At 30.3% G+C, this 64279-nt stretch overlaps 6 protein-coding genes across 6 annotated transcripts; 2 read left to right on the top strand and 4 right to left on the bottom strand.

The window, feature by feature from the left end:
- The first annotated feature begins 5762 nt into the window (after window positions 1-5762).
- Window positions 5763-6823, top strand: ENODL10 (early nodulin-like protein 10). Its single transcript, XM_047313130.2, has 2 exons — window positions 5763-6076; window positions 6165-6823. The coding sequence occupies exons 1-2, from the start codon at window positions 5899-5901 to the stop codon at window positions 6557-6559; spliced, it is 573 nt and encodes a 190-aa protein (XP_047169086.1). The 5' UTR covers window positions 5763-5898; the 3' UTR covers window positions 6560-6823.
- A 3956-nt stretch (window positions 6824-10779) lies between these two features.
- CNGC5 (cyclic nucleotide gated channel 5) lies at window positions 10780-18896 on the top strand. The gene is made up of 8 exons (XM_047313133.2): window positions 10780-10934; window positions 12163-12249; window positions 12840-13422; window positions 13901-14113; window positions 14237-14544; window positions 16144-16255; window positions 17376-17612; window positions 17963-18896. The coding sequence occupies exons 2-8, from the start codon at window positions 12188-12190 to the stop codon at window positions 18656-18658; spliced, it is 2211 nt and encodes a 736-aa protein (XP_047169089.1). The 5' UTR covers window positions 10780-10934; window positions 12163-12187; the 3' UTR covers window positions 18659-18896.
- Window positions 18897-19737: 841 nt separating this feature from the next.
- Window positions 19738-22993, bottom strand: LOC124837661 (transmembrane 9 superfamily member 9-like). The gene is made up of 7 exons (XM_047313087.2): window positions 22640-22993; window positions 22048-22212; window positions 21847-21956; window positions 21634-21742; window positions 21438-21550; window positions 21200-21353; window positions 19738-21101 (listed from the first exon to the last, which is right to left on the bottom strand). Exons 1-7 carry the CDS (start codon window positions 22757-22759, stop codon window positions 19941-19943), a joined length of 1932 nt encoding a protein of 643 aa, XP_047169043.1. The 5' UTR covers window positions 22760-22993; the 3' UTR covers window positions 19738-19940.
- Window positions 22994-29687: 6694 nt separating this feature from the next.
- Window positions 29688-33260, bottom strand: LOC124837687 (DNAse I-like superfamily protein). Its single transcript, XM_047313129.2, has 7 exons — window positions 32819-33260; window positions 32409-32450; window positions 31203-31285; window positions 31009-31110; window positions 30682-30896; window positions 30473-30567; window positions 29688-30386 (listed from the first exon to the last, which is right to left on the bottom strand). Exons 1-7 carry the CDS (start codon window positions 32958-32960, stop codon window positions 30133-30135), a joined length of 933 nt encoding a protein of 310 aa, XP_047169085.1. The 5' UTR covers window positions 32961-33260; the 3' UTR covers window positions 29688-30132.
- Window positions 33261-35904: 2644 nt separating this feature from the next.
- On the bottom strand, window positions 35905-41903 carry LOC124837669 (leucine aminopeptidase 1-like). Its single transcript, XM_047313094.2, has 10 exons — window positions 41627-41903; window positions 40938-41352; window positions 40650-40844; window positions 40271-40496; window positions 38560-38686; window positions 38093-38188; window positions 37506-37583; window positions 37037-37097; window positions 36610-36797; window positions 35905-36239 (listed from the first exon to the last, which is right to left on the bottom strand). Exons 1-10 carry the CDS (start codon window positions 41813-41815, stop codon window positions 36102-36104), a joined length of 1713 nt encoding a protein of 570 aa, XP_047169050.1. The 5' UTR covers window positions 41816-41903; the 3' UTR covers window positions 35905-36101.
- A 9021-nt stretch (window positions 41904-50924) lies between these two features.
- LOC124837679 (DNA glycosylase superfamily protein) lies at window positions 50925-55308 on the bottom strand. Its single transcript, XM_047313114.2, has 5 exons — window positions 54100-55308; window positions 53428-53485; window positions 53243-53326; window positions 52951-53092; window positions 50925-51859 (listed from the first exon to the last, which is right to left on the bottom strand). The coding sequence occupies exons 1-5, from the start codon at window positions 54563-54565 to the stop codon at window positions 51491-51493; spliced, it is 1119 nt and encodes a 372-aa protein (XP_047169070.1). The 5' UTR covers window positions 54566-55308; the 3' UTR covers window positions 50925-51490.
- Between the last annotated feature and the right edge of the window lie 8971 nt (window positions 55309-64279).

Raw genomic sequence — 64279 nt, 5'->3', positions numbered from 1 at the left:
TTTAGTATGGTTAGTTATATTAGAAAAATAAATTAATTTGCACTCATCAATACCACTAAAGTATTTTTATAAATCAAATAAATTGTGATTTTATTATATACTGTTTATAGAAAAATATTTGAAAAATAGCCATGGATTCACAAGAAAACATACTACTTATTTATTTATTAACATGCATTAATGTTTCTACAAAATAATTTATGTATAACAATAAACTATTTTACTTTACCAATACACTTATTTAATTTTTTGCAAGTGTTTTGTAGATAATTAAATTTATTCAAATATATCATTAATTGTTCTTTTAGCAAGTTATTAATGATAAAATGAGAAATTATAAAATTAATAAAACACAACATATTTGTCTTAAACTTTTATATATATATATATATATATATATATATATATATATATATATATATATATATAATTATAACAAAAATAACCATAACAATAAATATATCTAAAGTAATTAATGATAATTATTAGACGATTAAGAAGAAAACTTTGTTGTATCATGCTTTAACACCTACATTTCATTTATTCACACCAACAAGATAATCATCGCAAAAGAAACAATATAGACACAAGAAAACACCAAAGAAGCAATAGAGTAAGCCAATGTGCTAAAGAATTTTCATAAAACGAACATATAATTATTATCATACATCACTCATTCATAAAAACATTCATATTACAAATGAAGACTCATACTATATTCAATTATTCAGATAAAGCATTGATGTGAAATCTTTGGGGTCTTGCACTTGTAGCGGCTTCTATTGCTTTATAGAACCATTGTTAATGAGTTTCACCATATTACATACAAGGTTAGTCTGCTAACATCTTTGACTAAGGTAAAATCTTTAGACTGGGACCTCGACCTCTTATCATAGACCTCCATTCTACTCTACCTGAGCTTGAATGGTTATTAGAGTGACATAATAACCTCCAATGTCTAAACTCTCACATCAATGCTTACACTAATGAAATGCTATCATAAAATCTCCCCTCGTGATCCATGAAATTATGTCAAACACATATACAATACTCATCATCATTTAAATATCATACATCATTATTCCCGTGCATATTTATCCATAAATTTGTCAACTATTCTCAAATAAATTTCATAAGCTTGCTATCATTTTGACATCACTTAATCCTACATTAAACATACTAGAAAAGTACATATAAATAGAGTTAGACTTTGTTAATTTCACTTAGCGAGAATATCTACTTGCTCAGCAAGTAATGTCTGAAAGCACACTCTCATAGTGACTAGACAACTTTTCCAACGAGATTATCACTAAAACTCATACTTAAATTCTCACAAAAGTCACCTAGTGAGACTTGTCTCACCCAGCTACTACCAAGTCAATGAGCTCTCTGACTTTGCCTTCGTCCAATGACTATATTCTTGCCCAACAACTATTTTCTCACCTAACAACCGCCAAGTTAGTAGCTCTCTCTAGCTTTTACTTTGCCCAACTAGTATATTCTCGCTCAACAATTTTCAAATCAGTAGTTCTTTGACTTTAGCTTTGCCCAATGAGTATATTCTCACCCAACGAGTCTGCATAATTCTACAAAACATAATTATGCACATTTATGTCATTCCAACCTTGCAAATTCAATCAAACAACCAACACAAATGCCAAAACATACCAAATATCATATTATACACTACTAAATGACTCAATTCATCTAGATTGTAATATTAACAAAATAATTCATATAAGCCAAATTAAATCCTAACTCAACTCTACATATTATATTTCATCAGACAACTCAATCACGCAAACAACATAACGTACAAGCATACAATTACCAATTTAAAGGTATCTATTAGTTAAAAATAGTGTAATTAGTTTCCCTTGCTCGACTAATAGATAACAAGATCCTAACTAGCAAAACTCTTCCCAACTTGCAAGATGTTTTGTCTACACATAAAAATATCACAAGAATAATAAAGACATACCGTTATGATCGCTCTTTAACAGAGATTCATATAGATGACTAAAATGACACATGCAAGTGAAAAAGGCTCACATGCAACGAATAATAGAAAATAATCAAGAAAAAATTTTAAACTCAACTAACACAAACAAATAAAATGATGAATCCAAATTGAAAGACTCACCACAAATATCCGTCAGCGGTCTCGATTCTTCAATTTAAAGAAAAAAAACTATTATAAATAAATTAAATAACTATAAAAAAATAATTTTTAGAACAATTATATATTTTAAAATAATAAAACTCATAATAACAAAACTATTTATATTAAAAAATTTAATATTAATATAATTAAATCTCATTATTTTTAAATCACTGACTTTTAAAATATTAATTTCTAAATTTTTACATTATCAATCAAGTTTTAAGTTACATAACTTTTTTTATTGACAGGTTAAATAAAATCAAAATTAATCATGGTATATACATGAAGTATACATTTTTATTTAATACATTAAATTGTATATTATATTTTAAAAGGCACTGCTTGCAAAATATGTACAAATTCTTATTAATATATAGACTGAAATTAATTAACTAGTTTACAAAACTAATTTAAATAGATTCAGGAATATACAACTTACTTTAAACTTTACTGGAATATTACTTTTTTTAATTGATATTAAATAAATTTAATTCATAAAATTAACTAATAATAATGTACATTTATGTTTTTGACAACAAAAGTGTACCTACAAAAATAAATGATAAAAGCTTTTTTTATTCTAAGGGCAGGTGAACGACCTGTCCAATCAGTCACACTTTAGTTAATATATATTTTTATTTAAGTTTTAAGTTTGTGATATATTTAGATATTTTTAATCGAGTTTATACTAAAAAAAGTTATTTTGTTGAATATTTAAAATCGGGATATTTTTTTAAACACACGATTTAATTAAGTTTTAAATTCATAATAAATTTAAACATTTGTAATTAGTTCTCAATTAAAAATTATATTCAATAATTAAAATCTTTATATTTTTCATTTATGTTTATTGTCGTAAATTGAAGTGTCGTGATTGTTTGATTATGTTACAAGCAAAAAAGCCATGAACTTGAAAAACAAGAAAAATAAAATTTTCACTTAGTTGATTTGATTTTCTTTTTTAATAAAATTAAAAGTCAAAGACTTAATTAAAAAGTATAATTTTTTTAAATATTCAATACTTTTTTAAAAATAGACATTCAATCGAAAACCTTAAATATCAAAATTTAATACTTAATTTTTTAAAACTTTAATATTTATATTATTCATTTTTAAATTATTATTAGGGATCTTAAGCACTACTCAGCATGGTTTATTGCATGTCTAAAATACCTATAGTCAAAATCTTGCTCTCATTTAATTAAAACAAAAAGGACATATATTACTTATATTAAATAATATTGGTATATATGTAACATGTTAGAGCTCCTTATGTGACCACCACATTAGCATGTCTATACCTGCATAAGTATAAATCTATCTTATACAATATTTGTTTTTATAACATTTTTAAAATAGTTTTTAGTTCTCCGATAAAAACATGCTTAAAATACAAACAGGTAAATTAAATTAATTGTAAAATTATATTTGAAAAGAAATTTTAAATAAATATTATAAATTCATGTTAATTTTTATTAATGTTAAAAATGATCTTTAATGAAGTATGATTTTTTTCAATAAATTATAATTTTGTTTTGAAAAAAGACATTGATTAGTCGTCTTTATCTTTTTTAATAATTAGTTGATTTCTATCACTTAAAATCAATCATGTTTTAAGAACAATTAAATGGAGTGGTCTTATTATCCATTCAAAAATAAATAAATAAAATTTAATTACAATAATTTAATACTACAAAAAAGTTTTAAAAAAAATAAATTAAAATTATGATACATTTTAACCTAAATTATTTTATTAATAAATAAAATACTTAATTCTTAAATTAAAATTATGATACATTTTAACCTAAATTATTTTATAGTATTATTAGGGTAAAAAGGTTATACTAAGCAATTAATGATAAATCATTAGAAAAATACTTTTGTTTTTAAACGTGTTTCTATGTATACTTTTGATCAAACGAATATTCCTATATCTGTATACAGATAGTTTGATGCTCAATTGTTTAAAAATATGTATTCTTTTTTTCTATCTCTATTTAAACATTCTTCATCTTTTCTACAGCTAGAATTGGAAGATGCTAATTTATATTTTTATCTTTTGTTAAAACCAATTTTATTAATATGATTGAACTTAATTAAAATTGAGATTATATAATATATGAGATCATTTTAAACTGACTTGTTAACACAATATATATGTTAAAATAAATTACACGAATAAAAATATATAGTATAATGTCATTATTTATTTAGTCGTGAGAAGTTATATTGTAATCCATAGTTTTTAAACTAGGTATGAAATTATATTGTAATGTATAGTATGAAAGTATATATGTTATAATTATTAGCATGTGGCATTTGCGATTGTGATAAGTCACTAAAAGGGAACATGATATTGCCTCTACTTTCAAACGAAATAGCAGTAACTCCTCACGAAAATCAACAGTTATATATATATATTATGAATATTAAAAGAGACCATCCATGTTTTTTCTATATTTTAGAAAAATTATAATGGTGTTAATATAATAGTATATATTAAATAATATCTGATATATTATGTGGTTAGAAAGTATACGTGGTTATAAAAGAAAAATAATAGCAATAATTGTAGAATTATAATAAACTCTTTACATATATTGGAGTGAATAACTTAATTAATTAATTGGTTGTTATTAAGTGGGAGTTTATTCTATGAAACTTATTCAATCAAGTAAAAGAAAAAACGAAAAAAGTTTTAACTATAAAAATATTTAAATTTATTTCTTGAAGAGATTGGTTAATTAAGAGAATAAAACTAGAAAGCTTTTATTGAAAAGTGTAGCAATTATTCTTTTTGGTTAGTAATTAAATTTATCATGGCTTTACATTCTATAATTCTTTTAACAAACATATTAAACATTAATTAAGGAATTAAAAACTGTAAAAATATCACAAATTAAATAAGTTTAAATATTCATTTTTTTTTTATCATGAAAAGACTTGAATAATAATATTTCTAACCCAAAATATGATATCGATATATTTTTAAAAAATTAACTTTATTATATTGCTTTTATTTAACATATAATCCATTACTGTTTACTTTGAAGTTTAAATTTTACGTACTCTAATATCTATACTAATATATAAAAAGAATTTTGTATTTTACTAAACCTTTTTTTTTTAAATTCAATCATTTTTTAAAATTTAAATATTTTTAAAACTAAAATAACTATTTAGGATAAAATGTTACCTACAAATTAACAAAAAATATCTATAATAAAATTATAATATCATTAAAAAAATGAAAAATTTTCCAACAATATTTATAATATTTTTTAGATAACATATTATTGGGAAGAAATATTCACCGATAACTTTGTCAGGGATTATTCTTTTATTGTAAACTTGATTCACCGACCACCATCAATGCTCTTTCCTTTTCTTTAGTATCTTTAGTAAAATAGAAAAAAAAAACATTTTTTTCTAGTAACCCTTTGCCGTCTCTTGTTAATTATTATTATTATAAAAGGATGATATAAAGTAATATATATATATATATATATATATATATATATAGGATTGACTAGGGAATTCGTTTACTTTAATAATTAATTAGTGATTTTATATAGGTTTTAATGAAATTTACGTGGTTACATCCTAAAAGTTATGAAAAGGTGTTGCCAGCTTTGGTATGCCGCGATTCACTGAAAGACGCTTTATTTATTACTAACGAGGAACACAAAAGCCACTGCTATTACTAGCAGAGAGCATCGCACATCTCTCAGACTATGGCTTCATCATCTCCATTTTTGGTGATGCTCTCAATGTGCTTGATAATTTGCTGCTGTGAAGCCAAACAGTATGTGGTTGGAGGCACTGCAAATTCCTGGAAGACTCCTCTCTCCTCACCAGATTCACTCATCCACTGGGCCAACTCTCACCATTTCAAAATCGGCGATACTCTCGGTATACTTCATAACTCATTCTTTTTCAAAGTTTTCTAAGAAGCATGATTTTACGATTGTTGAAGTTTTTTGTGTATGTATGTATGTAGTATTTAAATACGATGAGAGAACTGAGTCAGTGCATGAAGTGAACAAGACAGACCACGAAAGGTGCAATACGGTGGGGAAAGAACATGTCGTGTTCAAAGATGGTAACACCAAGGTCTTGCTTACGAAATCTGGATTCAGACATTTCATAAGTGGAAATCAGAGTCACTGCCGCATGGGCTTAAAACTCACAGTGGTTGTCGTCACTGCCAAAACCAAAAACAATCCTACTTCTCCAACACCATCACCATCACCTTCACCTTCACCTTCACCTTCACCTTCACCTTCACCATTGCCATCGCCTTCACCACTTCCAAATAATCACGGTGTTAATGGTAGTTCGAGTGGTGGATTCATTATGATGTGGTTGTTGGGGTTCATCATGTTACTGCTTTAATTTCAGACTAGCTATATTCTGTCTTTGCATCATAATGTTTTCGTGGCTATATATGTGACATATATTTACGAGTAGGTCAAGCATTTTTATTCTTGTTTTTTCAAGTGTGAAAGATTTTCCTTTGGTGGGAAAAAGGTTGTTTGGTGATTTTGAGATTGAATAAGTCATTTGTATTTTTAAATGCACGTGCATGCAGTGGCTCTTCCAAGTCATTTTTGTTGTGTATCTTACTATTTTGCATTAATCAAAATAATTTTCACTTTTTACTCTGCTCACTTTGCATTTAGAAAAAACGATTTTGAAATCCTTCAAAGTATCGTAAAGGAAAATTCCGACTTCAAAAGACTCAGTGTAAAGAGAGGTGGATACTTAGTCATTGAATTAAAGATATTGATTTTTATTATGATATCATCTGTGCAAAGTTACTTTACTAACCAAACAAGTTTCTCTCTATGCAAAATGAGAATTTAACAATGATAAACTAATAGTTAAATAAGAACTGATATACAAAAAGTAAATGCAGTGAATTATGGAAGAATCCATCAATAAATTAAATTGTGAATTCTATAAATTCAAGTTTACCAATAAACTAATCGCCGTTAATAATAATTTGTAAATAATTAAGAAAATTCTTGTAATGATATTTTTACATTGGTTAGGATTGACCATTATAACTTTTGATCGGTTAAAAAGTGTTATACTTTTGTGACATCAGTATTGGTAACTTAATCATAGTAAAATGTATAAAGTAGTTATGTAATAAATGTTTTGTATACTAGTGTCTTATAAATAATATTTTTGATTTATATAAAAAATCAGGAGTCTGATTTCCTAATAAGGTTCAAGAAATTAGAGACACTTGTAAAACCAATTTAATGTTAGTAAATTAGACATATATAACTGAGAACAAGTGCGTATAAATGATTCCGAAGATGTAGTAGATAGTGTGAGATCCACTCTTACATATTAAGAAATAAATCCCTGGCTATATTAATCACATGTGAATGACCAGAGATTTTTGGATTTATTACATCCATAGCACTTTTCTCAACTAACTCAAATGGGATATAAAGTGTAAAGTGTAAACTAAACAACTCTTCATTTTAGTGTCTTATTTTAGGGAGGTTCTGAATCTTCATTTTTGGATAATATTCTTATTTCTCAAAATTTTAAAACTATAACAAATACTATTAATTTATAAATAATAATCACCTCTTAAAATTAGATATCCTAACACCCTTTCACGTATTTCAATCAAATTGAAAAGTTTACAAAATGAAAAATTTCTTTTAACAATTTTTTTTATTTTGTTTTATAGATTGTGATAGGTTTATTTCAAATATATATAGACCAATAAAATAATGATACCTAATTTATTAAAAAAATTATTAAAAAAAATTATTAAAAAAAAATTATTAAACATACCATGATCCTCGGCATAACACTCGATGATCCATGAAATCTGGATACAACATTATGGATTTTTTTCTTCTGCATATTATTTGTCTTCCAAATTAATTTCTTAAACATATATATATATATATATATATATATATATATATATATATATATATATATATATATATATATATATATATATATATAATTGTCTGGAAAGGGAGACACGGTTCCCCTTTGCTTCGTTTGGCAGAAATAATTTACTATTTACGAGGATTTGAGGGAATTTGTGTATTAAGTTTAAGTGATTTATGATGATTTTAAGGAAAAGTTTTGAAAGAAAAAAAAAACGAAACATGAGATGAAGGGAGAGAAGTGGATTTTTAATTTACAATCATCACTAAAAATTAATAAATAATATTTTTGAAAGATAATTTTTTTTTTGTCTAATTCATTGAACCATGGCCCAATTATATACTTGAAAGCTGGGTAGAAAATTAAGGTCAGACAGAGGTTGTTGTTTGACCTTGTCAATTAACACACTTTGAAAGTAATCTTGAAGGTGAAGCACAGTACGTGTTTGATAAAAAGCCGCCACCTGCAGACAACACATTGTTTTCCGCCTTCAATTCCTTCTTACCACTCCCACATTCTTCTCTCTCTTCAACCATAATCCATAAATTACACACAAATCAGGTAAATAGATTAGCAAAGAGTAAGAGTCAAGGAGAAAGATATATAATAAAAGTCACAGACTAGAAACAAGGAGAAAGAGAAAACAAAAATGGCAAAAGCTGAAACAGTGAAAGGGGGGTCTTCTTCTTCTTCTTCTTCTGCTTCTGCACCTCAGCAACATTCGACAGAGGTACTTCACCAACGTAAGAAAATGCCTCGGTGTCCCATGAAAATGGCGATTGGAGGGTTTGCAGCAATCTCTGTGTTAGGTTACTTGGTTTTGTACTCCAACAAGAAGCCTGAAGCATCAGCTGTTGATGTTGCTAAGGTTGCTTCTGGAATGGCCAATCCCGACAACACTCGTCCTCGTAATTAGATATCACCAATTATCACTCATCATTTTCATTGTTTTTTTAACACATGTAGTTATTATTATGTTTTAAGTACAATTAATACTTTGTCTTTATATGCTTTTTAATTAAAACTTGGACTCACTCGAATATTTACGTTACAAGTTTCTTAAACAATATCTGTAATTAAGAATGAATGTGAAAATTATCTAAAGTACTATAAATGTTCTTGTATAAATTTAAGGTAGCAATATTATTTTCTATTCTTATAATAACACCAACGTGTTTGCCACTGAACAAGAAGAAAAGTATTACAAATTTGCCATTTGACTTTTTCCGATTGTTGGACAAATTAGGTCTCCAAAAAGTAATGTTAGCACGTGACGTTTTAATACAAAGAACAAAATGTTAATTATGAATGTTAATTAAAGAACTTTAAAGAGAAACAATTAAATTTGTTCATTTAAATTTAATATATATATTTTTTTATGAAATTTTATATAGCGATAATATTATATCAATGATTGCCATTATACAAAAAATACATTTATATATAATACCAGTTTTGAATGTAACAATGATGATGAAAACATCTCAACTTTTAATACCAAATCATTCTCATTTTGTATTTACTATATCAAATCTATAAAAGAGGATACATCTTTAACACACAAACGGACATTGAATTAGAATGTTAATTTTTTTTAACATAAGTTTGTATATTGTTATTTTTCAAAAGTTTAAAATTTAACTGTAATACTCAATTAGTTTATTTCATATTATCATTTTTATTTATGTGAAATCATTTTGTTATGTAATTAAAAGTAATACAGTAATTAAATACTTTTTTAAGTTCTAAAAAGTTGAGATATAAATGAAAAGTATTAAATAAAAATCTCATAAAATTCTTACAAGAGGATTGCATTAAATAAATTCCACTTTAGTGGTGTAAGATTGTTACATGGTTTCTAACATGTTTTGAGAAATGTTTTCAATTATTAAATGAAAATTTGTTAAAAATAATATTTTTATTCACTGATTTTTTTTTTCATAATTCTTAATAAAACTTCATTTATAATAAAACGTCGAGTTAAGGAAATATTACTAACTGTTAAGTTATAAATATGTAATAAATATAAAAAAAAAAAGCTATACAGAAATTTTCACTTTTGGTTTGTTTTACTTTTAGCAGTGCAAAAATTTCAATTATCCAAAGAAATATTTAATTTTGAAAAACAAATTACCCAGGAATGCAATTTAGAAATTTGAAAAATTAAAAAGGTTTAAAAAATAGGAAGAAATGTTTTAGGTGAATGTAACACAATTATTGTTATTAATTAATCAATGAGATCAGAGATTAATACTGTTGTTGACAATAAAATCTTAGCAATATCAATCACTCAGTTTTGTATTGTTAGGCACTGAGATATAAATGATAATAGTTCATGTGCGAGTTATTTAGCAAAAATTAGTGATCCACTAAATAAGAGTTATGATATTAATAAAATAATATTTCTGGCCACTTAATAAGTATTTGTAATTACTCAAAGATGAAAAAGAATTATTACCAAGTGTTGTTAATTAATCTAGTTATAGTAAATCTTAGATTGTACGATGAATACAGTTGACTATAAGAAATTTTAATATTTCTTTAAATGAGAAAAATACAATTTGACAAACGAATAATGCAACATTAATTTGCATAATTTTAATATATTTTTTGTTAAATTTTGTTTTCACACGTTATCGGCTGAATTACCGGTTATTACAGTGTTTTTATTTTCAATATAATTTGACAATTTTTCTTTTTGTTTCTGGCTGCGTTCCTTCCTCTTTCCTTTTTTCTGTGATGACAGCGACTCGGTCTCAGAGAAGAGATTCTGCCATAAGTGCAATCTTCCTCTGACTCCATCTTCTTCTTTCTTTCAACATCGCCATTTGTCTCACATCAGGTCAGTTACCTTTTTATTTTTCTACTATTTCTGCTCTGTATTAATGGAACCATCTTTCCAATTTCTAATCTGTAAATTAGCTTCGAGTTGCGGCTTGTCGATGGAATTTTGATTTGAATATTGGTCGGAGAGAGTTGTGGAGGTTGATGCTGTACTTGCTCTTGGTAGAACTTGAACTTCGTCCACAGTTAACCCTACCGCGAATTTTGGTTAGGCGGAGAAAATTTAGGAATCTTATTTTTTGTTGATAAGATAAGGACTCGAGAAAGAGATTTTTTTTTTGCTAGTTTTTTCTGTTATTCTTTTTGATGATTTTTACTTCAACTTCGAGTTATGAGCGTTGACGCGAATTCATCACCGGCGGCAAAATTTTGGTCGTCGGTTGCCGTCCATTCTCGGTTCATAACCGACTTTTTCTCTTGATTTATTGTATTATGCGGGGTTTTTGAAGATGACTTTACAGTGAGGTGGGGAAAGATATGTCGAAGCATAGATAGAGGCGTGGAAGGCTAACCATTGCCTCCATTGTTTAACAGCAAAAGATAATAACTCTGCATCCGTGTGTGTGTCTGTGTGTATATATATATTGCCTGAAATTCTCCTATGAATTCATATCTCATTAATTTTAATTATGCACCGCTACAATTTGTGTTATTGGCTTTGCTTAGTGGCTGATTGCCAACCAATAACTGTATTATAATGTTGATGGATGAACTATCTTTATTTAAATCTCTTGAAATAGTTGCGACATTGATCTGCTTGTGAATCTTGAAATTAGAGGTGGGGGAATAGAGGTGGAGAGATAGAAATGATTATTTCTGAATGGTGGAACATCCAAAGAATGTACTTCAGGGAACTTTAATGCCAGCTTTTGAGTATGAGCCTTTGATTTTACCATGTTGAGATGCTATATAAAAACTAGAGAGTAAACAGCAATTTGGTTTAGAGGATGAAAATTTTCGCAAGTATAACCTTAGGTACATTTGGTTGGTGCAATCGATCTTTGCTAGAAAGTAGATCTACATTTATGGTTTATTTCCCAAAGAAAGTAAACATGCGCAGAAGTTTTGAATCTTTGCAATTGCATTTCTTGAAACTAAACATTTTCTAGATTTTAATCAGAAACCTCTAGCCTGAGCCTTGTAATGAACATTTGGAGTCTAAACATGAAGATCCTAATATTAATTTTATTATTCATTGTTTTGAATCTTGTTTGGTTTGTCTTCAGGTTATGCATATGTGATAACTATTGAATGATGTTTGACTGTGGTCGCAAGTCAGAATACATGGGTGGCCAGCGGGAAAACTTTTTGAGGTATCACCATCCAATATATTTTAATTGTAGAGTTATTGTAGATATACGAAGGAGAAGATAGTGATTCTAATAGTATTTATTTGCATGTTCTTAGCTCATGTAAGTTATAGCAATTTCTAAATTCCGACTATAGAGTAAATTATGTTAATATGATCCAAACTTTTGGCATCAATAGAGTGTGGAAGGACATATAAACACTGAACCATATGCTATGCTACTCATTCAGTCAGTTGTAAACTGTAACAGTTTTAGAAGTAGAAAATCTGCTGTTGTGTAATTTTCCTAGATGGCTGTCCGGTTGAACCACAGATAAACTAGTTTCTCACTTACAATGCTTTGCACTTTAAATTTAAAAATGCTTTACATGGATCTTAGCTTTCTTAAATAGAATTAATGTTTATCATGGTATCAACTCATTGTGACTTTCACCTTTCATGATATATGACAAAACATTCTCTTATTTCTTAATTTCTCCCCTTTGTTTCTCTGGTCTGGAATTGGTCTTGACATTCCTGGTTATGGACATGCAATTACTTAGTTATGGTTTCAGACAAAAGTGATCTGTTTCTGTGCATTATGTTAATCTCTAGGTTGGAGGCCCTGGATTCTACACTATCTTCATCTTCTGATACTGGAGTTATAAAATCTGGATTTAGTATTGATAAATTAGGCCATGGTGGTCATGGAAGCAGCACGACTTCAAGGTCTTTTAAAAGGGGTATGAGAAGGGGATCTGAAGGGCTGAAATCAATTGGGCGATCGCTTGGGTTGGGAGTATCTAGGGCAGTGTTCCCAGAAGATCTTAAAGTGTCTGAAAAGAAGATATTTGACCCTCAAGACAAATTCCTGCTTTTATGGAATAAACTCTTTGTTACCTCGTGCATTTTGGCTGTGTCTATAGATCCACTGTTTTTTTATCTCCCAGTCATTAATAATTCGTTTCACTGTCTTGGCATAGACCGAAAGTTGGCAACAATAGTTACAACATTAAGGACAGTGATTGATGCTTTCTATCTTATGCACATGGCTCTCCAATTTCGTACTGCTTATATTGCTCCATCTTCTCGTGTCTTTGGGCGGGGTGAGCTTGTGATAGATTCTGCACAGATAGCCAAAAGATACTTGCAGCGGTATTTCATCATTGATTTCCTATCAGTGTTGCCTATACCACAGGTCAGAAAAAAACTGCTTCTATCTTGAGTCAACTTTTTTGTTTAGCTGCTTGAATATTCTGACGTAAGTCCCTCTTGTATTCAAAGTGTTTGTAGCTTGTTAGCATTCACTTTGGATTGCTAAAAAGTATAAAATAATATCTTGGTTGGCATCCGTTCCTTTTTTATTTGTGTTTGGATCTAGAGTTGGTATTATTAATATGTTAAAGCTCCCCAATCTTGTATTTTTTTGTTTTCCTGTTTTGAAACTACTAAAAATAGGGATTTTCCTTTAAATTTATTTGATCTGTTTTGGCTTATGATTATAGATAATTATTTCTACTTTTGGTGTCCACTGAAATTTGCAACTTCCTAGACAGTGGTTTATATATTCAAAACACTTCGTAGATAACTCTAATGCTGGTCTTTATTGTCTCCAATTTTAAGTAGTATAACAAAACTCAACACCTACTTTTGTTTTGGTCTGTTCTTGATTTCAGATTGTAGTTTGGAGATTTCTTCTGAGGTCAAAAGGTTCAGATGTGCTAGCAACAAAGCAGGCCTTGCTATTCATTATCTTGTTTCAGTATGTTCCTAGATTTCTCCGAATGGTACCATTGACTTCAGAGCTTAAGAGAACAGCTGGTGTCTTTGCTGAAACTGCATGGGCAGGTGCTGCATGTTATTTGCTGCTGTACATGCTTGCCAGTCATGTAAGCTTTGCTTTATTTTTTTCATGATGCTTAATTCACTAAAATTCCTGCCTTGTTCGATTTGAGCTATAATCTCACTTTTCATGCTATCGTGGGTCTTTTTCCACCAATGATCATTTGCAGATAGTTGGTGCATTTTGGTACTTGTTAGCTATTGAACGCAATGACTCATGCTGGCAGAAAGCTTGCAGTGACAATGGCAATTTGTGCGATAAAAATTTTCTTTATTGTGGGAACCAGCTCATGAAAGGTTATAGTGCTTGGAATAATAGAAGTCAAGATATTCTAAATTCAGCGTGCTCTGCAGAAGGTGATCCTGCACCTTTCGATTATGGAATTTTTGCGCAAGTCTTGACTTCTGGCATAATTTCATCTAAGAAATTCATCTCTAAATACTGTTACTGTTTATGGTGGGGGCTCCAGAATTTGAGGTAATTAATTTTGTTCCTTATACACTGATATACACTGATAAATTATGTCTACTTTGTCTTTGAAAAAGTTCTTAGTTTAAACAAATTAGAAGGAAAAATTGTTGGTTATAGCTGTATCAGTAATAGAAAGGGTATTGGATAAATTAAACTCTATTTGGGTTGTACCTCTTGAATATTCCTTTTTCTTCTGCTGTTTGAATAAAGAAGGAATCAGGCAAGAAAGAAATAAAAGGGAAAGAAGTATAGAAATTTCTTTCTGCTTGTTTGGATAACTAGAAAAGAAAAAAATTGTGAAAAATTATACAAATAAGAAAAATTAGCCAAAAAAATTGTACTTTCGTACCTACTATTTTTGACGAAAAATAATTTTTTGTTGTCAAAATATATTTATCTTTTAATATTTGAAACAGAAAAGAACAACCCCTTGGCCCCATGAGGTGGTAAATTCTTGTGGTGGGATGTATCAATCCCTTCATCCTTATTTCTTATCATCGAAATGCAGTTTGAGTGTTTGAAAAGTCTAATGCAAAGAAAATTTAAATATGTGCTAAGCCACTGGATGAATTGTATGTTCTAGTAATTAGTTGTTCATTATGAAATATTATCTTTGTTCATTGCTACTGTTGACCTTTTTTTTCTTATAATCAGGGTTCAACCATCTCTCAGACTACGTTGATTTTGTTCTGTAAGGAAAACTCTAAAATTAATTTCTCAAAGTAGGTTACTAGCCTTGTCATTGAGTACAGTTAAAGGCATTACCATACCATTTGAAGAATATCTATTATTTTTTATCATTTTAGGTAGTTTGACAGCTAGGTCACTGTTTTCTTACTTTGAATCTAGAAAGTGATATGTCCTACAGTTTTGTCCTCTTTTACGATTTGTTCTGAAAATTTGACCTTTTTAGCTTGTTTTAAATTTACCATTGATCTAGATTCAAGAAATTTATCGTTTTAATAAGCTTCTAGGACATATAAGGTTATTAATTCCATGTTCGAACATTCTTGGACTGAAGTGTTTTATAGAAATACTTGTTTGCATCAATAGTTTTAGCCACCCTCCTCTCACAAAGGCGTAAATAGAAAGAAGTTGGAAGGGTATTAAGGGAAATATACTGGTTGCTGAGGCTGAAGAATGTGAGAAGACAAGAGGCTTATGCCAATCTGCCCATAGTTCAAGGGACTTGGGGAGTTCCAGGAGTCCGTTAATACAGAAAAGAAAAGAGGATATGAGCATTGTTCAGGTAGAAGTCGAGTGTAAAAAGGGTGGGAGGTTTCCATGTCACTCAAAGAAACTGTTGCATTACCTTTCCTCTTCCATTTTCTAATATTACGGAAAATGACAATAACTGATACAATCCGTGACCTTTCTTTTTAGATACTGGTACTGATTCTATAGTTCAGAAAGGGAAAGATTTGTTTTTGTGCATATATTAACACTCATCTGATTAGTTGCTTTCAAATACTGAGAAATTTTTGGATATTGACCTTTCTTTACAGAAAATTATTTGTTCCCATGTCTTCTCCGTCCCCTACCCTCCTCCCTTTCTGTCCCTTCATTTGATTTGCCAAAACCAACTTTTGATTGACTTCACTGCAGTACACTTGGCCAGGGGCTTCAAACTAGCACCTATCCTGGGGAGGTTATCTTTTCAATAGCACTAGCTATTTTTGGTCTCATCCTCTTTGCACTTCTGATTGGCAACATGCAGGTATACTTCAAACCAACGAGCTTAACATATCATGAAAATAAAATTGCCGGAAGTCTTATCATTCAGTTTGTTCAGAACTTGCAAGAGTTTCCATGGGCTTGTATTTGATTGGGCCAAATATACTGGATACTTGAATGGTTGAATAATGACCCAATGCTAATTTTCATGCTTATCCACAAAATATTGATATCCAAGTGATTAAATTTTACAATAATATGTATGGTGTGGGCGGGTTTAAAAGCTATTAAGTAGTTCAAAATGTAGCAGCTAGCCCCTGCTAGTAATTTAGTTACTCTTTTGTAAGAGCACTGGAGATGGTATATGATCTTCATTTATTTGACTTAGAGAAAGTATTGACTTGCCACTTGACTTTTTCACTGTCTAACATGTATTATTGAAGATAAATGCATTATTGGTAAATTTTCTGTCTTAACTTATTGACATGATGCATTGATGACATTTGTCTGACATGTATTTGTTCATGTACTTCTCTTCTTTTTTTTTTGTTTGGGGTAACATGGTGTGAATAATCAATAAGAAAACTGAAGTTGGTTTTTTTAAAACTTTTAAGCAATTTTTTATAATAATAATAAAGGCTCCAGTGCTTTTCTTCAGATAACAATTCTTTTCTACCAACTTTTTCATTTCATGTTGCCTCTTGTGGCACCCATCAAGATGTTGTAAACTGAAGCAAGCTCACACACACATGATATTACAAATAATGAGTATCAAATGAAAGTGTGAGAACTAATCTTGACTTTTCCATGCAAATTTAATTTGTTAGCATTAACTAGCCTAATATGCTCCTTACTTGACAAGCAAAGTATGTTCTTCGGAGTTGAGAACTATCCTTTTAATGTCAAGAGAGATCTAAGAACTAATATGGTTGTGCAATAAGAAAAAAAATGGTTATGCAATAAGAAACTAAATCAAGTGGACATTCTCATGGACACAGATAATGTGCGTGAGCATTTGCTATTATAAGTTTCTTCTAAATTTTGTTTCTTGTTATCACTGAATAGCCTTGCAAATAAATGGCGTTGAAGTTTGTCCATAAAAGTATGAAAGAGAAGATTGTTTGTAATTGATACTGAGGTTTGTGTCTTTCCCATGATTACAGACATATCTTCAGTCTCTCACAATTAGGCTCGAGGAAATGAGAGTTAAAAGGCGTGATTCAGAACAGTGGATGCATCATCGGTTACTCCCACAAGAGCTTAGAGAGCGTGTGAGACGGTATGATCAATATAAGTGGCTGGCAACGCGTGGTGTAGATGAAGAAAATTTAGTTCAGAGTCTACCAAAGGATCTTCGAAGAGATATTAAGCGTCATCTCTGTTTGGCCTTAGTGAGGAGGGTATGCTTTCAAAACATGAAAATAAACTAACACCAAGAATGCCCTTTATCTGAAACATGTGACTAAATAGGACCCTCTTTTCTCTGACAAACTAAGGACCAACTTGTAGTAATCTGTTCAATATTTATGGTTAATGGTTATATTACAGCTGAACCATCACACCAGGTTATGTGTGTTTGGTTGTTTGCATGAGCATAACTTTCTTTAATCCACTGTCTCACACCAGGTTATATTAAATGATGCAGTTCCTCTCAGATATTTTGGCCCTGATCTCTCCTAGATGAACTTATCAAGCTATTTTTGAGCATCTGAGTTTGTGAATTCATTGATTGGTTTTCATGGATTTGTAGGTTCCACTATTTGAGAGTATGGATGAGAGATTGCTTGATGCCATCTGTGAGAGACTGAAACCATGTTTATTTACAGAGCATACTTACATCGTTCGGGAAGGAGATCCAGTTGATGAGATGCTTTTCATCATACGTGGTCGCCTTGAGAGTGTTACCACAGATGGTGGGAGGAGTGGATTTTTCAACCGCAGTTTTCTAAAGGAAGCGGACTTCTGTGGGGAGGAGCTATTAACCTGGGCCCTGGATCCCAAATCTGGTTCTAATCTCCCATCTTCCACTAGAACAGTTAAAGCATTAATGGAGGTTGAGGCTTTTGCCTTAACAGCCGATGAGTTAAAATTTGTTGCCAGTCAATTTAGACGCCTTCACAGCAGACAGGTTCAACACACTTTCCGATTTTACTCCCAGCAATGGAGGACTTGGGCTGCATGCTTTATTCAAGCAGCATGGCGTCGGTATTCTAAAAAGAAACTCATGAAGCTTCGTCAAAAGGAAGAAGATGCTGATGAATCAGAGGGAAGTCATGAAACTGGTGGTGGAAATTCCTACAGCTTTGGTGCTGCCCTGTTAGCCTCTAAGTTTGCTGCGCACACTCTTCGTGGCGTTCATCGTAATCGACTTGCTAAGACTGCCAGGGAGTTGGTGAAACTTCAGAAACCCCCAGAGCCTGATTTCTCTGCAGATGACGCTGACTAAAATTTTCATGTATGACTACTCTCTTAAAATGCTTGTTTTGACTGTGATTGAATTTGTGAAAGAAGGTTGAAAACAGTGTATTATACAACTATCCTTGTAATGACTCTTCCTCTGTTACCATGTAAATTATAATATTACATTAAAGCCAACTGTCATATTAGGCCTGCCACCTGGCAAGTAAACTGATATATATTGTTCTCAACTTTATTGTTGAAGTTATTGGTTTGCTTTTGCACAATCAACCTCTGTCTTAAATTTTACGTTGTCCAAGTTATTATATTTTTATTCTTCAAACGTTATTTTGTGATTAAAACTTTTATGAGAATCATCAATTTAAAATAATAAAAAATTATCATGGATTATACATTTTAGATACTATTTGTCTACCTCTTTATTCTGAAGTATATTTTTTCATTATGTTTATGTAACATGTAATACAAAAACTTTTAGATATATTTCACATTGCATTTATTAGAAAGTACAAGGCTTTTGTCATTATAAGATTAGTGTAATAGGAAGAGGTAAGAAGAGAATGCGAAATTCCATAAAACAATTGTCTTATAGTTATTAAGAAACATTAAAAGTACATATTCTAAAGTGTTTTTTTTTTTTTAAATTCTTTCAAGTTTACTCAACGCAATTTAATTATAATTAAATTGTATTGAGTTATTAAATAAAATAATTAAATTCAATTCAACCCAGTTCAAATAAATTTAAAAATAAATAAATTCAATTCAACCCAGTTCAAATAAATTTAAGTTGGATAAAACAACTTAAATTAAGTTCAACCCAACCTGAAAAGTTATCCCTTATTGGCACAACTTGGTCTTAAGTTGTATAATGAAGGGTCAATGAGATAGGTAATAATCTCTAAGCAATAGGCAACAATCAAGTAGAGTACTTATTACATACATATACCAATATTTATAACAAATTTATTTTTGACAAAAAAGAAGGGTGGGGAATATTTTTATTCCTTAACAATAAATTCACATTTAATATCTAGTACTTGCAAAAAGAAAATCTTTTTTCTAGATATGCATTGAGGACCAATAATTGGTCAATAGTTGAATGTGTTGTACAAATTACAAAACAAAAATAATATTCAAGTACAGTGAGAAGAGAGGGAGAATAGTATGATGCAAGAATACAAAATATGGATACTAGAGATACATTGGATGACTTAAAAACAAAACAAAAAATCAGAACTACAAGATATTCGATACTACAATTTGTGTGCTTCAACTTAGAACTATGACCATTGCACTAAAAGTGGGAAGGTTCAGTCAATTTTCACTGATGAATAGATGAGCCTGGTGAACCAGAAGCATGCACAGAAACCAATTGTACCAGTCAACAGAAAGAAAGCATACGAAAGCAGCATCATGTAGCCAAAGTACAAGATTCCAGATACTGGTTTTGTGATCTCAAGTTTAGTGAAGAAGTAGAATACAGTATATAGGAAAAGGTAGAATGCAGAGGAACCTGAAGTGAGATATGACCTCCACCACCAATTGTAGTCTTCACTACACAGCTGAAAGTAGCATAGCACAACTGTGATCTCGGCACAGGTTATAATGAGGATGACAAACACAATGAACAAGAAACCAAAAATGTAATAAAATTGGTGTAACCAGATTGATGTGAGGATGAAGAAAAGCTCAATGAAAACTGCACCAAATGGGAGTATGCCTCCTATGAGAATAGAGCACATCGAATTCATGTACCAAGGCTGCACTGGAATCTGCCTAGCTATCTTGTTTGTCTTCACAGGATCCTCAATTGGTGGCTTTTTGTTAAACCCCACAAAACCACCAACAAACACAAGTGGAAATGAGATGCCAAACCATAACAAAAGAAGAGCAAACATTGTCTGAAATGGCACTGCCCCAGAAGACCTCTGCCCCCAAATCAGAGCATTCAGCACAAAGAATGCTGTGAAAGCATTGGCTGGGAATATAAAAGCTGTTCCAAAAGCTATTTTCTTCCAATCTGTTCCCTTGAACATCTTATAAAGACGCCCTGAAGTATATCCAGCAAACAGTCCCATTAGCACCCACAGCAAGAGCATGGCTGTCATCAAACCTCCTCTGTTTGAGGGAGACAGAAAACCAAGAGCAGCAAACATCATGGTCACAAGAATCATTCCGAAAAACTGAACTCCTGTTCCAACATATATACACAGTAAATCTGAGTTTTGTGGAGGCCTGAACACATCCCCATGTACAAGTTTCCACCCTGTCTCTTCTTGTGCTTCTTCTTGTGTCTCTAACTGATTGTACTTTGAGATATCACGATACAGTGTCCGCAACATTATCATAGCCACCATGCCCGAAAGAAAAAGTACAATCATCAGAGAGTTCACTATTGAAAACCAGTGAATCTGGTCATCCGCCATTAGAAGATAGGTATCCCAGCGATATGCCCACTTCACATCACTTGCCTACAAGATAAAAAAATTCCACCGAGGAAGATAAAATCAGCATCCGAATCCAATTCTCACTGGCACTTCTAGTGCTGTGAATTCTGGTGGTAACTAACCTCGAACTCAACATCATAGCTGAAAATTACTTCCTTCTTGCTTTTAATCTCTTGGGGAGATTCAGAGCTAGTGACCAGCCTTTTGGCATGGGGATCACAGGTGGTTAAGCGGGTCTTGTTCTCATTCCATTCTCCTTCATACTCATGCTTTACGCTGAATTCATAGGAATAGTTTCAATGTACAAGGTGAAATTAACAGATTATCAAAAAACTACATGGAAAAGAATCACAACACAACCTGAATGGTTTAACCTCAAATCCTACAATCCTTGATAATCCTAGCTGTTGATCAGTGTGATACTTAACCACAAATGCTAAGTGGTTGTGGATGAAATACTTCTCCTCTTTGATCTGTCAACAGTTACAAGAGGTTAAGAGGAAATAAAAATAATGGTTACAAAGTATCAGTGAGTACTCAGTTAGCTTCTACATACTCCAGAATACTGTCCCTTAAGACCAACGAGGAAGCCATGGAGATACACCATGGGAGATTCCTGATCAAGCCTTCTTATAGGAACAACCAAAGGAAGATTGTCTAGAATCCTGCAATGCAAGAATAATAAAATACCCTTTTGTCAGAGACATTATTTCCACAACAATGTTTTTCATGAGATATAATATAAGCTTCAGGGTCATTAGTGCCTCACATGTTCACCCGATACTCATCATCTATCATTTCCCTGAACTCTTTTGCCGTTTTGTCATCGAGAATTATACGACAAGCAATATTGCACAGCTGCGGTTCTCTCATTTTGAACTGCGAGAATTAAAATGCTTCAATATTCAGTTGTGAATCGTAATAAACAGAAGGTAGAAAGCTAGAACCTGCCCAAAATATTTAAACCAACCACATAGGGTGAATTTTCAATGCGGTCACCCCGAAGAACTTCTCCCAGATTTTCTGCACTGTCAACAATGCGTTTCGGACGACAATAAGGCAGTGAATAGTATGAATAAGGAAGCTGTGTTTTTGTGGAAGACAGTTTGTTCACTTTCACCCTCAATGGATCTCCCTGTCACCATTGAACACAACACGATAATCAATAAATGTCACAAACTACAACAAATCATGCCATGTCACTCTGGGTGATCATCAATGCGTTGATTTGATTAGGAGAATAATCTGTCAAAGAATGCATGATGGAATGATGATCGGTATAAACTAACCAACAAAACATGGTGATTCTCTCACTATTTCTGATCACTGATCCAGATCATTTCTCATGGCACATTCTAAATTGTTCATCACCTCGGCAAATGAAAATGAATAAAGCAAGAATCTACAACCAGCAAGGTAAAAAGTATAGGACAGAGAAAGCATGCAACCAACGTGATCCATAACTGATCTAACGTGAAACTGAACAGGGAAAGGAATAATAATGCACAGACTAATCAGGTTAAAAAGATTAGATTTTGAAGGAACAGAAAAAATGCAATAACCTTCCAGAAATCCTCAGGTGCAACACCAGGGAGGTAAAAACAGGAACTTTGGTGGGCAAGGAGTAGAATGCAGATGCAGACATAGATGCATAGGTCACGAGGCAGAAGCTCCCTCGCCATTGTTTCCGACCAAGACACGCTCTTTCTCTTCCCGTGTTCTGTTCTGTGGTGATTTTTTTTTTTTGGTTTTGTTGGTTAGAATACAAATGTGGTTTTTTTTTTTAAGAAGTAGTTGAGACACAAAAAGTGAGACATTCCCAAGCCATGAACATGAATGAGATGATGACGTGCGGCACTGAATGGATTACGATGTTTTAACGGTGATTAACGAACCCTCCTCCATGTTTGGAACAAAACAATTGGTTGTTCATCTTCATGCTTTCAATTAACTTCTCACTTCCACTTAATAACAAATCTAATTACACTGCATCATCCACATTTTACTTTTTTACACTCTCTTCTTATCATAAATTGTCTAATAATTTTTTTTATGGCCAATGCTTACAGTGTCTGGCCACTGTAAAATATAATTAATGAACCTCATTTCATGTTGTTCCAAATATGAATAATCATATTAATTAAAATAATATAAATTCATATAATAGAGTTTCTAAAGAAAAAAAATATCAATTTTCTTTTTATAGGTTATAATTGTTCTTCAAACACAAAACAACGGTTTTCTAATTTTTATTTTATTTTTTAATTTAAGTTTATTTTTTTATGTTTAATTATATTTTAATTTTTAGCAACATTAAAATGAAAGACAAACTATAAAAAGAAAGAGAAAACGTACAAGAATATAAAAGTTTAGAAAATAGAATATTAAAAATAATAGGATGTTTTAAATAATAAAATTCACTTATTTTATTATAAAAATTGAAAAGTATAAATAGAATTTTGATTAAAAAATTTCACTATATAAAAATATATCATCTCTCTTTGTTATCTTAGAACTTTTTATTTGTTTGAAGATAGGGTGTGCCTAAATAATTACTATGACAAGATCTTCTTCTGTGATCAATTATTTTAAAAAAGTAAGTTAGTTCTTATTCTTTTCTCTAGTTTATATGTTTTTCAATGCCCTTGAGTTTAACTTTATTGCATGTATTTTATGAGTTTTTATTGTATTCTCTGTTCAGTGTCTTATATGGATAGTTAAAATTCCTTAAATGAAAATGATTGTTTTAGTTTTCATAGAGTCCTTTGAGTTTCTAAAAAGCAAAAGAAAGTTAAATATTTTATTTCTAAAGTTTTAGTAACTTGATAATGTGTTTTGGTATGTTGGAATTATATAAAATGATTGTTGAAATTTGTTGAGTTATATGATAATGTACTGTGTGACACGGTGAATTAATAGTTTGGTACGTTGAATTCTTAATAACTTGTTAGATTATTAGTAAAGTTATTTCATATTTCAACAATCAATTTTAAATAATAAAATTAATTATTTCATATTTTAACATAAATATAATAAAATTAACTATCGTTAATTACATTTTAAATAACACTTTAAATAGTATCTTTAGATACTTAGAGCAGGATTCTTTACTTATTACTTTTTGTAATTATTATTTCAATAATTATATCAAACTTAGTGAAGATAAACTAGTAAAATTTATTAGCTGATTAGATTCAACTTGGAACCCAAATTTAAAGTTGCATTTTGAATAAATCTAAAAGACTGTAACTTCTCACACATATTTATATAATGTGGTAAATATATTTTTTTTCTAAATTATTATAAAAGGATTTAGTTTATTTTTAAACTAAATTATAAAATATTTAATATTTACATCATTTTAAAAACTTGTGTTTAATTTTTAAATGAAATTAAAATATATTTAGTCTCTACATTTTATAAACATATTGTAAAGAGTGTTTTCTGTGAGGGCCTGAAAAAAAAAAATTATAAGGCCATTGGGCCTAGATGGAGGCAACCAGGTCCAGACTAAGGGAATCTGACCTTGGCAGGGGTCTTTCCCCAAAAGCCAAAGCCCCATTTCTATTTTTCCTTTCTCACTCTAAAAAGAAACTCTTGCCCTAAAGGTTTTCTCTGCCCTCTCTCTAGATACTCTGAACCTGGAACCATAGAAAGTTCATTCTGGTGCTGCCTAAGTGTCTGTGGAGTAGGGGGTTTCGTTTCCAGAGAACAATTTCTTGTTCCGACCGGAAAGTTTCCTTTTCCCCTTCTCTTTCACTGTTCTAGAACCTAGGGCATGCGAATTTGCTAGGTTCACGTACCTTGTACGTTTTCCTTCCATTCTCTGTCTATTTGAGCTCTAAGAGCTATGTTTTATCACCAATATGGTGATTTGTAGGTTCTGTCAAGTTCCGCTCTGTGTGGAGGGTACTGTTAGGGAACTCCAGTAGGATATACTGCTCATCTTCAAGGTAAGGGGAGCTAGTTATTTTGTGTGAAATTAATTTATGAGATATATGCATGTTAAGTCCTGAATTGGTGTGTTGATTTAAACTGTTATGTACTGTTGAGTTATATTTTGTGGTGAGCATATTGATTTGTATCTGCTGGATGTGTGGAAGTTGTGTAACCATAATGTGCTGAACATGATTTGACTTGGATATATTGGTTGGTTGTACTGTTTTGTTGAAGGGGTTTGGAGTATGTAATGTGGGTTATGTGATTAGTAAGTAGGTGTAGAGGTACTGTTTAAGGTTACTGTGAGGGGATGGGTGATAAATATATATATATATATATATATATATATATATATATATATATATATATATATATATATATATATATATATAATTGGGTATTTGATGTCTAGAACAATGTAGGACAGTTCTAATAAATTAGACAAATCATAACTTGTTAAAAGCCTTTCTTTGTTGGTAAGATAGAGGGGGCTTAAAAACCTGAGTTGGCACATCCCTGATCATAGAGCAGCCCTGGCCTGGTCCAGTACGTTGTGACTAGTCATATGTGCTAGCGCCGAAGGTGAGTCTGATGCGTTCAAACATCTGAACCCTCTCCGGTGACCAATTTGGGGGAAAGTAAGATGAAAATTAGACAAGTAGTTTACCAAATAAGAATTATGGGAAATAGTTAGAATGGACAGTGAGTGGATACACGTATTGTTTCAGGTTGGTTACGGTGAAGTGAGGGGAGTTAGATTTATTTCTTAGTTTCAGGTTGAAATAAATTGTGTCTGATGCAAGTCTGGGAAGAAGGGGATGAAAAAAAATGGGGTTTCTGGAAATCTGGTGTTTCTGCATAATTCTGCAAAATTCTGCAGAATTCTGCAGAACGCGCGTTCGTCCAATTGCTAGACCAATTTAGCGTTCGGCCAAAATGTCATGAGCGTTCGGTCTTGTGCCTTGCGAGCGAGAGTTAGCGTTCGTCCTTGGGTATGTGTCAGGAATCAGTTAGCGTTTGTCCATTGGAATGTGTTAGTGATAATTTAGCGTTCGTCCTTGAGCCAATGTTAGTGATCAGTTAGCGTTCGTCCTAGTGATGTTAGCGTTCGGTCTTGATCATGTGTTAAGTGATGTTAGCGTTCGGTCTTGATCATGTGTTAAGTGATAATAGCGTTCGGTCTTGATCATGTGTTAAGTGATAATAGCGTTCGGTCTTATACTCTCAGGTAGCAAGTGTTAGCGTTCGTCCTAGTGATAGTAGCGTTTTGTATTGGTACATTAGTGACGATTAGTGTTCGTTCTCGATGAGGTTCGTCCCCAGGTACTTTTCATAGGTAGCGTTCGGTCATGATGAGGCTGGATATTTGAGCGTTCGTCCAAACAGTACGCGATCCATTATGATGTTCAGTTTTAGCGTTCGGCCAATTTTGTTCAGTTTAATATGGCGTTCGGTTTTAGCGTTCGGCCAATTGTGTTCAATCTAATGGTGTTCGGTTTGAGCGTTCGTCCTAGCATGGTTGATCTCACAGAGTTCGTGCAAGTAGTGTTCGGTTCCAGGTTCCTTGCTCTTGGGTTGAGTTAAATGTGTAACATGTTTGGAATGTATACTGTAATTTGATTTATGTGACAGTATGTGAATGCATGAGATATGTTTAAATTATTGTGATAATATGCTTGTGAATGTAAATGTAGAATTTGAGTATGAGTTGGACAGCTCGGGGATAGATGGATGAAAGTGATATGTGGGGTGTTGTTGATGTTCTGTATAACTGTATGGAGCTTTGAACTGGTATGTCTATCCCTACACTCGAAGCATTGTTCATACTCAGATAGAGGAGAGCAGTGTAAGTGGTGAGAGTAGAGGGAGGTCCTCGTCTATAGTCTTAGAGTTTAGACATAGGCAGATTGGGGGATTTACCTTGCATAGTGTTGGGGAGTGCCAACTGAACTACGCAAGTGCAAAGACGACCAATAGTTCGACAGTTATACTAATCCGGATTGAGTCGCGTGAGTGTTGGAGTCATGGTTTAAAGTGTTATGTATTAACTGTTTTATATGTACTAAGCATGATGATTATTAAGTGATTGAACAGTATGATTATTGCTTGTTTATCTAGCTCACCCTTGCTTCTGTGTTGTGTGTTGCTTGTGTATGTTTTCTTTGTGATGATCATCCTCTTGGATGGGAGCAGATGTTGGTGAGAAGATACCTTTGGAGCAAGAGCTAGAGGAGAATGATGCTGATGCACAATCTACTTAGGATTTAGATATTTAGACCTTTGGATATTAAATACTCTAAATGGTTTAAGTTTAACTGTGTATTATGTTTTAGATGACTGTAATTTCGTGTTCAAATTGCAAGTCATATTCTAACTGTTCTCTTTATTGGGGATGTTGACTCCTAAATTATATGATGTGGTTATTATATTTTGGGGTGTCACATTTTCTATTTTATAAACAAAATTCTCTAATATAAAATTCAGTTCTTATTTATTAAAAAAACATAAAAAGCAACAACAGAATATTTTATAATTTAATTTAAAGATGAAATATTTTGTAATTTAATTTAGAAATAAAATACTATTTTTTATAATAATTTGGAAACGAAAAATCTATTTAATTTATTCATGAAATATTAATTTCTATTTTTGTATTATTTTTCATGAGGATGCATTTCTTTTGTGTAGAAGTTTTGGTTTAACTTGAAGTTGTTCTTTTAGAGGTAAGAAATTGCACTTGTCGACCTCTTCTTCTCTGCCCAAATATATTATTCGGATTTTATTTTTTAAACTCAAGTTAAATGCAAACCTTTTCAATCTCATTTTTTGTGCTTGGTAAGAAGAAAAAAAAATTGTTTCCTTTTAATTGGATTCAAAACATAGATTCTGAAATGCTATTAATTAGATAATCAATTTTGTCGCTTGTAACATGCTTTTCTTTACATAAGATATTATAATACTTTTTGATCAATTGAATGACATTAAATTTGATATTATATTTAAATCAGACGAAATATACTTATAAATTTTATAAAATTAAAGTAATGATAAAACACTTTATAATTTGATAAAAAATATAAGAATAAAACGATCATAAAAAAATAAAATTTTATATTTCTTTTTAAAAAAGAAACTAAAAGAAAGTTGTGTTAAATAAATATAAACATTGTGAGTCAAACTATTGATAAAATTAGAATAAATTTTTTTAAGAAATTTATCCATGTACAACTTATAATTATATATTAACAAATATCCAATCCTTTATTACTCACATTTTCAAACTTATAAATATGAAGAAAAAAAACATAAAAAGTAAATATCAATGACAAAGTAATTGTTAAAACATAAAAAGTAAATATCAATGACAAAGTAATTGTTAAAACATAAATAAATTTTAAGTGCAATCAATGTAAATATTTTACGCTATTAATCAACTAGTAATTGACTTCTATTAAATGTGATAAAATATTTAGACTAGATAAAAAATTATGGCATAACTTCAATATTTTTGCATATATATATATATATATATATATATATAAAAGAGTCATAAACTAAAGGTAATTTATACATAAATTAAAATCAACAAGTTAAATAAAGAACATTGTAACGGTTGATCTATAAGTTGTATATAGCAGCTTATTTCTTTATTTTTCATAACCTTTTGTGGAGAAATGTATGTATATAATCGGATAATAACATCAGAAAAACCATTATCATATCAGGTTTAGGTTTTATTCAAATACATTTGACTACAAGGTTTTACACTAGAATAAAATAAAAATAAATAAAATAACTTTAAAAAGTAATTTGTGTATAAAATTAAATCAATCTTTAAAAGTTAAATAAGTAAATCTTTATAAATTAGTCCTCCATGAATTGTTTTTATCTTACAAAAGAAGACTAAGGGAAGAAGAGAAGTATAGAAAAAAGATGGAAAAGGTGTTAAGAGAGTTTGAAATATTGTGTGAAAAAGAAGGATGAAAAAAAGAGTGAGAGAATAAGAGATAAAAAAGCAAAAGAATACAAAGGTAAAGAGAAGTACAGAAAGAATAACAAAAACTTCAACATCACAGTTGATAAGAAAACAGAAAACAAAATTTTCAACTTTTACCTTTTAATTTCACTGCCACTTAAAATTTCTCTGTTTTACTGTAAAGAATCTTCTGTAAATTTTTCATTATTTTAAAAATTATATAAATTTAATCTTATTGAAGATAAAGATAAAACAAATTTACATTAAATACAAATTTACATTAAATACAAATTTCACTCTATAAACCAACCAATTTTATAAGATTGAATTATATATAAAATTTACATTTTAATAAGATAATAGAATCATCCAAAATTTATTCCTATCAAAATTTGTTAACAACCATTAATATTTAATATTATGTTCGAAATATATACGTCTTGACATGAAAAAGATAATAACTTAAAACATAATTTTACAAACTAATTTTATAAGATATAAATCCATTTTATAAGATTGAATTAGAATTACAGTAGACTTTTTAAAGAAAAACTCCAAATAAGTCATCTTAGCTTAAGATACTACCCCTATAAGTTCTAACTAGTACAGATGCAGCATGCAACACATATTATGTAATTTTATTTAGCATAACTGTAAACAAGTAACTATTATCGAATCCTTAGTATTTAATGACATGAACAAAATTAAAAGGAATAGCTATTATTAGAATATGAAGAATCTGAATACATTAACATAATATGAAGACAAAGTTGTATGAATTACTTGAATAGACAATACAAGAGGCTGGTTGGGTAGGAAAAAATGCAGACACTCTATCAATGGATAAACAAACTTAGTTTCTGATGTCATTTAATCCATTCACATTTTGGAGTGGCCACAGACTCACATCACACCTCATAAATATCACAACATTCTAAAATCAAAGTTGCAATGAGAAGCAAATGAAATATGTGTTTCAACAGATGATCCTCAATTATGTGGCCAGTATTCAGCTAACAAATTCTGCTGATAATGATGTATCCACATTTTCATACTTGAATACTCTTCTCCTCAATAACACTACACTATGAAAGACATGATGGAGGGAAAAAAGAGCACCACCTTGGCTAGTAAAAAATATTAGGTATCTTCTTGTACAGGTGATTCTAGCAGTCTTACAGTGCGAGGAAGCATAAACTCGGTAAATATAGGAAAATGTGATGATGGATAATACCCATCAATGTTATCATTTACCACTTCACAAGAAACAGGAATCAGAGATCTACCTCTGAAAAGGATCCAATCAATGTGAAGATCCTGTGTTTGGCGATCCCAGCAGAGGCAAAGAGCTCTAAAAATTAGCTTCAAGAATTCAAGGGTTCCTTGTTTGTCACCTGATAATAACACCAGATCTTGCTGAGTAAGAGACTTTTCATGTCAAAAACAAATTGGTAGTATTAAAATCACAGAAAAAAAGTACCCTTGAAGCCATGATAAGTGCGGATTAGGTCAACATTTTTTCTCCTACGAGCACTAGGCCACGCATCCCTCATATCCCCAACAACACCATGTTCTCTGCACTCAGTTACATAAATACACAAGTTACAAACTACTCTACAATAGTCTGTGTGTATGTATCTCTTCACAAATTCAGTGTATGCAATATCAGTGTATGCAATAAGAAACTACCTTGATCTTCCAAGAAGGAAGCGTCCAGTAGTTGATTCCTTTTGTGTATTAAATCCTCCACAGTACACTACTGGTAGGCTAGGGGGTAAGGATGCAATGTGTTGCCATGTAAGCAAAGCACTTCGCCGGCGGGCACGAGGACTAAATTCGTCCATGTTTGTATTTACTATCTGGAATGAGAATCCAGGAGGCTCAACTCCTTTCAGTTGAAATGTGTGGACATCATGTCAAGGAACCAAGTGATCCAAAGATTGTGCAACAAAAGTGAAACAATGTTTGAATACAATTGATTGAATCTGTAATTTCATTTCTAAATCATAAGGATATAGCCCATGTTGCAATGCAAGGAACTTCAGAACCCCATGAAATGCTTCCGGGAACAGAGGGAGACTCGGACAACCAAAAGGTTCCACCTTCAAGAAGCTCGACCTTTATTTAAGGCGGAAAATTTGACAAACCATTTAGTTCTTCAGCCAGTTAAACAAAAAATAATACCAATAATACTGAAGGAAATCTTGTACCTTTTCCTTATCATAGAAGATAGTGCAATGCTCGTCAGTAGTGTCTTGGGGCCCTTTTCGTGATATCCCAAATTGATCATAACCTTAGTATTTTTATCAAAGAAATCTTAAGTACAAAAAATACTTAAATGGAATTGCTTATATGAAAAACAACTGAATTTACTACGTCTAAAAGGTGATATTAGTCAGTGCTGAATACAAGTAAACGAAAATGAACAACAAGCACTGCCACTGGTATTCAAAAAACGCCCTTTTATATAAAGCTTGTACCTTTACACAGAACACAATCGAAGTTACTTTTATCTTGTAAGCTCACCTAAACCAAACTAGATTTTCAAGGGTAATTGAAAGACACAATCCTAGGTATCATTCTTGCGAAGAGCATTATTTTTCCTTAATATAGCTAGTTTCCACTTTTAGCCAGGTTTCGCTGAGTTTATAAATATGCTTGATAACCACAATGTTATGATAATAGTATTCTCATATTCTTCCTAGGATTTAATTCATCATTTGCTTTTCTTGCAGAATAATTTTATTGCAGTTCACAAGCCAGTCAACTTGAGCCAAAACTTTCCTCGTGTTCAAAAAACAGGACCAAATGATAAAAGAAAAATAAAGAAGTCGCAGGAGAAAGATGACTATATTACCTGAAACAACTAATACATAGCTATGCTTACACTTATCTATGAGATTTTTCACCAAAATTTCAGATATTTTGATCATTTTGGAATTTTATAACAAGTGAAATCTTAATAAATTTCTAACACTTCTCTTCCACTCCCCCCTTGAATTTAAACAAGACAACTTTTGAACGTATCTGCCTATTTACAGATGTAAATTCTTATTCTAGTGAGAATATTAACTTATGTAACCTATTGACACCTTTTAATAAATACTCAGTCATTTTAACAAAACCAAATAATCTATTTGACAGACGTCACATTAGAACTTCTGCGTAGCAAGCAGTAGCTTACTTAAAATTTATGCAGATTTAAGCAACATGATGCCCTTGTTGAGATATTTCTCTTCAAAACCAGCAGCCATATTATATAATCCTTCAACAAGGCCCTGGCTATAGCCTATGGATCGTGCATTATGTCATAAGATACAAAACATGCTCGTACCACAATATGCGTGCAACAAAATTGAGGACATAAATTAATATTTTCAAAAGCTTAAGAACAACTTGTTGAAAAGGTTCTTCACCTGGCAAACCCTGCTGGAGAAAATCCAATTGTGTTTTCACTCCTGAACCCAGATGAACATCAATACAACGAAGAGGATGAGTAAATTGAATCAATCACAGTTATAAAAGGAGAAACAGAAAGCATAACATCTAATAAACAAATCCAGATCAATCAATCAGAGGAGAAAAGGGAATACAAGATACACAAACAAAGCATAAATCTTGAAATCTTGAAATCTTGAAATCAAACAATGAATATCACCCCACCCTTAAAAAAACCGCATTTCTGCCGACAAAGAACTTGGATATTCAAAGCAAGCTTTTTCCAGAAGGATCAAGAATAATCTAGCAAAACCATAACCCAAATCGCAGAAAAAAACAGGAAAGCAAGCATTTTGAGCAACCCCAAATGGAAATCAATAAGAGAAACCTTGTTGGGTGCAAAGAATAATGGGTGAGTGATTGGTAACAACGCTTATGCACAAATCTCTTCTCTTCTCCCACGTATTAGGACTGTCATGTGGCTCATCATCATGGAGATTGAAAGTCATCACAGTCAATGATACACTCATTTTTTTCTTCTCTCTCTTCTTCTCTCTACTTCATATCTGATCGATTTAAGAGAATAAGGAATGCTTCAAGAAAGAACAAATGCTGAACAGGATGTCATGGTCTTATATAGATATAATATATAATCTTTGTCACAGAAACACCCTTTCAACAAAAAAACACCAGACAGGAAAAAAGGGTGATCTTTTTTTTTCCTTTTTCCTTTTTCCTTTTTATTTATTTATTTTGGTAGGTGTGAAGTAAACAAGAACTTGATCTCGCATTGTATGTGTGAAATGAAGTTAAGGTGGTGAGGTTCTGTGCCATGGCTTCTTCCATTTTACAAGTTCCATTCTTCCTATCCAACCAAAATAATAAAGAGACAAGCTTGACTTTTTTTTCTTGGTTTTTGCAAAAGGAAAAGTTTCTTACTTCATTTTCTATAAAATTTTAAACATTCATACGAAATTTTTTTATTGTGAGTTTCTAATTTATGTTGGTTAGGTTATTGTTTCAGAACAAGAAGAATCCAAGTAAAAGAAAGAAAAATTAAGAACAAAACAATAACAACTTAATAGTAATAAAAGAACTAAAATATTGTCTCTTGAAAAAAAAAAAAAAACGTATATAAATATGATAAAATTTAATAAAAAAGTGATTTCATTTTAATACATGATTTTTATTCATCATTATTATCCTATGTTATTATTTTGTTTACTTACAGAGAAAGATTTATAATTAATATAAAATAATAATATAATTAATAAAAAATAATAAGTGATGTAAAAATATATAGTTAATATAAAAATAATATAGTGAATGCAAAATACCAAATCATTATTTATAATGACAATGTTTTTTACTTACCATTTTATATTATTTTTATAAAACTTTACATTTTTAACACGTGTAAAGTAAAATAATAATCTCGTCTGATTAAATAAAAATTAAACAATAAAAAATTTAACTTTTATAAATACTTAATAAAGATAACAACTAAATTAAAAATACTTAAATATATGTTTGAAAATTAATTAAGCATAAAATGTTTCCATCTTCAATGTATCTCAGGATTAAACTCACACAGTCTACTAATTGAATAAACTAAACCTAAAATTTAATTGTATTATGTGAAATCCAAATACTTAATGTAGTGGTTCATAATATATATATATATATATATATATATATATATGGGGTTTGCTAACGCGCGTATGCCTGTTTTTCAGTTGGTACATTTTAGCAATGTGTACCGGGTTTTAGTAGACAAAAATATCCTTATATACAATGAATTCTAAGTTTTAAGGTTAAGGGTATTTTAATAATTTTCATTCTCAAAACTTAAAAAAAAAAAAGAAACCCCCCAAACCCTTAGTCACCTCTCTCATTCTCTGAATCCTTTCTCTTTTTGAAAAAATCAAAAACACTTGCCTTTAAACAATTTGTCTTTGTAAAGAGTTGAATCATTGACATATTCACCTGATAAAATTAGATACAACAAAAATTATAAAATGAAAACTCATTATAAAGTCATTTTTTGTAAGAAATTGTTTAACAACGAGTGTTTCTGATTTTTTCAGACCAATTACCAATTCCTTTGATGTCATTATGCTTGTAAAAATTAGATAAAATTAGATAAGACAAAAATTATAAAATAAATGAAATCATTTTTTTGTAAGAAATTGTTTAACAGCGAGTATTTCTGATTTTTTCCAAGTCAATTACCAATTTCTTTGTGCTTATGAAAATTGGATAAAATTAGATAAGACAAAAATTATAAGATGAGAACTCATTATAAAATCATTTTTTTTGTAAGATTGTTTAACGGCGAGTGTTTCTGATTTTTTCAATTGGGGTTACAGTAGGATGACAGAGAAAAGATTGGAGTGAGAAAGATGAAAGAGAAAGGGTTGAGAGGAATGAGAGAGGTGAGTAAGGGTTTGGGGGTTTCTTTTTCTTTTTTTAGTTTTGAAAATGAAAATACCTTAACCTTAAAACTTAGAATTCATTATATATAAGGATATTTTTGTCTACTAAAATCCGGTACACATTGCTAAAATGTACCAACTGAAAAAAAGGCGTACGCGCGTTAGCAAACCCATATATATATATATATATATATATATATATATATATATATATATATATACCCTCATAATACCACATAAGTTAACATGCACTGGATGTACTATTATTCTGTTGGACACCAATAATTAAAGAATATTACTATACTGTGGGGACTAAAATATTAATTTTTTAAAATTGGAAAAAATTACGTGACCAAAATTTAAAGTTTTTATTTTAAAATACAAAAGATATATTTAATTCTCTACATATATTATGACATTATATAATATTTTTATGCTATGATATTATCATTCTATTTTTATTTTAGTTTTTCTTCTATTATTTATATAAATCTGTAAATTTAGAGAATAGAATAATGTTAATTTTGTTATATAAAATCTCCCCACAAATTTTAAACATCATGAAAAATGAAAACAGATGAATTGTCTTGGCGTGAAATGAAAACTATTTATATTCCTTGAAAAAAACATCCAAAACTATAAAATAGATTTGTTGAAATTGTGATATAGACTTATTATTCTCTAGTCTTTTCAGACTCAAACTAAATACACACTCATTTTTAACATATTTATTTATTTATATATATCGGGATTTATTGTGCACAGCATAATATATGCTCCTTGGCATCTGCTAATTTATTTTTGTAATCCAGTAGTACCTTAGCATTATTATGTTTATTTTATAAATTAAAATGCTTTATTAATTGATAGTTATGAGTTCGAAAGAAACCTCTAGTAAAATTAAAATAATAATAACAATTACACCTTAAAATGATTAAATATTATATAATTTTAAAAATATGAATCAAATAAGATATACAATTCATAAATTTTTATAGCCAAAATTAATGAAACAGAAAAACCAAATTACGAGAGACAATTATAAACCAAAAAAGTTTCTTGTATTAAAAAAAAGTTTAAATACACTGAAACATGGCTCACCGACCACAATTTCCTTCCCTTCGAATAACTTATTCATATCATTATAACCAAACGAAACCAAACCTAAAAATTCCATTGAAGGAAAAACATTACAAGATGAGAGCTTCACCCGCCATGAACAAGATTTCAAAGATTTCAGTGAGCATTTAAACCATTTTTCAAAACCCATTCCACTAAAGTAGCAATGCCAAATCCTGTTGCTGAACGTTTCTTGTCATTCCACACAGGACCAGCCATGTCAATATGCATCCATTGAACCTTTTCATCAACAAACTGCAAAGGAAAATTGGTTCAGAAAACCCTTGACATAAATGTGCAAAAGGACTACACAATAAGAAGCCAAACAATAAGAAATACACACTGTCTATATTTACAATGCAGCTATCTTTTTTCCTGTAATAATTCCCCTTGAATAAATGGGTTGTATGAGTTTATTATGCTTTCATGTGCCATTGCATGCACTTTAAGTGGACCATTTCTTGTCTGCTGTCAAAGTTTACATCCCTTTGGAGAACCAGAGTGAGAAAATGGCCATTGGACTAATTATAATTAGTCCTCCTTAGTCATCACTTCCCAACAAGTTTGAGGAGAAAAAAAATTAAGAATGACAGGATTTATATTATTATTAAGCTGAAATGCAAACCTGTTTTAAGAAGAGCGCGGCAATAATAGCACCACCTTGTCGACCACCAGTGTTCACCATGTCAGCCACCCCGGATTTCATTGATTCCCAGTAACTTTCCTCTAATGGCAGCCTCCATAGTTTCTCCCCACTCACATCAGAAGCTTCAAAAATTTCCTTTGCTAGTTCATCACTGGGAGTAAACACGCCTTCAAAAACAAAGTTTTCAATAGTAATCAATCAGAAGTATTTTCACAGATATATCTTTAAGGCCCAGCCTCTCCTAGAACTTATTTCTTCTATTTTCCTAAAGCAGTACCAATTTTAAGTGCTTCCATTGCTGACTAAAACATTGGTCCTCTTGTGACTCTCACAAGAAAATATTTGTATGCAGTCGATTAAAAGCTCAACTCCATGAACGAATTATTATTTTCTACTTTATAATTACCTGCGATTGAGGGTCCAAGAGCAACTACGCAGGCCCCAGTCAAGGTTGCCAAATCAATAATCTGAAGAACAGTTGACCAACCTATTATTAGCATCATTCTAAAAAACAATTTTCAAGCTTGAGAGAACTGAAACCAAAATCAAAATAAGGCAACAGATTATAAGTTTCTAAATACAAGATGCCAAGTCAGCACTTCTCTCCAAATTTTTTATACAGGAATGAACTTACCCAGATTATTTTAAAGAATATGCATATTCATCAGCTATTTGATTTCTTATTTCAGCCAGACATTATAATGTTTATAACAATTTCTCTAACTCTTTTAAAAAATAATTAATCACCATCCATCAAGCATACAAAAACTATTAAATGCTAAGCAATTTTTTTGGAAGAGATACCTGGAGCTTTTATGATTTATGGGGAGATTACAGGCATAAAAAAGCAAATGCGTAGCTGTATAAGGTTATACCTTTTCAACACCTTGGTTACAAGCATATACCAAAGCATCTGCCAGAGTAAGTCTACCTTCAGCATCAGTGTTGTTAACCTACAGAAGATGTTAAGTCCATCAAATCCTTAATAACAAAATGAAGTAGAGCTACTACACATGCTCTGTTAAATAAATCATAGATGTCAAAACTCCTATACATTGATTATAAGTTTCATCATGTACATATATTTATATTTATGTTTTTTTTACAGTTAGTACCCGATGTAGCCAAAATAGGTTTGCAACAGTGACTGACTGAAAATGATAGTAGTAGTTTCCATCCCAAGACACGATTAACAATTCCAGGGACCTCAAATGGAAATAGCTTATGCCTTTCATTCAAATGTTAAAATAAAATATTCCAAGAAGCACCAATTACATTTTCACTAATCATTATATAACTATTACCATTGGACCATATGATATGTTGGTTTGCAAAATAGGAATCAAAGCAAAGTAATGGTTGAAACAGAACCAAAACGACCAAATAACATGATTAAGTATGACACAAAAGGTTAAACTCAGTGTACTAAATCTACAAACTAAAAAAAAAACGAAATTCTCACCTCTATAGTCTTTCCATTTGAAGCTGTGACAACATCTCCAGGCCTCATACCTGTTCCACTTATCATATTCTCACAAGCAGCAACAATAAAATGAACCTGCACATGCAGGATCTTTAAATATCGGAAACGCATGCATTATTATTATTACACCACAAAAGACACTACACAATATCCATCAGAACTCTATAAATCAAACCACAGGAAATTAGCTACCAGAATGAAAACTCATTCCATAGGTTCATTATGGAAAACATTAGCTGAGCCTACGACAGAAATAAATTGCGCTCGGTTTTATGCATATGAGCCATGATTTGACACATCCAACCCATCATCAATACCCTTAAGTAAAGCCTTAATTTAACATTGGAAGATTGAAGGACACAGGAAGAGGCTTATATGTTAATCAATCATGTCAAATGCTCTTCTATGGAAAGAAAAAGTCATGACAGATGATATAAATGACTGACCTCCACCCCTGGAGGTTTGATTTGACCAAGTGCTTTAGCTGTGCCTAAAACTGCAGCCGAACCACCCATATCATATTTCATGAGTTCAATTGAACAGCCAGGTCCAGTCTTGATGTTGTAGCCACCACTGATAATATGCACACATCACAAGAATACAAATTAAGGAAAATAATGTTTCATCATAATAACAAATAAAACAAATGAATTAAAAAGACAACTTTTAACATTGTGGAAGAAATTATGAAAATATATTACTAACATTGAGACAGGTTATTTTGCAGTGTCATAAAAAATTGAAAACAGATTCAAATAAAGATTGACCAAGATTACAATAATCTTAAATTTTAGTTTGTCTGACACAATATTGCAATGCATCAAAGATTTAATGATGAAATCTGCTAGGTATTACAGACTATACGACTGAACTTGGTTAAACAGTAAAATGTAATATAGCATTCACTGAATTTCCTCTGAAGAGAGGACCCAAACAGCATACAACTTTCTGGTTATTAGAGAGAACCAGACTCTCCCTCCCTAACCTTCACAAGTTACAAAATAAAGATAGAAACTACTAAAACTATCAATTCTGACTTTATAGAGGTCAGATGCAACTAACTACAAACAAGTAACTAACTTCCAGACAGTTAAAATTCTCTGCCATACAATAAACTAAATCATACAGTTTTCCTTCTATTGTAAACCTTCCCTTTGTACCTATCAAAATCCAATCAAAATTGAAATTAATTTACAGAAAGAGAATTTAAAAGGAATATCAAATCATAAATAAAAAAATTATACTAAATGTTCAATGCAGGAGAAGTGGTGTCTAATGTGGCTTAATGAGTATAAAAATAACTTTAAAAAACACTCTTATTCAATAATGAGGACTCAGAATTTATAATGAATATGTTTGACAAAAGTACCTAATAAGCTATTCAAAAGCTAAAAAGTTAATTCTTAATTGAAAGCTAAAAATGATTAAGCTAACTTAAGCATTTGGTAAATAAATAGTTTAACTAGTTCATAGACGTATAATAACATAGAAAACGTGCTTACATAATTTTTTACTTTGTAAATGTATAACTTCAAAGTAATTATAGTTTTTTAGTTAGTTTTGAACTATTATTTCATTTTTTTGCAGAATAGATATTTATTAAAAAACAAAAAATAGGATAAATCATGTAATCATCAAAACAAACCATGAAATATTGAAGGGAATAATAAATAATAAATTTGATTAAAGTTGTGAAGATAAAAATGGAAAATAAAGAAATGTTAAATACTCAAAAGCTGTTTCAAGTAGTATCTTAAAAAATGCTGCTGATGACATAAATTTTGTTCAAGTTAACTAAAAATGTCTTGCCAAACACACTCAATATAGAGATGGGAACAATGAAGCAGTATAACTAATATCTCGTATCAAAGATTTATCTACCACGAGAGCATCAGCATAAACTTTACAACTATTTGATATTATAAGACCAGAATCAAAAACATGCAAGATACGAGGGAAAAGCTGTTTGATTGATCAGTCTTGTATTGAAGTTATAATACTGGAACCAAACCAAATGATCACAAGGGAAAACCCCAGTTATGAAGTTACAGCATTAAAACCACTTGAAATTATGTCATCCAGATTGAATTTATAATACCAGTTTGTCCGTAATTGAGTTACAGATAAAATAAAAGAATAAATACGTCAAATAATTACCTGTCAAAAGTCAAACCTTTTCCGACTAAAGCCAACTTGACATTGACAGGTCCACTCGGTGGTTTGTAACATAGATGGATAAAATGAGGAGGATTTGCCGAGGCTGCAGCAACACCTAGATAAGACCCCATTTTCAGTTCCGCACATTGTTCGGCATTTAATATTTTTGCAGTGAAAACATCACTGTAGGTAGAAGCAATATTAGCTGCCTCCTCTGCCAACACCCCTGAGATAAACAAATTACCAAGCACAGATCAATTTTAGAGAACCATAATTCCCTCACAGATATGAAACTGGCCAATTGCCTGCCCGACAACTGCAAGGACTAGAAATAATATATCATATATCATATCATGTACATTCAAAATGCCATATGAACCTGGTGTGAGCACATTAGCAGGAGAATTTACAAGCTCCCTTCCAAAGATAATTCCAGAAGAAACATCTCCTGCATACTTAAGTTTCTTCTCCAGTTCAGGTCCTGTCCCTAGACCAATAATGTCAACGGACTGAAGCGTTGGTTTTTTAGCTTCCGACTTGTATCTATTATCTTCAAATAATCCCAGCACAGCCCCTGGCACATTTCAAGCCCACACATCGTCAAGCATAACTACAAAATCACAGGCTTCAATACATTTCAAACAAAAACAAACCGCAAATTCAATACCAGACGCAATTGCATAAGCAGTGCTAAGCTTTGATGGTGCAGAGAGCCCTTCAGAAGAGGCAAGAACAACGGCAACACTGCTTGCTTGATAAGACTTGGCCGCTGCCACTACGGCCTCGCCAAGACCCTTAAAAGGTGCAGGAGTGGAAGGTGACTGTCCAAGACCAATCAAGCTAACCCTCTTTGATCCATGTCCTGTAATTCTAATAATAGTTGATTGACCAACTTTGCCAGAGAAATCCTCTTCGGAAGAGACTTCAGCTAATATACCACCCAATTTTGAGTCGATCTTGCTCAAGATCACATTCTCAAACCTCGACTTTTCATCTCTAGCCAAATCTTTCTCCGTAACACCCACTGCTAGAATGTCCCCTTTCCATTCCGTCACATCAACATCCTTAGCAGTGAAACAGATCTTCCACGAATTTCCACAAACACAAAACACGCATTTTCAGCACAACGCCAATTAAACACACAAATACAAAAAGAATATTAAAAACAAATACACCAATACATATGAAATCCAAACTTAATTTGGCAGAACCAAAAAAGTCAAATCAAAAGTAAATCCCCACAACAACAAAAATCCACAAGTTATCAGCTTTTGAATCGTTAAAGCAAATGCAAAGTTAAACAAAATATGGGGACGGAACATTGAGGGAGAAAAAAATATGTTAACGAGTTTTGACCTTGGGGGTTTCAATATTAGAAGGATGAGTGAGACCGAGAGTGGCACGTGCGAGAGTTTGAGACATGAGTTTCCTCGCCGGAGAACGCAGAGGGAATGCGGCGAAGTGGAAACGCGAGGGGAATCTAGTGAGAAAGGGAGAAGACGAAGATGATGTGAAACAAACGAAGATGGTAGCAATGGCTGCCATTCCACTGTGAAAACTCTTCCTTATTTATAATCATCCATCACCACCTTCAATCTTTATTTTTCCTCAATTTCTACTCCAACAATTTTGCATCTTCCTATAAAATTAAATACATTTTTTCAGACTTTTTTTTCTCTTTGATATTTTCAATATAAATAATATTCTTCTTTCTGATATATATAATCTTTTAAAATGTGCTTTTAATCCATGATTTGTACATATTAATTGATAGTTTTATAAATCGTACGTTATAATCTTATATTTCAAAATGGAACGGCTTCCAAGTTTTTCGATTTGTTATTGTTTCAAGTGATATTTTGAATAATTTTGGCTCCTCTCACGTCATCGAAAAACACTTTTAGTTCTTGAAAAGAAATATATGTATTTTTGGTCATTGTTCCGATAAAGTTAAAATCATATCAAATTGGTTTAAGTTAGCAATTATGTTAAACTCCATTACACAAATGACCTATTTTGCAAATAGTATTACACCTCTCAAAAAATATTTAAAAGGTAAATTATATTTTTCATATTTAACCTTTACTTCTTCGAGAACATTTTGTTTGTTTCTAATTCTTACAAATTAAATATGTTTTGATTAGAAAAACTGAAATTAGTATTTCTCTTTATTTATTGTTTTACATTGTTTTTATCGTTGATTTATATTTCTTTTTATTTTTTGCTTCATTAGTAGTGACAAACAAGATATTTTATTGCTAATTGTAACTTTTGCTTTGATAGATGTTCTTTTTCATTGGACGCTTTGTCATTACTCTTTATGCTTTCTCGTGTTCGTGGCAGAAATTATATTGTAAAATGCATGTGTATTTTTTTCCAAAGGAATAAAGTTAACTTAAAAAAACTATTTTACAAAAACATTAATAACTATTTTTCTATAATATATCATAGGATGAGAATCATGCAATATGTTTTATAACTTTTCTTAATCATTAAATGAAGAAAATTATTGATTTATTTTATTTTTAAAATATCTAATACGTTGACTTCTTCATTTTGAGTAATATTTATTTATAAAATTTAAATTTAAGCTTAAATAATTTGTTGTCTGCATAAATTTGTGAATTATGTATACAGTACCGAATTACGCGTTTTTGTATTATTTGTCTTCTCCAAGTTTGATCATTAAATAGTAAATCTTAAAAGTAATCAAATATGCAAATCTTAGTTAGTGGTAACCATATCACTTGCATCACATTGATTTTATTTTATTTTTCTCTCTATTTAAATAGAGTAATTTAAAAAATAAACAGTTGAATTTTAATCAGTCATGTGAAAATTATGGAATGCACAACCAATTGCTTGAAGGATGTCAATAAACAACAAAAATTAAAACAAAAGTTAAAAATTCACGGAAGACCTAAATGGAAATACATTATTAAAGATAAAAAGACGAAATCTGAATGTTTATTAGGAAAATAACAAATTAAATAAGTTAGTCTTACTCATACCTACATGTAACTTAATGAACAAAAGGATTTGAAGGTAAACTTTTTGTTGTTTATTTGAGTGTTGAGTGGATGTCAGAGTGAATTTGGAAGTAAATTTTTTTAATCTATCATATCAATCAAATCTTACACTAATTCTCACAAACTTTACTTCCAAATTCACTCTCACTTGCCTTCAAATCTACTCAAATAAACAACAAAAAATTTTACCTTCAAATTTTCTCAAATCCATTGAATCACTTTCCTCCAAATTCATTGAAGTGAACAAAGTCTTACACTTGTCAACAATTATTTTATTGGTACCAATAAAAAATTCTAAATGATATTCATATCATGGATTGAAAATGATCATAAATGAGATGTATCATCTCATTTTTAATAATTTTCAATTATTATTGAATTAAAATTATTCAGATGTAAGTATAACACCAAACACTAAAATTAATATATATATATATATATATATATATATATATATATATATATATATATATATATATATATATATATTATTTGCTAACTTATTGTTCCAATTAAGTCAACCATAAATTATTCATAATTTTGAGTAATAATCTGGAAATTTTCTCTAAAAATGAAAACGTCAATAGAATAGTACTTCATTACACTTCACGCTCGCTCCCCATAATATATGAGGGTATTTTTGTCAACTAAAATTTGATACATTACCTAAGTTAGCAAACCCCTATATGTATATCTTATATTATTAGAGTGATATAATACCAAACCTAAAACATATCAGAGTTTTATAGAAAACATGATATATATATATATATATATATATATGATCTTGAGAAACATTCTCATTTGATCACATGATTAAGATTATCATTGTAAACAAAAAAACAAAAATAGAAGAGTAAATTAATTTAGCAAAAGAATACTTTTAGGACCATTTATCAATATAGTCTTATAGAAGACTCATATGACATATGAAATCAATGACTACTCACATGCATGGGGAAACGCACAAAATAAAAAAAAGTAAAAACTAATTTATTCTTTTCTAAAACTAATAGGATAGACTTGAAGATATCACCTAGACGATCTCTAATATTCAAAGAGATGGACTAAAGGTTAGAAGACTAAGAGAGATGACGTTCTATTTATAAGTTGAACTTTAATATTAAAATAAGCGAAACACACTTTTACTTTTTAATATATTGTTTTATAAGCTCTTACACCATCTAAAAAATTAAATAAAAAAGTTTCAATGTTAAAAAAATAATATAAATTGAAAATTAACAATAACCTACATATTAAAGAAAATAACCCTCTTATCAAATACTCAAAATTACTCCTAATTCCATAACATTATTCAAGAAAATTATATTAAGATCATGACACATTAACCTATTGAACTAACATCAATGCCCAACTCAAATTAAACTGACAATGTCACAACAAATTTGAAGTAAGAAAAAGGAAAAGAATAATTCAATTTGGGAAAAAATGTAATAGAAATATTTCCAAAAAAAATCCTAATCTTTTAATTAAATTTAAAAATATTTAATTTTAATTAATTATGCTATTGTCATAAAATCTTAAAGATTTTATTTTTAAACTTTTTCTACCAAACAGCGTCATATTTTATCATGTATGTTTAGTGAATGTTAGCTGCAATGTAACTAATGAAAAGACGTTAGAACATGGATCATTATATTTTATTCATTAAAAATAATATAAATAGTTTAATATTCTCTCTCTCTCTCTCTCTCTCTCTCTCTCTATATATATATATATATATATTAATAGGTATATTTGTTTATGTTTTGTGAAATATAATTTTTATTATAAATTTAATGTAATTTTCTATATTTTGTATTTTTTTTTTCTTAATAATTTTTTTGTGATGATAACTAATTGATAAATTTTGGAATATAACATAATTGATATCAAAGTTATAGTGATATTTAAGATGATTTTATTTAGAAATGAAAATGGATTTGAACTTTGATATCTTGTCATTATTCTAATTTGTAAAAGAAAAAAGTTTTTGTTGAAACTTAATGTTAACAATGAAACATGTTCAAAATATAATTTATTGATTCAAACTTGTAGGTTCTAAATCAGAAAATTGGTAACCCTCTTAAATTAATTGAGTATTTGTTGTAAAGAAAACTTTTAGTGCTTTAAAATTTTCAAGTTATTTCAAGTTGTTATGTTTAATTTTATATCTAAAAAAAAAATTTTCATGAAATAATGTTTTTAAAAATATTTTTACGAGGTTTTCCATGAAACATTTTCTGGGTGAAAACATAACTTTTAGAATTAAAATAAAAAATCCCAATATTTGAAAATGAAAACCCATTTTTGCATTGAAACTGCCCGATATTTGAATAATTCTCTGACTTATTTTTAAGTTTAAAAGAAGTTAAATTTGCAAGCTGATGGAAGAAATAACAATGTTATAGCCATTGAACTTAAAATAAAACAACAATACACAAACATTTTTTCCCTAAATACTTAATCAATATCTATAAATTCTTTAATATTTTTTCTATATTATAACATGGCACTTTATAATACGTATGTATTACTTTTATTCGGTGTTATTTAAAATTTGTGAATGTTTAAATATTGACTTAAAAAAATGAGTACGAAAGAAAAGAGATCACCAAAACTCGTCACTCATTCTCTCTCTTTTGTTTTCTTACACCGTTATATCAACTAAATGTAGAAAAAAAAGCTCTATTTGATTGAATTTATATATAAATTAACTTCTATTTTTATTTTATAATATTATGGACTTTTGATTGAGGTCTAATTGCGACCCAAATATGATTAATTGTTATTTAGTCTTTAATTAAGATAATTTTGGAATTAACCTCTTTATCAATCCACAATATTAAACCGTTGATTCTAATTCACATAATAAAAGGTTGATCGTCCCATTAATAATTAATCGGACAAGTATATTATACAACAATACTTACATTTATATGTTTTTAAGTTCAAATTTTGAAAGTTCTAAGTCCATAAAAGCTAATATAATATAGTTTTTCTAGTTAAAGAAATAGTATGATACAGTAAAATTATGTTTAGCATTTTCTCTGAAACTTTTGAAAGAATTTTGAAAAATAGAATGAGAATTCAAAATGAAGATAATTTTTCAAAAAAATCATTTGGTGGAAAAGTTATTGCAGTAGAATATGATTGTAGACAGATTTGGCCAGTAATAAAAAACAAAGATATGATATTGTGAAGCTAATAACAAATTATTATAAATCATCAAAATACTATAAAGTTCTAAAGTTTGCACTAAATATGAGATTAAAGAGTACAAAATCAAATAAGAGTGCAAGAACTATAAAAGAATTTGCTGATTGAATTCTTAATGTTGAAGATGGACACGTGAATTTAAATAAAAATGGAGAAGGTAATATTAAAATATACAATATTTTTTAATTGAATACAATACATCTGGTGGAATTTGTTTATCTCCATTTTTTTTCATAATATAATCATGGGTTTCTTAATGATAATGATGGAAATTATTTATTTATATCTTTGATTTTATTTTATCTTTGATTTCTCACCAAGACGAAGAAGAAATTTATTTAAATTCAAACATATGACTTAATTGTTTAGATCAAAGTTTTAAAATGATATTAAATGCTCATATATTCCCAGTCAAAAGTTTGAAATTGAAAGTTAGTGTAATAGCTTTGAAGAAATATTAATTAAGTAAATTGTCTTTGGAATGATATAAATGTACAAGTCAATTATTTGAAAAAATAATATTATTTTTGCAACAATAATTACAAATAAAAAATTCTTACTAAATCCTTACAAAAAAATATTCATTCTAAATTCTTTATGATTTTAGATTGTCTTTCAGATTTCAAAAAACATTTTTCAACATATTTATATTTTACAATGACAATAAATAAAAATCAATATTAATCTCACTCTAAGGAGGCAAATATATGTTTTTTAAAAAAGAAAATATTTTTCTATACCTTTTTCATACTATTTGTATTGTTACTCGATTAAAGTATTATTCTATATCTAAGTATCAGCATTTAAAACTGATTCTCAAATATATTCCAACTTTAATAATTGAAAAGCAGCTTTGTTAAAATATACTCTTTCAACCACCCACATCCACGTGAATGCATTAGCATGTTTAGTTTCGAATCTTAGAAAGCCAATATTTATAACTTCTACTTCACAAAAATTTATTCTTTCATTTCGTTAATATCGATATAGCATCTAAATCCATAAACATATTATAACATTCTGAAACTAAATCAGTACATAGTATCCAAGGATATTTTTTATTTATTAAACTATTTGTCCTTTTCTTCGATGTATTATCTTTTACTTCTAATTTCCATTTTTTTCTTTTATCAAAAAGATCAAAAGTATTTCTTCTGACTTTTTTTTACTATCTTTTCGTTCCTCTTTAAACAGAAATGAAAAAAAAATTAAACAAAAAATTATAAAAATTTATAAGTAGTTAGATTGATATAATACATTTTTAAAATATTATTGAATAATCAAAATATTTTTATTGTGATAATTTAATTTCAGTCAAATATTAAATTAAAATTTTATTATTAGTATTATTATCACTATTATTTTTAATTTAATTTATTTATTATTTTTACTAGTTTTCTTACTATTGATATTATTTCTAATTTTTATTTATATATTTTTTATCATTATTAATATTTTATTATTATTCATAATTATTATTTTGTTATATGATATAATATACTTAATTATATTATATAAAATAGGTTTAATTGATTCAGAGGTCCCTATTTGTGCAGTTTTGCGTCAATTAGGTTCATGTATTTTGAAATAACTCAATTTGGTCCCTATTCATGAAAAATTGAAGCAATACAATCTTTGCGTTAAATTTTGTGGACATCGTCAAAATTGTTGACGGGTGGCTAGGTGAGGTGGCATTTCAATAGCACGTGGAATTTGAAAAGCACGTGGCATTTTACAATTCCTAGCACCGCCACACTCAAACCACACTACCACCAAGCCGTCGTCGCATAAACAAAACCCTAGCTGTTGCGACTACCACGCTCATCACCATCAACACACAAGCTTCTTCATCCGGCAACCATGGCAGCCCAAAGCGTCGTCACCGTCATCCTCGTCGGCAACCGTCCTCTCCAACGCATCATCAACACCCAAGCCGCCGTCGCAGAACCACCATCTCGCACCTTCATCTTCTCCAGCAAAACCACCACAGCGCTGCCACATTACTCCGCCACCACGACCCAAAATCGCGCAAGGTCGCCATCAACAACTCGTCATCCTCCAAGCTCGCGTCAGACCACCACCATGAGCAGCGTCGCTTCTTCATTCACACGCAACCATGGCCATCTTCCATTGACGCTTTGTGCCGCCATCCTCACCACCTGCACTTAGAAAAACCAGAGTACCAACAACCTTCACACACACAAAGACCCAATTCGAAGAAACCTTTGAACTCTAAATCGTCATCCGCAAGAGGCCACCACCATGAGCTTCTGCCTCGCACCTGCAAAGAAAGGAAAACCTAAGAAGACAACCAAATAACAGAGAAACCCATCAAGCACCCTCCAGTAATCGTGCCGCCATGAAGAAGAAACCCAATCGCGCAACCAAACCTACAACCAGCCAAGCACCATGAGTGACTACCTTATCTCCATTAGCGAAATTCATTCTCTCACGCAAAGACTCCCTGACGACGGAAGTTCTTTTTCCCCAATCTGACAAACCCTAATTTTGGGTGGGGAAGGGGATGACACGTGTCACGTACTTTTCAAATGAAATGCCACCTCAGCTAGCCACCAGGCAACCATTTTGACGTCGTCCACAAAATTTAACGACAAGAGTGTATTGTTTCATTTTTTCCTAAATTGAGCTACTTTAAAATACAGGAACTTAATTGACGCAAAACTATACAAATATGGACCACTGAATCAATTAAACCTATAAATTACTATAATTGATTATCCGATTATATTATTTATATTTAACTTATAACAATTAATATATATAATACATAATTGATTACCTATGTTATGTAATGTAATAGGTAGACGCTGATGTATAAGAATTAAGACAAGTAATTATATATAAATGTGTTGCGCAACATTGAAAACACAAGAAATTTATATCACTATATAAAAGAGTTATATTATACTTGTCTAACTCAGTTTTTAAGATTAATTATTAGTTCTAATATTATTAATGAATTTTTTAAAGAATACTTTATTCAAAAGATTCAAAACCAATAATATTTGAGTTCAATCTCTAATCCAAAACGTTGATAGAGTTTCTTAATCTTCTCAACTTTTTTATATATACTAGACATAAGACTTAAACTCACATGTGTTTGAAACAAATATGTATCTTATAAGTTACAAAACTAATTACCAAACAACAGTTAATATAAGTTTTTAGATTATGTAATAAATGAAAAATGAAAAATGAGATATATTTTTCATTTTTATTCATATATCTAACTTAAAAAGTTAAATATTATCCATACTTATATATATATATATATATATATATATATATATATATATATATATATGTTAATGAGGATATTTTTCCTCAATATTAAGATGGATTGAGATAATATTCACCATATTCATTTATCATCTCTATTATGAAGAAGAAGAAAAAAAAAAAAAATATATATATATATATATATATATATATATATATATATATATATATATATATATATATATATATCATCTCTATTATAAAGAAGAAATATATATATATATATATATATATAAAATTATAAATTATGTTTTTCCAGCTGACTTTCAGCTTCTTTCTTCGCGTAATTTGCGTGCGCGAAAAGTAGCTAATCTCACAAATCAGCGAATATATATATGAGTCGTGCCTTTCTTTTCGTTGTATCTCGAAAACAAACAAAGCATAAGGATAGATGTATCATATGCTATCACAGACTAATTTACTTATATATTACAATATACAAAGAGAAAACACTACACAATAAGAACAGAATATATGAAAAATATTCGTTTACCACCCTTGTTAATTAATTGAGTCTAGTGTTGTCATGCTTATATCTATTGCTAGTAAGCTTGCATTGTTAATTAATGGTTTCTTAGTTTGTAGATTTTGTTTGCATATTTTGTCTTTTGTCTGTGGTAAACGGTTAAATATGCAGATTACACATTCCCTTTGATTGTGGTGGTCTTCTCGATGATTCAATAAATACGCTAACCATTTTCTGGCAATATTGTTTTTTAATGAAAAGGTGACTTAGCTGTCATCATGGAAAATATAAATCAAGATTCCTCGTGCCTTAACACGCAGAAAATTATTGAGTTCATGAACACAAGACAAAAAGCTCATCATTTTCAAGGATTGTGAAAGACTAAAAGAGACATCTTCACAGCATTGGATTTTTTTTAAGATTTCGTAATTATAGTAATAGAGTGTTCTGTTGTTCGTCCGTTTGTATAAGATACTCCAGCAAGAACGCATGAAAAAAACGAAAGTCTAACGTTTGTGATGATGATGGGTGAAATTGTTTTGTTCATGAATCTCTCTAGCCATCAATCAACTTCTTGGTTACTAGAAAAAAGGAGCCAAAAAGATTTTGCGTAAGATTGAAATAAAAATGGAGCAGAAAGAGACATGAAACATCCATCACAATTATCACTTTCAGAGAGGAAGCAATACCCCACCAGTGCTGGTGGAATCAAAACGAAGCACACATATCTATCAGAATGAATAGTCCTGCTCCCGCGGTGACAAAAAAAAGCACGCCACTGTTCTATCATTGTCATCCATCACAAGTAGGACTCATCATTCAGTTCAAACTCTAGCTAAACAACAGAATGCGTGCATGGAAGTATGTAACTGTAATCAGAATGAGACGGTGTCAAAGTGCAGGTTATCTATCATCACCTGCTGCCACTGGCTTAATAAAAGATATTTCTAATCACCAATCTTTTTTACTGTACAAAAAATTGTACTCCAATTTGTTAAGGCCTCCCTCCAGAAGCCACATACAACATGATTAGTTAGGTACTGAGTTGATTTAATTCAACTAGCCATGCTTCCCGTTTCAGGGTTTCATGAGATGGGTACACAAGCTCTCCTCCCTCACGACTCAATCTAAGGCCTAAGTAGTATGAATTTGGTCTACCAGATGATCTCTATCAGCCAAGACAGTTGTTTGTTGAGTCGTCATCAATCACTCTGACGATAAACTCAAATTATCGATGGCAATGGACAGATCAGATTCCATCACATGATCACACTGCTTTTGTTGGGAATCATCTTTGGTGACATTCTCTTCCTTCCCTTCTGCAGCAGCCATACAATCTTGGAATCTGAAGCAACTGATGAGGTGGTCATTTGTTAACCCCACGACCTGCATGAAGGAGTATATGACCGTGGGACCCACACCTCGGAAACCTCTTCTCACAAGGTCTTTGCTGATAACATCAGCTTTTGGTGTTTTTACAGGAACCTGTCGAGGATATCGGAATCTGCTAATTATAGGCTTGTAGTTTACAAAACTCCAAATATACTTGTCAAATGACCCGAACTCTTCTATTACCTGGCATCAGTAAAACCTGCAAAAAGTTAGTTGCAATGATAATCATAACCATGGTGCAAATTGTGCAAAATGTAATTATGACAGTTTAGTGAAAAATAAAGCATTGTAGCGTTTTATGTTTAGAAAAGTATCAAGACTGATAGGTGACTAGGGACATACCAGCTAAGCAAGCTGGCTGGTTAAAGAATAAATATAATTAGGTTGCATATCATTGTTGTAAATTAGAATAAAAGCAGCTCAGGCTGTACAGCGGATTAATATCATGGTTTGTCCCATATGGGTCATAGAAATTGAATAAGGGTGAGGACCACACAACCTTTATTACCTAACCTACCTGATCAACTGATCATTAAACACCAATTTAAGTCATTCAGTGTATCAATGCATGGGGAAATGGGATGAAAAAATAAAGTCTTTCAATTAATCTTGCAGAAAATTTCAAGACATCTCCTCGGGTAATTACATGAGTTAGGAAAACCGTACTGAATCACAGAGGAAAATTGTTTAAAAATAAAATAAAAAGTGCTTTAATTATTAAAATGGAATTAAATTATTCAGCTTGCGTGGTTGTTATGGATATGGCCTTTAAGTGTAATACTCTCGAAAAATAAATCAGCAAGGATGATCGCTTTTATACTTTACCAATTATATACCTTCTGTTTTATTTTTTAAAAATTATTAAACTTCATTTACGCTTTAGGAATTTCTCCCAAAGACCAATTGCAGAAAATAAAGAAAGATTTAAATTAAAAAACGCTTTCACGCTTGAGAAATATAAAGTAGCTGATTATATTCCTAACTAGAATGCCTAATAAGGATAAACATGCAGACCCCAATACTCCTCTATTTCTTTGATCATAAATAAGGAAGTACGAAGTATCACCTAGATCACTTGCTCCCTGGACATGTTATTAAATCCAGAGACACCTAATATAGAATGAGAATGATTTTAGGGTATGACGGTGCCATAAACACCAAGGGTTTAATCTTGTCTTTGAATGGTCCAGCAATCAACAAGTAATCATGATCCAACCCAAGAGTTTGCATATTCCATAATGAAGGGTTCAAAAGTCATGAGAAGAATAGCATACCTTTGATATTTGACGTGCATTCTCAATTATGGCACGCAGTTTAAGGTCAGAAAGTAAAGAGCTTGCAGCGGTTCCTGGTGCCATTATCTTCTTATCATTAAATTTTGAGACAGCAACTGGATCAAAATCCGCAAAAACTTCCCTGCAAAGAACTTTGTTAACAAAAATAATGTAAACAGTCAAAGAGAAAATAACGGGCTACAACTGATGTAGCAGCTAAACATGTTTGAGGCCAAGAATGAATAATAATTTTAAAAATTAAATAAATTAAGAACATCTACAAAGGCAATACCTAAAGATGTGCCTTTGGCTTAGAATAGCTGGCCAAGTGAGTTCTGACAGAGCACTCGAGAGAACAAGAATCTCAAATAGTTTCCTGCACAAGATAAGGAGCGTCAAGAAAAACATAATACAAGAAGGCGTATTCCCTTTCCGGCCAATATAACAAGATTACTTTCTGAGAATCACATCACGTACTTGTCATCATGCACTGGAATTCCCCATTCTTCATCGTGGAAAGTAGCGTAACATGGTTCTAATATGAATGAGTAAACTTGGTCAGGAAACAACTTTGAAAAAGGCTATGTAGTTCAGAACTTAAAACTCAAAAGAATAATTATAAAGGAATTTACAAGAAAGGTAGAACTTCTGTTCATTAGAATCTACTGCTGTCAAGCTAAATCAGGCTCATAAAATGCATTCACTCAAGATTCCCAATTTTCTCTTTAATGGCTGAAAATTTTCAAACCAAAATCTGAAAAAAAAAAAAAAAACATATATCCGTTGCATGCTATATTACGCCTTCAGCTACAAACGCATGCATGTTGTATTATATTTCAAGCGAATGAAGACAACTCGAATTTCTAAGTTGATAAACCCGACTTCACTCTCATTTCACAATAATTCATATTAAAGAATACACTGGCATACAAATGGAATTACACACTCAATTTTCAAGAACTGAAGTTCATCCTGTAACCGAGTGAGAATCACACAATTCACGCTACATCAACATGAGCTCCAATAAGACCAGACAACAGAAACTGTCTGTCGAAAGGCCTATGGTACAATGAATTTATCGTCATAGCATAACAAGTCTTCATACTGTAAATTTGGAGGGAGTGAAAGAAGATAGAGAGGAATACGAACCAGTATTAGGAGTGATCCAAGCGCATCTCTTCTTCGATTGTGACCCATGAGGAGGAGACTCCAACACACCATCAGAAGCAACACTCCTAGGCTTCGAAACAGAGCGCTTCCTTGTGCACCCCAAGCTAGTAGACCGAGTCAGTCTTCCAGTAGAAGCACGGCTACGAAACGAGTCAGTAGATGCATCAGACGAACATGAAGCATTGAGAGACAAATTGCTGTACAGTAACTGCTCGTGCCGGCGCAGAACACTTGCAGAATGTGACTGTGGAGAAGTAAGAACCGTAGACACTTCCTGGGATTTCTTCTCTTTGTCCTCATTGTGCAATTTATCAGCTTTCCTCAGTGGCTTTGAAGCTGGCTTCCGGGAACTCCATGACCCTGTCTTGTTCCCACCCGGTCCAAACACAGGCCTTGCAGCCTCTGAGTCACCAACATTCACAGACCTCAATCTGGGACCCGACATTCACACAAATTTTTTCTTCTTCAATTCACCACTCACCCCTTCAGATGACTCTTTAATCTCTAACTATCAAGTTTTGGAAGCTTGAGACGCAATAGAAAAGGCATAAGCATTTGAAACTTTCATCGAACACCTGGCATACAGTAACGAGGGTTTCTAAACAGATCTCAGAATTTCACCCCAAATATGCACTGAACTGGGTATCACTTAAATCAAATCCAAAACCCGCAATTTGACAGACATTGAAACACGAAACCGCTTTCCTCTCTGACCAGATTCCGAAATCAGCTCAAAACCCAGAAAGGTTGGAGCCGGTGACAGAAGCTGCAGACACAACAGGATCAAGGTGTCGACCCTTTTGAGCAGAACTAGGGTTTAAGCCAAGTTGCACCGTGCAGTGGTGCTGGTTTGGGAAATGAGGCTAAGAGAGTCTTCAAAGGTTGAAATTCCATTCTGCATTGTAGAGAAGGAGGCTGCTCCCAGCACTACAACCTCGTTTACACGCATTCCTCGGCAAAGTTTATGTTTTTTCAATTTTCTTTTCGTTCCCAGAGAAAAAGCAAAGAAATTTTCCAGGAAAAGAGGCGAGGTTTGGGAGTAAGAATAACAGAAATGATAAAGATTGGAGAGAGAGAAAGAGGGTCGATGAAGACAGAGGAAGATACAAAACAAAATGTGGGAGATGAGACGAGAAGAAGGGAGAGAATAGGAAGAGTGAGGAAGAACAAAGCCTCTTGAGTGACGCAACGTCAGTAACCATCCTTTTCCTTTAATATAATACCCTTTTATCATAATCACAATCAAAATAACTTAATTAATTTTTTTGTATATATAAACTATAAAAAAATCAACCACTTTTCTTAAAATTTATTTAATTCTATAATTACAAGGAGAGAAAATATTATTTAAACGAAGTTTGGTAAGAATAATTAAAAGCTGTATCTTGGTCTTTGAAATAATAGATTCATTGAGTTCAACTAATTAGGCTATCATTCTTTCTTGATATTGGCACATAGAAGAGTGGTAGTTATAGGAAAGATTTTGAATAAATGCGAAAGGACATGCCTCGTTTTATTATGTATAAACAGCGGTGTTAGAATAATTATTATGTTAATAATTCAAGTATTAGTTTAAATTATATAGATATAAATAGAAAGAAGTTGAGTATCAATTAATAAAAAAAAATTATTATTTTTAAGTTTTAGGTTAAAAGTGGTATTAATTTTTTATATGAATTAGGTTTTGGTTATATTTTTGTAAGTAACATATGACATTAAACTTATAAGATCTCTTCCAAATTTTGTAAGCCCATAAAGTCTCAATCACCTTGATCAAGAACTAATAATACAAAAGAATATGAAAAGAAAAGGCAATATCATCTAAATAAATTTAGCTTCAAATTGTAAAATAATATTGATGGCATGCTTTTTGTAGAAAAACTCTTAACAAAACTCTCACTTGAAGCATTTTAAAAGATTTCTTATGTTTTAAGCTCCATTTTATTTGTATTTGAAAAAAATAATTAAAACTCTAACTTGTGGTCGTTTTAGCTAATGCTAAAGAAAAGTCTGATTGGTTGGAAAATAATTATCCTTTAATTTTCCATGATTTATCAAATACTTTTCAAAAGAAATATTATACCTTTATAGTGATAAATTAGTTAATTGGACTTTTATGTCATTTAATGTTTTACTTAATTTTTTTATAATAAATAGTTTGTTTATGTTTTATGAAACGTAATTTTTATCATAGATTTAATTTAATTTAAAACAAATTATGTATGATAAAATATTATTGGAAGTTAGAAAAAGATTACGTGAAGTCTCTCACAATTTTAAGTAGTTAAAATACATTAGGAAACTAAAATGACTTTAAAATGATCTTTAGATGATTTGGGTCTATTAAAATTACTTTTTAATTAGCTAAAACAACGTGAATTTCACTCTTTGAATAATTAAAACATATATTTAATCAACTAAAATATTATCTTTTGAAAACTTATGAAATTTAAGAATATTTTTAATCAATTAAAACATACATAAACATTTATATATATATCATTCTTACCATAAATTTCTCTCAAATCATCACACTGAGTCAACCCCGAGGCCCAACCCAACTCACCAACAAACACCAACACCTACCCTATATGGGTACAACTTAATAAATATATTGATATTTCTAATAACTCTTTAATTAATTGTTGACTATTCAAGGGACTTCTCAATGGAATTTTTATTTCATAAATGAAGTTCTGTAGTTGCTATGTCAATATTTTGTCATTAATTGAAATTGAAGTTAAAGTAGGTTGTTCCTTTCATTTCATCTTTATAAATCTAATCCCTTTCAATGGATAGGTTTTACCATTTTTCTCCTTCTTACCTTCTTTTTTTTCATGTACTTGTGTTTTATTTGTTTTAAAAAAATACTCTTTTAATATAACTGAGTTAACATATATTTACTTATTATCAATTAGTAGGGAGTAAAATTAAATCAAGATTGAATATCACAATATAATTTTAGTAACTTATAATTAATAAAGTAAGACGTTATAAAATTAATAAAACAAAACAATTTATTTGAAAAATATAAATATACAATAATCTAAAAAAAATAATCATAACGATAAATATATAAAAGAATTAAAGATCATTACTTGATTAACAAATATAAGATATTTGGGTGTTGCTACCTCCACCACCACACCTTTCTCCCTCCACCTCCTATTTACTATTTTGCTCCTAAGTAAAATTTTATTTTTAGGGTTATTATTTTTTAATTTTACCCATTCACAACCTATTCCACTAATAATCTATTCTAGTCCCCCATACATGAGTAAAATACTTTTCTTTCATTTTAAGATTATATTTCTTCGTCTCTTTCTTTCGTCGGTGTGAAATACTACAAGTTGCAAAGGTTGATGGTGGTGGAAAGAATTATCAAGCAGTCTCCCTCTCGTGGTGCAGTGTCACTCTCGTGGTGTAGTGCGTGTGTTGCTTTCTCCAGGTGCGTATTCGAATAAACCTTCAAATAAAACCCTAAAATAAAAAACGTAACCTTTAAACAGATGTCAACATCCTTCAACGGATGTCAACATCCGTTTAAGGTAAAACGGATGTCAACATCCGTTTAAGGTAAAAAGGATGTCGACATCCGTTTTTCCTTAAACGGATGTTGACATCCGTTGAAGGATGTCACCTCCGTTTGTTACGTTTTTTATTTTAGGGTTTGTTTTATTAATTTATTCTTTATTTTGGAAATATTTTAATAATTTAATTTAAATGTTTTGATATATTATTTTTGAATATATTTTTAATGTATTTTAATAATGTAAGGAAAATGAAGAAGAAAGAAACGGAGGAGAAGAAGTGAAACAGAAAAGACAAATGGGATTGCAGAGGAAAACGGGGGTTACAGAGTAAAACGGAAGACGACGAATTGTTAAACGAAAATGAGAGATGGAAAGATTGGATGTAGGGAGTAAAGTAGGAGAACTAGGTTTGAAATAAATTAAAATAGTAAAAGTAAAAAATTTTAATCTGAGGATATAATTGGAATTAAAAAAAATTGGTAAGGTGGAGGGAGAAAGGTGTGGTGGTGGAGGGAGCAACACCCAAGATATTTTTGTATCATCGTCTTTTGCTAAATATGCATCAATATCTATCTCTCGTCTATTAAAAAAAATTATCATCACAAAAATAAAAACACACAGAAAACATAAGAAGAATACAGTAGGGTAAGCTAATGTGCAAATGAGTTTTCATGAAACAAACATATACATATAATCATACATCACTCAACGCTAAACATTTCGCAAAAGGTGGCCTCATCGCTATTCTTCTTACAAAATGTGTTGGAAGTCCCACATCGACTAGAGATAAGGCCAAATTATAATACATAAGTGGGGTCCAAACCTCACCTTACAAGCCGGTTTTGTGGGGTTGAGTTAGACTTAAAACCACTTTCTAATATGGTATCAGAGTCATGGTTGAAGCCTATCCTAGCGAGATCTATGTGCACATTCTGTTTCACTCGTTGTTGGGCTACTATCGGACCACCCATTAATTCTACTCTCACACTCGAGATGCCTATACCTCGGCGTGAAGGGGGTGTGTTGGAAATCTCACATCGACTAGAGATAATGCCAAATTATAATATATATATATATATATATATATATATATATATATATATATATATATATATATATATATAAGTGGGGTACAAAGCTTACCTTACACACGTCAGTCAATTTTGTGGGATTAAGTTAGGCGCTCGATGGCCTAAAGCTAAAATGCTCCCAGACCTGCATAATAAACAAGTGCTCAATGTCCGTTTGTCACCCCTTAGCCTTGTATCATATATCAACAGAGTAAATTTTATGATTTGGGAAAAAAAGAACATGTTCAAATTGGTATTCTTTATTCAGTACTTTGGTCAAAACAACTTTTAATGTCAGGTCAAATACCAAATTGCTCATTTGATCATATCCTAAGTTCCTCAATTATACATCACTCCAAATTAATGCAACCAACATACAAACATCCAACATAAACAAACCCAGTTCAAACATCGTCATATCACTTAATCATGCAAAAAAGAATTAAAAACATTTATAACTTAGAAACAATTGTAATTAGCTTCCCTTATATGAAATACATATGAACATGCTCTAAGTAATCTCAAATCTCTTCAAGCTCACATGATGCCTTAACTAAATCTAGGAGCAACATGATCAAAATATATCGTTATGATCACTAATATACAGAGACTCATAAATAACTATATGCAAGTGAAGAAAAACTCACATGTAACATATAACAAAAAAAATACTAAGAAAAAGAGTATAAGTCAAATAACTCTAAAAAATAACTCAGCGCAATAATGAAGAAACTAATCCGTCTAAATCAAATAACTCACCGCAATAATTAATCTTACGTTCTTCAATTAGATAAACAAACTGAAAGAACCTTTAAATATAAGTCAAATAACTCTAAAAAATATTCATAGAAAAATAGTATGTTTTGAAAATATAAACGAAATTATTTATATTAAATTATTTTAATATTAAAATAATCAAGTTTTATTACTTTTAAACTATTTTTAATTTTAAAATATAATTTTGCATGTCTTTACATTAATCAAATTATTTACAAAAATAAGTTAATATGGATTGACTTTAACAATAAACTGTTTTTGCTCCTTATTAATGTTTATTTAAATGAAGAATAATATGATTATTTAAAATATAATTAATTACTAAATTAAGTTTTAACACTAACTTTATCAATTATAAAAAATTAGAGACGTTAATTTTGAACGACTCGATCAACTAGACTAAATAGAATTGAATTATTAGATAATAACCTTTTAATTTAAAGGTTTGAATTGAAATAAGTTAGAGTTCATCTTTCACATCTACTATAAAAAATAAAGTATATTTCTTCAAAATAATTACTTTATTTTTTTCTTTTTATAACCATGTTATTAATATAGATTACCTTCCGATTTTATTGAAAAGTATCTTTTTCTATTTTTTTTTTCTTTTGTGAATCATTGATTTTATGTGTGAGAGAAAAAAATAGGTATACAAAAAAAAATCCATTTTTTAGAGGTCAAACTAAAAGAAAGAGAGAAATATTGTTATTTGTTTTTTTTAATTGCTTGAATAATTGATTTTGTAAATATTTATGAAAACAAAAAGTATAAATAACAAGTATTTTGGCCAACAAAATAAGCTTTGTATCCAACCCCAATCCAATCCCAATAAGGAGACTTACACTTGTTTGTTGTTTATTATATATTTACCTATTATTTTAAAATAAGTCTTGTATTATAGTATAAAATTCATCTAATGAATAGATAAAAGAAAAATTACATCTACTTATTTCTAAGATTTAAAATAAATATTTACCTATTAAGTTTTTAAATAAGTACTTTTTATCTTTATATTTAGACTTGAAAACAAACATGTGTATTTAATTTTTCTTTTTATTAAAAAATATTGAAATTATAATTATAAAAATAAATATAAATAACTTTTACAATTTAATTATAGGTAGTTTATTTATTTATTTATTAGATAATTTTTATTTATTTAATTTAAAAAATAGTTAAATTAAAAAAAAATAGTTAAATTAATTTTTTTTAAATGAACATCAAAATGGAAAATCCCACATCTATTTTTTTGTGTAAGTTAAATTTATATTTGTTATTTTATTTAAAGTAATGAAATATAAACTTAATTTTAAATAAAAAACTATGAAAATTAAATATTTTCATTGAAAAAGTAAACAATTTACTTATTATATATTAAGAATATCTAAACGAATTATATTTTCAATCAATTATAAATTATCTTACAAAATAAATATTATATTTTTAAGAAAATTCTGCTTTAATATAAAAATAATTAATAATTATAAAATTTGTGACTAAGATTATTAACATTTTATAATATTTAAATTTAATTTTAATATAAGTATAAATATATAGAAAAAAAATACAGATATAAACCTACACCATACGAGTGACATTTTATTAATAACATAAGAAATGATAACATTTATTTTAAAATTACAAAACACATATGAATCTCATTTAAAAAAATATAAGGATGAATGAATATAAATATTTCATAATTAAAAATCATTTAATTATTATATTTTAAAAAAATATTTTTAATTTTTATAACTTTTAATATAAAAGAATATGCACAATTTTTTTTATATATAAAAGTATATTCCACATCAACTTTATATTTTAATCATTCTTATAATATAATTACTGCAGTATAAAATACGGTCCCAATATCAAATATGATATTTATTTGGTACTGGAAGCTTATAGTACAATTATTATTGGAACAGCTCAAGGGCTAATATATGTTTAATCATATCCTTGTTTGCTATATGCAATTAAGAAAAAACATGACTTTAGTCTTAATCCTTCACACTCAACTTTAATCTCAACTTTTTATCCTAATCAATTTAATTTTCCAATTAAAATTAGGAAGTAACTCCATGAATAGTTTAATATATGTAGAATGATAATAATTTGTTGACAATAAAATATAAAGGAATGGATATATTTTTACACTTAATAGAAGAAACACCCACTTAAAAACTTAAAATAATATTATTTTAATTATATTTATTTTATTTTTTAACTTAAAGTTGTAATTCTCATCATTATAATTATTAAAACGAATAATCAAATAGATATATATTTTTTAATATAAAAAAATGTGTGAATAGACAAACAAAATAGCAACTTTTTGTGTATAGGTTTTCCAAGTCAAAATTGTTGTGATTTCAGTGTAGATAGCTATGTAATCTATGAAGAATATTATATGCAGTAAACATGTTTTATATTACCAACTACCAAATACCAACTCCAAAACATTAAACAAAAACTAAGTAGTTTTGACTTTGAAGAGAAAAAAAAAAACTAGGGGTGTGTGTGTCTCCTTTTTTTTATTTTATCTATCACTTAATATTTTCTCACATATATTGAGAATAAATTAGGTAGTGAATAAAATAAAATTCAATAAAATATCATTACAAAAAAATTTATTTCATTATTTGTAATTTTATATTAAAAGGCCAAAAAAGTATATGGTTTTATTTTTTTTATGAATACATTATATACTTAGTATTATTCTTCTACCTTGATATGGTAAAAGTGAAATTAATTTCTCCGTAAATAAATTAATCTATAACAATTCTTCTATAGTTTTTTGAAATTTTTATTTTTAATATATACATAAATTGAGTTTAATTTATATATAAAAAAATCGATTTGGTTTGATTTTGTAACATCCCAAAAATACAGTAATAAAACCATACAATAGAATAATCACATTAATTAATATATCAGTTCAGTCTTAACATTAAAGAAAACGTGCGGTTCTGACCGAACGTCCATAAACAGTAAGAGTTCAAATTTGACTTATACAACAATACGAAACTGACCGAACGATTTACAAAAGAAATTACCGAACGGTTGTTCCTAACAAAAGAAAAGGTGACCGAACGACACCTTATACTAACTAAACTATACTACTAACCGAATGTACTACGGTTCGGCCTTAACTTCCACGTCGACGAGGTTCTCTTCCTCTAAATATTGTTCTTCCAGCGCCTCTTCCAGTAGCGCGTCTCCTTCTGCTCACATCCACACGGATGATCATTGCAAGGACAAGGACGGACGTACAAACGAGACAACACAAGGAAAAACACAGGGTAAGCTTATGTAATTTAATTCAAGCAATAACATACATTTATCACATTCAAACACATCAAATACATCTCAACGTACGATTCAAGCAAGGCCTACTACTAGACTAACCGTCTGGACTGTATGAATTCTGTGTAGCTACGACGTTCGTGCACCCGGGTGATGTAGTAACTGGAATTCTCATCAGCTGCCACCCGAGGTTAGTCCGTTCCGTCCAAAGTACCCCTAAGGACTAGGGCCTCCTGTCGTTCCCACACATGACCTACTCTCCTCTACATGAGGACGAGTACTCACAGAACATCAGGATGAACCGCCAGCTAAGCTTTACCACATTCATACTATACAAATTTCAATATTCATTCAAGAGTCGTTCCTCCCTGGAACGCTCGTCCAAAATCCACAACTTTTAATTTCTCTCAAATACTCTTCCTCCTTTATAATATTTCTCTTTAGTGTTATTTTCATCATCAGTTCTAAGAACATAAGATACCGAACGTTCAGCCCTCTTCAGAACGAGGACGAACACTTGAGACGAGACACATAGGTCTCCAGTTCCAGAATAGAATAAGACCGAGAGAGTTACCTTTAGATTTAAGAATAAACCGAGTACAATGGTACAATCTGCGATGAACGTTATTTACCACGTGAGTCAGTTGAATGAACTGACTCTCTTGAGTTCAAACCAATACTCAAGGAATAAATCAAGTATGGAGGCCCCGGATCCAATGAAGGAAGACTAGTCAAGATGTTAAGGAACTAGATTTAGAATAGTTCACATACAGAAATCCAATGCCAGTAAATGACCGAACATGGTAAAGTAAAATATTACTGAAGTTGGACGAACACTATTTTACCAAGATTGATTATACAAGAAATGAGTACGAGCGCTTGGTATAAGACCGAACACTAATAAACTTCTAATAAAAGGTTTGATAAATATATTAAAATACTATTGAAGTGGTGTTTACAAACAACAATAATATACAATTACATAAATATATATTTTTGAGTTTATCACAGTAGACTCAGGCACAACTATGCTCGGCCGAACGCTCAAGCATAATATTATCACACGAGGGCGCTCGTCCTACACTAGGATTCTCTCCAAATGAAAGAATCCCGTTTCCACTGGGTTTACTAGGAAAACCGAACGGTCAATGACCGTTCAGTAACGAACGTACTTTATCATAGTGAAATCTTATATACATAATTGATTTACATTCAAACTCATTTTTCTTAACTTATAACTTCATAATTTCTTAACTTTATAAAATTCACATCATAATCAACTTTCATACTTCATACAATCCATATCATATAAGTTTCATATATTTCACACATTACAATCTAACTCAGCCATATTTCATTTCATCTCATTAAATAAACGAACGTTCATTCAATCCAATCATATCAACTATCATGCATCAAACTCATTCAATCAACTAAACGAACGTTAAAACATTTCAACAGCATACAAAT

This window comes from Vigna umbellata, chromosome 1 (assembly GCF_029865625.1).
Source record: "Vigna umbellata cultivar VRB3 chromosome 1, Vumbellata_1.0, whole genome shotgun sequence".
NCBI lineage: Eukaryota > Viridiplantae > Streptophyta > Magnoliopsida > Fabales > Fabaceae > Vigna > Vigna umbellata.
Note: the sequence above shows the minus strand (reverse complement) of the source record. Positions and strands in the feature narration are given on the sequence as shown.

Excerpts from the sequence above, each read along its gene's own strand:
- ENODL10 (XM_047313130.2), top strand. The coding sequence starts at position 5,899 with ATGGCTTCATCATCTCCATTTTTGGTGATGCTCTCAATGTGCTTGATA. Across the intron at positions 6,077-6,164 it reads CAAAATCGGCGATACTCTCG|TATTTAAATACGATGAGAGA; the intron begins GTATACTTCATA and ends GTATGTATGTAG.
- CNGC5 (XM_047313133.2), top strand. The coding sequence starts at position 12,188 with ATGATGTTTGACTGTGGTCGCAAGTCAGAATACATGGGTGGCCAGCGG. Across the intron at positions 14,545-16,143 it reads TGGGGGCTCCAGAATTTGAG|TACACTTGGCCAGGGGCTTC; the intron begins GTAATTAATTTT and ends ACTTCACTGCAG. Across the intron at positions 16,256-17,375 it reads TTCTGATTGGCAACATGCAG|ACATATCTTCAGTCTCTCAC; the intron begins GTATACTTCAAA and ends CCATGATTACAG.
- LOC124837661 (XM_047313087.2), bottom strand. The coding sequence starts at position 22,759 with ATGGCGAGGGAGCTTCTGCCTCGTGACCTATGCATCTATGTCTGCATC. Across the intron at positions 22,213-22,639 it reads CACCTGAGGATTTCTGGAAG|GGAGATCCATTGAGGGTGAA; the intron begins GTTATTGCATTT and ends CAATGGTGACAG. Across the intron at positions 21,743-21,846 it reads GATGAGTATCGGGTGAACAT|GATTCTAGACAATCTTCCTT; the intron begins GTGAGGCACTAA and ends CTTGCATTGCAG.
- LOC124837687 (XM_047313129.2), bottom strand. The coding sequence starts at position 32,960 with ATGAGTGTATCATTGACTGTGATGACTTTCAATCTCCATGATGATGAG. Across the intron at positions 30,897-31,008 it reads CTTGCATTGCAACATGGGCT|ACATTTCAACTGAAAGGAGT; the intron begins ATATCCTTATGA and ends CATGATGTCCAC. Across the intron at positions 30,387-30,472 it reads CACTTATCATGGCTTCAAGG|GTGACAAACAAGGAACCCTT; the intron begins GTACTTTTTTTC and ends TGTTATTATCAG.
- LOC124837669 (XM_047313094.2), bottom strand. The coding sequence starts at position 41,815 with ATGGCAGCCATTGCTACCATCTTCGTTTGTTTCACATCATCTTCGTCT. Across the intron at positions 41,353-41,626 it reads CTAATATTGAAACCCCCAAG|ATCTGTTTCACTGCTAAGGA; the intron begins GTCAAAACTCGT and ends AATTCGTGGAAG. Across the intron at positions 37,098-37,505 it reads GTAACCAAGGTGTTGAAAAG|ATTATTGATTTGGCAACCTT; the intron begins GTATAACCTTAT and ends ACTGTTCTTCAG.
- LOC124837679 (XM_047313114.2), bottom strand. The coding sequence starts at position 54,565 with ATGTCGGGTCCCAGATTGAGGTCTGTGAATGTTGGTGACTCAGAGGCT. Across the intron at positions 53,327-53,427 it reads ATTCCAGTGCATGATGACAA|GAAACTATTTGAGATTCTTG; the intron begins GTACGTGATGTG and ends TATCTTGTGCAG. Across the intron at positions 51,860-52,950 it reads ATGCACGTCAAATATCAAAG|GTAATAGAAGAGTTCGGGTC; the intron begins GTATGCTATTCT and ends TACTGATGCCAG.